General features: G+C 35.6%; 1 protein-coding gene across 1 annotated transcript; it reads left to right on the forward strand.

Moving 5' to 3' along the window:
- Positions 1-7,428: 7,428 nt before the first annotated feature.
- On the forward strand, positions 7,429-25,138 carry LOC107851956 (proteasome subunit beta type-6). Its single transcript, XM_047393575.1, has 9 exons — positions 7,429-7,544; positions 7,635-7,783; positions 8,108-8,184; positions 14,971-15,026; positions 15,294-15,366; positions 22,330-22,441; positions 23,217-23,290; positions 23,706-23,780; positions 24,789-25,138. The coding sequence occupies exons 2-9, from the start codon at positions 7,672-7,674 to the stop codon at positions 24,918-24,920; spliced, it is 711 nt and encodes a 236-aa protein (XP_047249531.1). The 5' UTR covers positions 7,429-7,544; positions 7,635-7,671; the 3' UTR covers positions 24,921-25,138.
- Positions 25,139-72,089: the final 46,951 nt, after the last annotated feature.

Raw genomic sequence — 72,089 nt, forward strand, 5'->3', positions numbered from 1 at the left:
ATCTGTCGAGCATGAGTCATAATCCTGGATAAAGTCATGTCACTATTCAGTATGGCAGATCTGCACTCATTTACCACGCTATCATTTACCCTTGAAGTGAACTTACTCATCTTGGCTCTGCTGTCTGCAACCACATGAGGGGCATATCTGGCTAATTGAGTAAACTTAAGAGAATACTCTTTTACCGTCATATTGCCCTACCTGAGGTTGATGAATTCTAGCACGTTAGCCTCTCTAAGCTCTTAGGGAAAGAATCTATCTAAGAATACAGTGACAAACTCCTCCTACTCTATAGGACGTACATCATTTGACCTTTCTGACTTCCACTGTTTGAACTAAGTATGAGCAACATCCTACAACTGATATACAGCTAGCTCAAAACTCTCAACAGTAGTCACCCCCATGATGTCTGTCACCTTCTGAACCTGATCAATGAATTCCTGAGGGTCCTCATCTACCTTAGACCCGAGGAAGGACGGAGAATTCATTCGGGTGAAATCTCAAATCCTAGTTGCGGCTGAATTAGCCACTGGGTTGGCGGGAATGACTATTGGTCGTTCATTTTGAGTGGCAACTGACTGAGCAAAAGTAGTGAATGCGGCCCTGAACTCTGCATGAGAAACATGATCGCCCAAAGGATCTTCAGGCTGAGGGGCTAACTGATTTTTGTTTCTTTTTTTAGGAGGTATATTCTGTAGAAGAAAGGGAGAATGGATTAGGCTGAGAGATTGACTTGAGATTATGCTCACTAGCACGACATGAATATTGAAAGAGGGGAAACTATTCCTAAAACATCTTATAGCCTCCTGTACATAAATGTGGCGCGCAACACACCCATGTATAAGACTCTACTAGATGCGGCTTTCAGACTTCTTAGGACTCTATTGAACCTTAGGATCTGATACCAAGTTTGTAACGCCCCAAATCTGGTACCCGAAATGCTACACGGTGCTCATGATCCCAAAGGATCACAAGCTAACCCATGACAGATATCTGTACCTATATACTGCATAAAATACTTTAAAATGCGGAAACATGAACTGAAAGGCCATAAGGTTCAATACTGAACATGATCTAAATAATATAACATCTGTGTGGGGTAATAGAATACCCAAAACAAAACTGAACATACTGAAGTCTGAAACATGATAGTCTAGAAAGTCTCTAACTGACTGAACTGTCTAAGTAAGGAGTTGATGGGATATGTCCCCAACTAACTCCAACTAATAAACTAATTAATGAGATAATAGGGAATAATCATATCCTCGAATGATGATGACTTACTTCTAACTTTGACTGCTGAAATTGGAATCTACTACTGATCTGAAGCTCATGTCTCTGAACCTATGGTAAAGACACCAGAACGCAAATGCATCAGTACTTTGAATGCATTGGTATGCATGTGAGGTAGGCTGAATGCATGGGGTTTATATGTATGAACAATAATAATAACTGACTATCTATCATGAGCGTGAGAATACATGCATGGGACATAACAACTGACACTAATACTGTGATAACATGATTAGTAAATCTGAATGTAACCGATAACATGAGTGACTATATCTGACAGTCCTGAATCTAATGGAACTATCTGAGTTCTGTACTATGTCTGAGTTGACTGTATCTGACAGCCCTAAATTCTGAAGAACTATCTGAGTTTTTTTACTGAGACTGATACTGAGACTTTGGGAGGTAGTCATCTAACCGACATGCCCCAAATAATGCATTATAGCTGAATTGGGGTCCAATCTATGCCCTGATTGGAAAGGTGTCAATACCACACCACTAGTAAGAACAACATATGAGTGACCCTAATATAACAGGTAACTCTAGTGAGAACGGTGGGAACCTTCATATAGCAGGATAAGTCACCCCATCTACCCTCATATAGCAGGCTATGATTTCTCAACCTCTGCTGGTTATATAGCTCTGGAACGCAAGGATTGCTTCTAAGGATCACACCCTCACATAACAGGTGAGTTCCCATACTTGGGTTCACTTGGGGCTAATTTCTACTCCCATCCGAATAGACACTGATCATAATTTACTGAACTGAACATGGACTGAGTTACTAAATTCCGTTTACTGATGGAATATTACTGATATCTGACAACTGACTGAGTTCATGAGATTATGGAGATTTCCTGAGTCATAAGACTGTCTAAAGTCTAAGGATTCATAGCTTGACTGGAAATATGACATGGCTCTAGGCACACAACTAATATTTCGGGTACAAGTACCCCCAGGACTCGATAGAAGGAAAACTGACCAAGCATAACTTACTTGAACATATAACTAACATCATAATCCATAATATATTTATAGAAGCATTCCATCAAAACATGTGATAAGCATAACTTGTACATACAGGGGGATTTCAGGTTATCATACTAGTTGGGCATTGTTCCTTCATCTAGGCATTTAATCAAACGCATGGTAGGCATAGCACATGTAAACAACATTATACAATAATTAATCATCATGATTCATCTCTAATTTTATCATATAGGGTTTATTCATAGGTTGACATGAATATACATTTATACGAATCAATTCCACATAAAATTGATCGCCCAACATGGATTTGAATTCAATTGATCATTCTCAACATAAACAAAACAATCCCAACATGAAATTCATAAGGAAATCCATAAACTTAAACTTAGAAAAGTGATTCTTGGGCTTCATGGATGAAAGGAGTCCATGAATGAACACTACGCATACCTTGGTTCGTGATTCCATGAAGATTGAAGGAGGAAACTTTCTTGGAATTGGATCTTCTATGAAAACCATAGCTTGTTCTTGAGAGGTTTTTTAGAGAAGAGAGTGTACTTTGGGTGTAAAGTGGCTGAATCACGTGTTAAAGGGCTTAAATAGGGAGGGGAAGTTGACCCTTTTAATCCTGGATGCATCATTTAATTTTTATAAAATTTTCCTGAATTAGACCCCTGGCGCGACGAGGCGCTATCGCGCCGTGTCACTGGATTTTGACAATTGGGAAATTGAGGGATGGCGTGACGCGAAGCCATAGCGTTGCCCCTTCTTTTGCGACCTGGAACTTTGGCGTAACACGGAGGAAATCGCGCTAAGACACTAACTCGAAGACTTGGGATCACATACCTTGGGAGGTTTGTGAGTTTTGGTTGAATGTGAATTAGAGTTTATAATTCCTAAATTACATAAGTCTTATAATTTGTTGTTTCTTATTTTCAAAATTATTTAGTGAAATTTGGGGTGAAATTCTATAGAGGTACAGGTCGTGATTTTTTACACCTTTTGAGCCAGGTGTTTTTTTACGTAAAAATACTATCTTATTTACTTATACAGTTCAATGCATAGTTAAAACACGTTAGGCAACTTATTTTACTTGTAGATTACTCTTAAGTGAATATAAAAGTGTCACGACCCAAACCATGGCCTAGCTGTACTGGCATCTCAATTCCTACATGGACCGAAGACCACCTGTTTTTTGCACCTAACCAAAGATCATGATACCCCTGATGTCGGATGAATTCTGAACATATAACAAGATAAATTCAAAGACTAAAAGATACTTCTATGATCAAAAACCAACAAACGGCCAAAACAACGGACCAACATCACTCAAGTCCACAGTAATTCAACAAAGCCTTCTACAAGAATCAAAACCAGTCTTGATCGAGACATGTCCCCGACTCTGACAGATGACAATGAAAATGATAATGTTAATGATAATGAAAACAATCAACTCAATTCTAAGAATGAAAATTAATGAAATGTCTAAGCCTTCCGAAGAATATAGACTCACCACTTTACTACAACAAACTGACAAACCGAGCTGATCCACCTAACTTTGTGCAGAAAAAAAAGAGATATCTCTGGTGCCTGCATCGCCTGAGGATACAACATCCAAAGATGGTTAATGGGGTGAATAATAGCATGTAACTCAGGGATAAAGATAACATAATGACTTGATCAATAATTCAAAATCATTCAAAATCAATGCATATAATCAAATGCTTATACATATATATCACGTGCCGGGATAGGGAACAAGGCTTAACATGCACTTTAAAACTTTAGCTTGGATTATATAGTTCAACCATTGTATCATAAAAAGGCACCTACGGCTATTGGGCCTATCTCTCCCCCAGCTGGTGGGGCCCCAGTGCATGTGGCCGCACGAACCAGAGGGTATACATATGCACTACAGGGGACTCAAACCTCCCAGCATATCAAGATGACACGTGCACCAAATCATGTAATATAATATGAGGGACTTGAACCTCCCAAATCAAATGATAGTAATAAGGGGGACTCGAACCACTCAGTCATTAAACCCCTACGTCGGCAATCGCAGTTTTCAGTATTGGTCCATCAAGACCTTCACTTTTACGACTCATCTACACAACCCTCATTAAAGCCCAATTAAAACAATTAGCACATATATTATCATTATTGAACTATGATATACATTTAGGCATATATTGTTGGTATCGTCATACTAATTACACTTGCAAGGTAACTTTAACATGCCATGCGATTTACCATTATTTGGGGGAAACACAATCCCCATTGGTTTAATTACACAATGGCTTGGGGAGTTACACACCCCCTTAAGGTTTAATTCAAAAATTATTATACTTCATTGACTTTTCACATTATGCAATAGTTCATGAGTAGTTCAATATGCATAGTTTTCATATTCAAAACCAATTTCATAATATAGGGTTGGGGTCATAACCACTTCAAAAGTCACAAGTTTGGGGAATCACAGTCCCTAGTTCATTCACCATTTTCATACATTACTTTGATTTTAAAATCACCATTTAAACGTAACACATGCGGGGACAAACATGAAACATCACATAAACAATAATTGTTCAAGACCATCAACCCACGTTTTCAAAACCAACCTTAATACCATATGAACAACACTTTAAAACTTATGATTTTTAGCATTAATAATTAGGGAAGAGTAACATGCTTGAAATGCCAAGTTTGACGAAAAGAATTCAACCCTTGAGCCCTTGGATGACCTATTTCTTGGAAACCTTAAGTATAGCTGCTTGGGAGAATTTAAGAGAGCTTTGAAAGTATTTTGGTATGCTACGAATGAGAAATAACTCCTCTTAAGTGCCTTATGATCGTAGGATTTTAATTGGGTGAGAAGGGAATTATCCAAAGTGCTCTCAATTTAAAACTAAAATTTAGTCGTCAGTAACTATTGGTCACTGTACAACTCGTATAGACTCATTATGATTGGTCATCACAAGTCGTAGCTAAGACAGTTTTCAAGGCACTCACAATTTGTTGGCCCTACGACTTAACCAATATGACTCGTAATGGGACCCTATGACTCGTAGGGTTCAGTCGTAGTCAATCCAGCAACCACTTGGGGTATCACTGGATACCCTACAACTTACACCCAATGACTCGTAACAAGTCCTTATGACTCATAGTGAACCACTCGTACTCAGAGCAGAACTCAACCATACACTTACTGATTTGATTACGATTCGAGTCCAACGACTCGTCAAGATTCTCTACGACTCATCAGGAGAGTCATAGTCAGGACAGTTATGTTAAAATTTCAGAAATTTTTAAGGACCAAAAATTTGAAGCGTTACATAAAAGCAGTTGGTTGCATACTCTATCAAAGACAATGTTACATGTATAGCTTAGCTAAAGAAAAGATATATTAAAAGAGATTGAACAAAACATATTTCACCTAAATTCTTTTTTGACTTATGATCTTAAGAAGAAAGGTGAAATAAATGTTCAACAAATTCGCTTAGCTAACAATATGACAGATTTATTCACCAAGGCATTGCCAACATCAACATTGAAGAAGTTGAAATATAAGATTGAAATGCATCATCTTTGAGATATAAAATTAAATTTTCATCAAGGAAGTGAAATACGCGTTGCATTATTTTTGCCTTAATTAAGGTTTTTTCCTGAATTCGATTTTCCTAATAAGGTTTTCAATGAGACATCACTCAAGGCGTATTACAAGATGTATGCACTTTTTTTTCTTCACTTAACTTTTTTTTATGAGTTTTTTCTAGTAAGATTTTAATGAGAGACATTATATATGAAACCATTCAATTTAGTGGAAGTCTCATTCAATGAATTCTTATGTACATCTAGCTTATTAGTTCTATCACTTCATACTTCTTACGAAAGATTTGTATATTCCAAAAAAAAATTACTAATGATGAAAAATACAATACAATAAAAAAGAAAGAAAATGAACTTTATATTATTTATTGCTTATATTTTATAACAATTTCCAGTTGTATATTTATCAATTCAAAAGGAGTAAATACATAATTACCCCACTGATGTTGGCCGAGATTTTTAAAAAGATACTTAAACTTTGAATTTGACCTATTACCCTATGGTTCTTCTTTATCCCTTTGCAAATACACTATTTTTTGCTGAATTTCAGTCACACCAAAGAAGGTGTAATGCATGCGCTAATCAGGTGTTGCCACGTGTAAATGTGTTTAATTTCATTTTTTAAATATTTTTTAATAAAATTTTCCTTTTAATTTTATTTATCAATTAATTAATTTTAATTTCTTCTTCTCCAATTCTCCATTAATCAATCTTCATATCTTCTTCCTCAATTCTTCATTAATCAATCTTCATTTCTTCTTCCCCAATTCTCCATTAACAGCCATTACTCTTTTTTTCTTATTCTTTTTTTCTCCAATTCTCCATTGAAGCTAGAAAATTTCAGAAAAAAAATTGTCGTTAATGAATCGAACTAGTGGGATACAAAATCATGTATTGACTTTAATATCTTCTTTATTTGTTTAAAAATTGTGAAATTAAGTTTTCTTTTTGTGATTAAATTTATTTTCCGTCTTCAACATCATTTACTTGAATCATATTGAAATCTCATTACTCATTAGTATAGAGTAATTTCTTTCTTCTTCTTCATCAATCTTCATTAATGGTTTATGAATATTTGACGGAAATTAAAAGTTTTAGCTTCAGAGAAAATCGAGTGACATAATTAATGGAGAAGAAGAAGAAGAAAGAGGAGGAGGAGGAGGAAGAGGAGGAAGAGGAGGAGAAGGAGGAGGAGGAGCAAGAGAAAAAAGATAGAGAAGGAGGAGAAGAAGGAGAAGGAGAAGGAGGAGGAGAAGGAGAAGAAGAAGAAGGGGGAAGTAGAAGAAGAAACGAAGGAAGAAGATGAAAAATGAAGAAAACAAATGAAGAAGATGAAATGAAGGAAGAAGATGGAAAATGAAGAAACAAGAAATCTAAAATACAAAATTTAAAAAGTGGGTCCTTTTTATTACACGTGGAATATTTTAATTTAATGGTTCAATTTTTTTTTCTATTCATGTGCTTTAGGTGCATTTATATACATAGAGTTAAAATGGTATATTTACAATGATTTAAATAAGATTCGTAAGATATGGAAAATATAGTCAGTGTTTTTTTAAAATTTTCGACCAACATCATGGATAATTTATTTATTTACTTATTCAAAAATGAACTGGACTTTTCAGAACAAAAGCGGAATGCCATATCTTGCTCTTCAAGTCAGTTGCTAATGCTAATATTCCTCTACTCTCCCTATTTCCTTGTTTCTTTATTACTCTCAGCTAGGGCTTTTTTCTTTCATTTTTCAGTTTCTCTTCTCGTTCGATCCTTCAGCTTAGCCTAAAGATGTACAGATTGTCGCTCGATGTGGAGCAGCCGCACTCAATGGGAACAACTATTATCGGCGTCACGTACAACGGTGGCGTCGTCCTTGGCGCCGACTCCCGCACTAGCACTGGTATTTCTTCATTTATTTCTTTTCAATAATAATCTTGATGAGAATCTTTTCAATAATATAATCTTGATGAGAAGGGCTCAGTTGGAAGAAATAAAGTCTTTTTGTATATGGTTTTATTATGAGCACAGATTGCTTAATTTTTAGTATTAAGAACTCGAGAAAGTAAGGCCTATTTTATAGATTATCTGAGGAATATCAAATTGTATTTTCTTCTGGATTTGTTAAAAAATGTAGTAGTACTTCTCTGAAAAGGATTCTGTTAATTTTTTTTTGTCTAAGAACTTTGTATTGTTGGTGGCTTTTTTTTTCTTTTTGGAAATTTAGGGATGTATGTGGCAAATAGGGCTTCGGATAAGATCACTCAGCTCACTGATAATGTCTATGTTTGTCGCTCTGGATCGGTATGCTCTCGTTGCTCTCTTTCTCCATCTATCTTTGATAGCTTAGATTTTGTATTTCTTCAAAAAGAGCAACCCTGGAACTGCTGTCTGTGCTGTGGCATTATTAGTCCCTTTCCATTTATTCCCAGAAGGGGTTTTCTCTGTTTGGTTCAAATATTGTCATTTTGAGTATCATAGATCTCCCTTCTCTCTCTCTTTTTTTTTTTTTGGTCTTGATGTTTTCGGAAGGGATGATGCCAAAACTCTATTTAATTTAATATTAGCATTTAAATATCATGTTATCTGGCCTGAAATGATGGACAAATAAAATATCGAATAATAGAAATGCTAACTATAACAGGAGATATTAGAACTGAAATAGAAATGAGATGGCTAAAAATTCCTCAAGTTAAAATCTTAGTAATTTTCAACATGCTTTTTTTGTATTAGCAATGCGGAAACACTCTTCTTGCAATATGCAATACCAATCCTTAAAAATCTTCTAGGGGCTTGGTTAAATTCACAGGTCAATTGTTTATTGTGTGTCCATTAGCTGGAAAGGTTGGGTATTCATTACTACGTATATAATTAGCAGCATCTCCGCTTTCCCGAGGAATGATTGCAAGGAAAGAGGGTTCTGAATTTTAACGAATAGCAAATGGAAATATTCATGAACATCTTTAAAAAATAAAGGTCAAGTAGTTTAACTAATGAAGAGAGGAAAACAACACCAGTATTCAAGCGGTTACAAAAAAGTAGAGATCATGGAAATAACTGAACATCTCTTTGCGTGCTTATCGTTCCCAAGATTGTTGGAAATCATGCTCATATTATGAAGCTAAGCCAATAGAAAAATCTAGAGCATTGCTGATATAAATCTTATGCAATCAGGTCCTCAATTAATAGCTTACTTAATCAATCAACTGTGCTTTATCCAAAACTACTTGGAGTTTGCTATATGAATATTAATACTCTGTATCCATTCTGGTTTGTCTTACTACAGAAAAGATATACTGACCTTTATGGGACAATGAGGCGTACAAACAAGGTCCTGTTAGCAGCTAGTAGAAGTTAAAACCACATTTTTCCTTTCTTGCGTTTTACTACATGCATCTGCTCTGCATGAGAGGAAATTCGGTTCAATAAAAAATTAGATGTCATATGTTGCTTTTATGATGATTTTTTACGCCACTGGTACTATTTGGTACATGATTATAGGACAATCATAACATAGTGATGCCAACTTGTTGAAAATAAGATGGTCACAAGGTTCTCTATTGGATGATTCACAATTCGGACATATCATGTATGCTGCTGCTGTAGTTTTCTTGTATACATACTTGATACTGTGAATTCTGCATCTATTTAAAAGTCTGCAGCTATGGATGAAAATAACTGATTGAGACTTGTTCATTGATTGTTCGATTGGGCTGAAAATGGGATTCAAAAATGTATTGGGATTTGTGCATTTAGTTACTTTTGAGTTTGTCCTAAGTGCTTTAGGTTTGCTTAAAAAATGTTAATCTTTAAGTTGCCTGGGGTAAAACCATGTTTCTTTTGTGGTCATACAAGTATTGAAGTACATTTTTAATTTTGCTCCTCACCCTTCTCATATTGGGTGGGGGCGTGGAGAGGTTAAAAGCACTTGTCTTAGATGTAGTTCATTACCTATTTTAATGTGAATCACATATGATCCAACCTCTGTATAAAAGGTCTAGATCTTAGATGCCTACGCACACATTTAAATTTGCATCTAAACTTATTTTTCTTTTTCATTAGTTAAGAGGGAAGGGGTTCTACTTTTTAGCACAAATTTTTACTTTTGATATTATTAGGAATTTTAGTTCCTAATGGGATTTGATTACATAACCAAGCATGATGTGAGGTTCAAAGCCTACTCTAAGGTAAAAAAAAAAGTTCCACTACCTGTGTTGTATCTGCATAAAATGATTTTCTTGGAAGTTACAAGTAGCTTATATACAACAACAACAAACCCAGTGTATTCCCACCTAGTGGGGTCTGGGGGGGTAAGATGTACGCAGTCCATACCTCTACCTCTAAAGAAGTAGAAAGGCTGTTTCCGATAGACCCCCGGCTCAAGGCACGAGATACCACACAAACACATAGTAAAGCACAGCACAAGATTACATATCATAAATACGGCACCCATAAGTAATATAAAACAGAGAAAAGCACACAGATTCGTAATAAAACATGGAACACGGAATCATAACAGGCATAAAACCCTCGCCAAGTAATTCCCTACACTAGCGACCCAAACTGGCCCTAGTCCTCTGCCCTAATCCGCGTCCTCCAGACCTTTCTATCTAGGGTCATGTCCTCGGTGAGCTGTAACTGCTCCATGTCCCGCCTAATCACCTCACCCCAGTACTTCTTCGGCCTACCCCTACCCCGCCTAAAACCATCCAACGCTAGTCTCTCACACCTACGGACCGGGGCATCCATGCCTCTCCTCTTCACGTGTTCGAACCATCTCAATCGGGCTTCCCGCATCTTGCACTCCACTGGAGTCACACCAACCTTCTCCCGATAGTCTCATTCCGAACTCTATCCCCTTTAGTTAGCCCACACATCCAGCGCAACATCCGCATTTCTGCCACCTTCATTTTTTAGATGTGGGAATTCTTAACTGGCCAACATTCTGCTCCATACAACATGGCCGGACGGACTACCACCCTGTAGAATTTGCCTTTAAGCTTGGGTGGCACCTTCTTATCATACAGCACCCCCGACGCGAGCTTCCACTTCATCCATCCCGCCCCAATACGGTGCGAGACATCCTCGTCAATCTCACCATTACTCTGGATCACGGACCCGAGATACTTGAAACTATCCCTCCTACATACGTCCTGTGATTCCAGCTTCACTACTACCTCATTCTCCCGCCTCACGTCATTAAACTTGCATTCCACATACTCTGTCTTGCTTCTGCTCACCCTGAACCCTTTAGACTCAAGAGTTTGCCTCCACACCTCTAATTTGTCATTCACACCCCCTCGAGTCTCATCTATCAAAACTACATCGTCTGCAAAAAGCATACACCACGGCACCTCCCCTTGAATACGCCGCGTCAACACATCCATCACCAACGCAAACAAAAAGGGACTAAGAGTAGATCCCTGATGCAATCCTGTCAGGACAGTGAAATGCTCTGAGTCTCCTCCTGCCGTCCTCACCTGAGTTTTCGCTCCATCATACATATCTTTAATTGCTTTGATATATGCCAGCGGTACTCCACTCACCTCCAAGCATCTCCAAAGCACCTCCCTGGGGACTTTGTCGTAAGCCTTCTCCAGGTCGATAAACACCATGTGCAGGTCCTTTTTCCTTTCCCTATACTGTTCCACCAACCTCCGTACCAGGTGAATTGCCTCCGTCGTCGAGCGGCCAGGCATAAATCCGAACTGGTTTTCCGAAATAGACACTATCCGTCTCAGCCTCACCTCGACCACTCTTTTCCAGATCTTCATAGAGTGACTCAATAACTTAATCCCCCTATAGTTATTGCAACTCTGAATGTCACCCTTATTCTTATAGAGAGGGATCATGGTACTCCACCTCCAAGCCTCGGGCATCTTTGCCGTCTTGAAGATTTCATTAAACAATCCAGTCAACCACCTTACACCAGGCTCTCCAACGAACTTCCAAAACTCCACCGGTATCTCATCCGGCCCCGTCGCCCTACCCCTTCGCATCCTGCGAACAGTCTGTCTAACCTCTTCTACCTTAAAACGTCTACAATAGCTAAAATCCCGACACTTCTCTGAGTGCTCCAGTTCCCCTAACACAATAGCTCTATCCCCTTCGTCATTCAAGAGCCTATGAAAGTACGACTGCCATCTATTCTTAATGTGGCCGTCCTCCACCAACACTCTACCGTCCTCCCCCTTAATGCACCTCACCTGATCGAGGTCACGACCCTTCCTCTCCCTAGCCTTAGCGAGTCTAAACAACTTTTTCTCCCATCCTTTCCCCTGTAACCCTGCATACAAGCTCTCAAAAGCGGCCGTCTTAGCTGCCGTGACTGCTGACTTAGCCTACTTCCTCGCTAGCTTGTACTCTTTCCTGTTTACCCGCTTCTCCTCTTCGTCCTTACTGTCCACCAACTTAGCATACGCCCCTTTCTTGGTTCCCACTTTCTTCTCCACCTCCTCATTCCACCACCAATCCCCCCGATGGTGCCCGACCCGGCCCCTAGAAACACCTAACACCTCACTTGCATTCTCCCTGATGCACCTAGCCGCCCTATCCCACATACTATCCACGTCCCCTCCTACACTCCCGCACCCCCATTCCCGCCAACTTCTCCCCTATCTCCCACGCATTCATTGGCGTCAGGCCGCCCCACTTAATTCTAGGTCTACAGTCCTTACTCCTTCTCTTTCCATTCTTCTTTATACCCAAATCCATAACCAAGAGCCTATGCTAGGTCGAAAGATTCTCACTCGGGATGACCTTACAGTCCTTACACAACGCCCTATTCCCTTTCCTAAGCAACAAAAAGTCAATCTGGGTCTTGGCTATCGCGCTTCGAAAGGTGATCAGGTGCTCGTCCTTCTTCGGGAAGCCCAAGTTCACCACCACCAGCCCAAAGGACCTCGCAAACTCCAATAGGGTAGACCCCTCTTCATTTCTCTCCCCAAAACTAAAACCACCATGCACATCACCAAAGCCTCCCGGTAACGCCCCGATGTACCCGTTGAAATCTCCTGCTACAACAATCTTCTCCGAGCTAAGCACGCCTCTCACCACCTCCTCCAAAGCCTCCCAAAACCGCATCTTCTCCTCCCCCTCCGATCCCACTTGCGGCGCATAAGCACTACACACGTTCAGGGTAAACCCCCGAAAGACCAACTTAATAGTCATCAACCTATCGTTGATCCTCTTCACCTCTACTACCTGCCCTCTAAGCTCTTCATCTACTAAGATGCCAACTCCATTCCTACTAAGATGCCAACTCCATTCCTACGCCTCTCGCTCCCAGAGTACCACAGCTTGTAACCATCCACATCCCTAGCCTTATACCCTACCCACTTGGTCTCTTGAACACACGCAATGTTGATCCTCCTCTTCTTAAGAATCTTCATAAGCTCTATGGACTTACCCTGAAGGGTCCCTATATTCCAAGACCCAACCCTCAGCCTACCGTCACTATCCACACGCCCTCCACTGCCCCCCCCGCCGCGGCCAAACCTTGGCCTCCCTCCCACTCCCGCCCTTTCCTCATCCCCCGCCCCCACCACGGCCCCACGCCCCAACCCCCTCGGACCTGATCCTATCCACCCATTACCGCCCACAGCCACAACTACACGTAAGTATAAGAAATATAAAGATATAAACGATGGTAGTAGCAAAGCAGCAGCAAGAAATACAAGGCTCACACAAATTCAAAGAAATACTCCAGGAACAAAACTATACTCAATTAGGGGGCAAACACCACTGGACTCAACACCCACAGCCCCAAACACAGATTCCCAAGCCGATAACCCAATCCAAGCAGTGCAAGAAACGACCACAGCAACAGCAACAACAGACAACAGGCAATATCCACAAATCCCACGCAAGTCAAGGTACAGGGGCTACTATTAGCATAATACGAAGAATGAAAGAATGCAGAATAAAGAATGAAATAACAAAGGTTAGAAGTCACCGGATTACGCTTGTAGACCAAGCCGGAAACCAATCCCAGCGTTGACTGGCGTCCGGGGGGTTCCGGTGCTGAGATGGAGCTGCGGCTGTTGGAGACCGAGGGAACTGGTCGGAACTGCTGCGGATGCTGGCTACCGGGCGGCGGGTGCAGACGGAGCTGCGGCTGAAGACAGAGCTTCGGCTATTGGGCTGTTGTACCCCGCCGGCGCCGGGGGGGGGGGGGGGGGCTTGGAACCGTAGGTCGGCGGCGGGGAGCGGCGACGGGGGTCGGCGCCGGGGACCGGAGGTCGGGTCGGGTCCGCGCCGAAGGTCGGCGACGGGGACTGGGACGAGAGAGAGAGAGGGGGTAGGGAGAGAGAGAGAGAGAGACGTTAGAGAGAGAGGGGGCCGTTAGAGCGGCGACGGAGGTCGGCGCCGGGAACTGGGGGTCGGGGCCGGGGGTCGGGTCGGGTTGGCGCCGAAGGTCGGCGACGAGGGCCGGGGACCGGGGCGAGAGAGAGAGAGAGAGGGTAGGGAGAGAGAGAGAGAGCCGTTCTACAAGTAGCTTATATAAATTGAGAAAATGAAAATATAGCATAGTGGGATCATATAGTGGTAAATTAGATAGAATGAAAAGACATAAATGTCTTACTTTTATAACTGAGAAATCCCTAAGGACCAGCTGCTGCACGTTTTGAAACTTGGTGGATAATGGGCCCAATATCTATATTGATGTATTAATCTTTTTGGAGAAGTTTATTGGAAATGTCTTATAGAAGTTTTCTGTTAGTTTTAGAGGTTTTGTTCTGTTCCTTAGCAACAAGGGATTTGGGCAATGCTCGAATTCGGGCTATTGATGATTGTATTCTTACACCTCCCACATATGTACTCTCTGTTGAAAATCTATCTTTGTGCCAAAACATGAGCTTCCATTGCCCGTGGTTAATAAATGGTTGATGCAAGTCCAACGGCATATCCAATAGTTCTTACCTATTAGCTATTAGATAAACAATAGAATGTGTTTTACTTCCTGGTTTAGAAAAATGACCTTGGAGCGTTGTGTGCTCTAAGAAATTAAAATCTCATAATATGGTATTCGATTCTCTATAGCATTCTGAGAGTCCTATCTCACATATTATTTCAATGATTGTTTTGTAGGCTGCAGATTCACAAGTTGTTTCAGATTATGTTCGCTACTTTCTACACCAACACACGTAACCCATCAATCCATCTTGTATTTTTATTCAAATGCTTACTTCCTAGATGCATTTTTTATCTTAGTAACTTGCAAATGAATCTTCCCTTATAAGAGGCTGCTAACTTTCAGCTTCTTCATTGATTTCTTTGTTGGGATTATGGAATTGATTAGTTAACCTATACATATTTTTGAAGTCTGGATAACCACGCCAAATACCATCTCGTTAATTGTTAATTTTGGCTGGAAGTCTGCTTTCTAAAGTTGAAAGTTTTTGTGGATGCAGAATTCAGCTTGGCCAGCCAGCGACTGTCAAGGTTGCGGCAAGTCTGGTTAGGCAACTAGCCTATAACAATAAGGTTTGCTTCTATAAGCAGTATACTATCTCTTATTGTTTATTTAATTTCTATCATTTTAAATTCCAAGTTTGTTTTTATTTTTTTGTTGGTCCTATAAAGCTTTATATTATTGCTTGCCGTTTGGTTAATTATACTTTATTTTTGTGGATGTTGGTTCTTTGTTCTTTATCATGTTGCACGACTGTTGGTCTACAGTCTTTTGTCTTGAACTGGGGGTCTATCGAAAATAGCCTCTTTACTCCTTCGGGGGTAGTGGTATGGACTGCGTACATTTTACCCTCCCCAGACTCCACTATGTGGGAATATACTGGGTTTGTTGTTGTTGTTGTTGTTGTATAAAGCTTTATATTGATAGCTGTTGACAATTGTGCAAAAAACACTAGGTGATTCTTCCTATCTGTCCTAGCCTTGGTGGACAGAGTTACCTGATATCTGATGTTGCTGGTGGGAAGTGGCAGGTATCCCATGGATTTAGTTGAGGTGCGCGAAAGTTGTCCCGGACACCACGGTTATAAAAAAAAAAAAGCTTTTGACAATTGTGGAATATGTGTTTTTTTTTTTTCCTACAATGCAAGTAGTCCTAGCTTTTGAAACCGGGACAAATAGAGACATGCTTTTTTTTTTTTGAGAATGGTAATATTAGTCTATATCTCCTTGTCTTGAGCCGGGGGTCTATTAGAAACAACCTTTCTACTTTTCCTGAAGTAGTGGTATGGACTGCGTACATCTTACCCCCGAGACCCCACTATGTGGGAATACACTAGGTTTTTTGTTGTTGTTGTTGTTGTAATATTAGTCTATATCCACAGGTGGTATACTACATTTTACATTAGAAAAAATGTAGCCCCCCTTCAAAAGTAGTACAACATACAAACTTTTCATCTAGCTGTAGATCCTATAAGCAAAAATATCTTCTATTTGAGCTCGTACTTTCTGCCTAATTTGCGCGGCCTCTTCACTTTTGATGCTGCAGCTGTGTTGGGTTCTTCAAAAGTACACTACTTTCGGCGAATCCTACATATACCCATTGACATTTTAAACGAGCCCGAGCAACATAGCTTTCTGCTTACACCAAAAATAATATAAGGTAGGCTGTTCATCTTAAACTCCTGTAGGCTGCTTTGTTTGTTTTCAAAACATCTTCTGTTTCTTTCTGTCCATACTGACCACCAAATGCAGGCAGGGACAATCTTCCATCTCTTCCTTCTTTGCTGCGTTACCAACTTTGTTCCAGCAGTTTAGTAGTCCTGTAATGTTCCTTGGTTTCACCCACTCTACCCTTCTCAAACATATGAACATTTTCCACAACTGGTCAGTCCATACACAAAGTAAAAAAAGATGGTTGATTGTCTCATTTTGTTCCCCACACAGGAAACACCTAGAACACAGGTAAAGTCCCTTCTTTTTCAAATTCTCATGGGTCAGCACTGCTTCTTTAGCTAGAAGGCATGTAAAATAGTTTACTTCATAAGGAATTTGTGTTTTCTAGATTATCTTTCATGGCCGGTCCTTTTCCTTTACCTCAGAAATATTTAACTCATTATATGTTGAACTCGCCGAAAACATGCCTGTGCTATCCTTTTGCCATATCACTTTGTCCCTTTCCATTATTAAGTTGTTGAACTCAGCCATTGTACTGAGGAAGGAAGCTATTATCTCCAGCTCCCAATCATTTAAATATCGCTTGAGATGTAAATTTCAAGCTTGTCCAAGCCACATTCCATACACAATAGCTTCTTGTTGTTGGCGTAGAGAGTGCAGTACAAGATGTGCTAGCTTCAGGGTAGTGTTACCACTTACCTATCCAATTGTCATTCCTAATTGAAGCCTTTAGTCCATTCCCGACCTTAATTCTGGTTCTGGACTGCATACGTGGCCAGAAGTTCCTGATTGCTCTCCACACTGTGCAGCAATATGGAATTATTACCATGTGTGTCATCCATGAATCTTCCATTCCATATTTGGCACTAATGACATCTTTCCATACCATGTTATCCTCATTTGAAAATTTTCGCAACCACTTCATCATCAATCTCTGGTTCTATTTCTTCAAGCTTCTAATGCCCATGCCTCCTCCTTTCTTGGACACTATCTGTTCCCCATTTAACAAGGTGGAACTTTTTCTTCTCTTCACAACCCTTCCATAGGAAATTTCTTCTCAATTCATCTAGTCTACTAATCACACTAGCAAGAAACACTGACATCATATAAGAGGGGAGAGCATTGAGGACACTGTTAACTAAGGCCAGTCTTCCTCTAGAGAGATACTGGCTTTTCCAGTTCACCAACTTCTTTTCACATTTCTCCACGACACCATTCCATATCCCCTTAGACTTGCTTTTTGCACCCAAAGGCATCCCAAGATATATGGTAGGAAGTTCCCCTATTTTGCCACCGAAGGTCTCTGCCAAGTGCTCTAACTGAATCATATCATTAATGACATAAATGAATCTTTTGCCCCAATTAATGTGTAGAACAGAAACAACTTCAAATATAATGAATATAGCTCTCAGCACCAATACTTGTTCAACCTCAGCTTCCTAAAACACTAAAGTGTCATCTGCATATATGTCCATATTGTCTTCGCCACCAACCTGGAAACTGTGTATAACATGTTGCTCATTCCTTCCATTGCTAGTATAAACAAAAAAGGGGAAAGCGGGTCCCCTAGCCTTAAACCCTCTGGGATGGAAAAAAGCCATTTGGGTTCATGTTAATTAAAATAGAGAATTTAATTGTGCTGATACACTGTTTTATCCATTTGATCCACCTTGTTCCAAAACTCATTCTCTGCAACATATGTATGAGGAAGCCTCAATTCAGGTGGTCATGTCTTAAAGAAAGCTGGAATTAGTGAATGTGCTAGTTTTAGCAGTTTTCTTACCGCAAAGAAAGATAAAGTGGTTTGCTGGACTCTTGTACTTGTATGAGTTTGTATTCTGGACCCTTCTACTTAATCACTTGTCAACTGAACCTTTAAACTCAGTAAAACACTATTTCAAGCCCCTTTGACCATTGACCGAGTCTACGTGGTATTAATGTTGCTGAGCTGGAAAAACGTGTAACTACACGCGTTACGCGCGCGCACACCCAACCAAATTTCTTCTTCATCATTCCAGCTCACCTCTTTTTCTCCCTCTTCAACTTCAGCCTCCCTTCCCCTAAACGTTTCTTTTTTGTTGCAAATTAATACCACCATCACCCTAATTCCTTTTTTCCGCCCAAATTTAATTCCATGAATTTCAGATTTTCTTCTAAATTTTTTGTTTTTTAGATTCTAAAAAATTTGAGGATATTTGTATTAGTTGGGTTCAAGAGAAAGTGTGTGTATGAATTAATGTGATTATGATGGTGGGTATTGAAAAATTAAAGAATCTCCATGGATAAGCTTGGAGAACAACAAATGGGTCTAGTGAATTTGTGAAATTAGTTTAAAATTGTGATTGAAATTCGTTGGGATTTGTGTTTGTGAATATGTAGTTGAAATTTCAAGTCAAATGGAGAAGAGTTTCACCTATTTGACATGAATTTAGTACTTTATTTGTGAAAAAATTGAAGAATAATGGTTGTTGAAAACATTTATGGAACTTCTAAATTGAGGATTGGAATTAGGAATTGGGAAACAAATCAAGAGTTTTCGAATTTTCACCATGGATAAGGTTGAAAATCTATGAAAACATACTGATTTGGTATGAATTCGAATGAAAATTGAAGAAGATGGTTTAATTGAGAGAATATACCTTCAAGAAATTTCTAATAGCTTAAAATTTTTTTGTTTCGTACATAACTTGTGGTGTGGTTGTTCCATGGGTAGTGGAATCCGATGGGTATTTATCAGAGAAGATGAGAGATGAAGTGGAGATTGTATGGTTATGGGAGGTGGAGGGAAGGTGAGAGAAGGAGTAATAATTTTATTTTAAAAAATAAATAGAAAATCTTATTTAATATATTTGATAATAATATAAAAATAGGTAATAAAACTAATAATGACGTGGCACTAATCTAGGTGACGTGGATGTGACATGTCATTAATGTAAGGACATGTGGGCAACACACATGATAGGAAGGATTCAAAAATCTTAGTTTAATCGAGTTTAAGGGTTCAATTGGCAAAGAGTTAAGTAGAACCCAGAATACAAACTCATACAAGTACAAGGTCCAGTACATCATTTTGCCCCAAAGAAATTGTGGTAAACTTGCTTAGTGGAAAATAAAAGAGCATTTTTTCAGTTCGGAGCTGATGTCATTTGTTTTGTTTCTTTTGCACGACTTGAATATTATTCGGTTAGAAAATATTTGAGTTGTTAAAACTGGTTAAAACTGATATTATCTCTACTTTCGGCATTGCAACTTAAAACTATTCCAGTAAATCATTTTGCCCCAAAGAAATTGTGGTAAACTTGCTTAGTGGAAAATAAAAGAGCATTTTTTCAGTTCGGAGCGGATGTCATTTGTTTTGTTTCTTTTGCACGACGTGAATATTAGGTTAGAAAATATTCGAGTTGTTAAAACTGATATTATCTCTACTTTTTTTTCTGAGATATTTTACTCGGTATTGCTAATTCGTGCATCTTCTTGATGCCATTAATGATTTTTTTTATCCCCCCTCCCCCAAAAAATAAATATAAAAAGACAGCTTAGAAAGGCACCCTATTCCTCTGTCTCTGTACTAACAGGAAAAACCTAATCGTTGCACCCTTGCACCCAACAACTAATCAAATACATCAGGCTATTCTTTAAATTTAATCATGCTCAATTCCTTGAAAAGCTCTCCTATTTCTCCCACGTTCCTTTTCTTTTGATGGTATATTTTCCTCTTCATACTACACCATCTAGAGAAGCAATGCTCCACGCTTTGCATTTTGTCTTAGCCATCTAAAGCCCAGCTGTATCAAGCACCCGTCACCAATCCCTAGCATGGTCCACAGTAATCCATGACATCTCAGGATCACTTTGTATGGAGAGACATTAGCGCTTTACCTTTTTCCAGTTCTGTACATTAGTTAAAGCAACGGTGCCATATTTCTCATACAAGTATTTGCAGTTCACTGTAATCTAGTATCTAGTGTACACAATCAAATGGCGGTACAACATCATCAACAACATACCTAGTGTATTCCCACACAATGGGGTACCACTACCTCAGAGTCAGAGGTGAGGTAGAGAGACTGTTTTCGATGGACCCCTAGCTCAAGACAAAATATAGTCCTGATTAAGGTATAAAAGGGGTACAACAACAAAGAGTACCACAACAACAAATTGTAATATAACAATACTACCACAAATAATACTATAAACGATCTACCCGAAACAACATATGTCAACAAGTGTCCAAGAACAAAAAAAAAAACTACATGCATAGTACTAAATAACAAGGACAACACTCCTGCCTACTAGCATAAATGCTCTCGACCTCCTAACCTTCTACCCTAATCCGCGCTTGCCACACCTTCCTATCTAAGGTCATACTTGGTAAGCTCTAACCACGCCATATCTTGTCTAATCACCTCTTCCCAATGTTTCTTTTGTCTACTTCTACTCTCCTAAATCCATCCATAGCCAACTTCTCATAGTGGGGCATCTGTGAATCTTATCCTCATCACATGCCTAAACCATCTCAACCTCACTTCCCGCATCTTGTCTTCCACCGAAGTCACTCCCACCTTATCTCGGATATCCTCATTTCTAATCCTATCTCTCCTGGTCAACCCACACATCCATCGTAGCATCCTCATCTCTGCCACCTTCATCCGCTGGATATGAGAATTCTTGATTGGCAAACACTCCACTTCATACTAAAGGTGGCAATGGAACCGGAATTTTCTGTTCCGGTCCGATTACGCCGGTTCCGGTAACGTTCTGGTACCGGTAACACAACGGTACCGGTTGCAACGGGTATACCGGTACCGGTGCGGACCATGACTTTTTTCCGGTAGTTCCGGTTTACCGGATCCGGTTCGGCGCAGGAATTAACGTCTGATTTTTTTTTAAAAAAACTTAATATAAATATAATTCAACTTATTAAAAATATTCTATTTACTTAAACTTAAAAGATATATTTTTTAAGTTTAAAATATATTAAAAAATGTTATATAATTTAATTTAAATTAAAAAAATGTGAAGTTCGTCTTTCCGGTATAGATCCAGCTGCCGGTCTGGTCTGACCCGGTTCCACACCGATAACCACCGGACCGGTGCGGAACAGCCAAAAAATCCAGTATTCCGGTTCCGGTAGTACCGGTTCCGGCAGAAAACTCAAGTAAGACTGTGCCGGTACCGGGACCAGTTCCGGTTAAATCGGTCCGGCGGTACTGGTTCCGGTCCGTTGCCACTCTTACTCCATACAACATAGTTGGTCTAACCACCACTGTAGAGCTTGCCCTTAAGTTTAGGAGGCACCTTCTTAATACACAAGATTCTAGAAGCGAGCCTCCATTTATCCACCCTGCACCGATACGGTGAGTGACATTCATTCTTCTGATCCTACCAACTTTTTCTTGGTTCCATTTTGAGAGATTCTGAGTATCATTTGAGAAACCTGAATCAAAAAACATCTGTCCTTTCAAAATGTTTTAGTGAACATCTTTGTAAGATTGTTTTATTCTTTCCCGAGCTGATTGTGTAGTCTTTAGCTTATTGTACGGCGTCTCTGTTCCTCCATTTTGGTGGAATTAAGTTGGAAGAATTTGTACATACATTTATTCTCTGTATTTAAAATTTCGGCCTAGACAATATGCAAAAAATAACCTTTTAAAAGTTTCCTTTTCTACTTTCTTCTTGCTGAACTTTCCTGGATACAAGAGTGTTATTTGATAGGAAATAAATCTGGAAGAGAATGTGGATAACTATCTTTTGTTCCATGGTGTCTTCTCAGCTTCCTCTGTATTATTTTACCTGTATGTGAGCTAGGTTAAATGCTACCATTGAACTCTTTCTAACTGATTTTTGATCTCAAATATTCAGGCTATGCTTCAGACAGGAATGATTGTTGGTGGATGGGACAAATACGAAGGTGGCAAAATATATGGGGTTCCTCTTGGGGGTACTCTCTTGGAGCAGCCTTTTGCTATTGGAGGTTTGTTGTCAATCCATCTTGTTGCTTTTCTCATGCATCTACTTCTCCGGAGCACTTTCCTAGTTAGCGGTTTAGATCTTTTAGTTCTTAAAACAACTGGTATAGGTTACTTGGTTGTGGTGCATGTTCCTTGAATGGCATCTGCCCAGTAAGTTCTGTTGTGCTATTGGATTTAATGGAATAATATCATGGTTATTTTGATTTTATACATTCAGTGCATTTGATTTGATGAAATACAAGAGTCATCATCATTTTAACTCTGGTGGATACAGTGATTTTTAATATCAATAATAAAGTTAATGAGGGGTGATGACGAAAGTTTTTACTGATCAAACCCTAAAGTATGGTGATAGTGCATTGCATAGGATTAAAGATATGATGCTTTGACAGGCACCTAAGGATGAAAAAAACCTTGGAGACTAGGGTTTAAATCCCCACGGAGACAAGAGTGATTTCTTCCAGCTCTACCTAAGCCTAGGTAGTAACTCTACGGGTATATGTGCTGGTCGGAGGTAGCTGGTACCTGGTGGACTAGTTGTACTCCACCTGCTGCCGTTTAGGAAACAGGAGAATATGATGCCGTGAAAGGAAATACCTTGTCTTCCAGGAGGATTTAAAGCTGATTTCATACATGTGGTTCCCTTAGTGATCTGTGTTGTACTTTCGCTGTTGATAACTTGATATTGCTCTGCTTGCATCCACAACAAACCCCCAACTGCTACCCTTTATCAAAGTTATCAAAGTAATGTTCTAATGTTCTCATTTCATATTGCAGGATCTGGATCTAGTTACTTGTATGGTTTCTTTGATCAAGCTTGGAGGGAAGGCATGTCTCAAGAAGAAGCAGAGGTTTGCTGCATTTGGTCTTTAAAATTTCTAATCGGTAGACTGTTGGGGTGAATTATGAGCCATATTTTCTCAAAAAGACTCTTAATTGTTTCTGTTAAGAGTCTATAGGCGTCCTTTTCCCAGTTTCAGTATGCAACAAAAAAAATGAAATTTTTATTTCCAAAACAAAGCCTTCTATTTCTGACGGGGAGGGAAATGAATTATAGAGGTGATGTATGATTAGCAGGATGTGTTTTTTGGCCCGTGTTGCTTTCTAAGCTTATGGTTTTGTGAAGTCGAAAGTTATTCAGCAAGACAATTTAATTCTTTTGGCTTGTGGTAGATAGCTGCTGAGGATCATGATTTATATTTGTCATGCTTATCTGCTCTCGAGATATTTCCAATGATTCAAGTTTCCTTTCTTATACTTCTGCAGAAACTAGTTGTGACTGCGGTGTCTCTCGCCATTGCACGAGATGGTGCGAGTGGAGGCGTAGTACGCACTGTAACGGTGAGTGATTTTCTGATTTATGCTTATTCACAAGCCTTTGTACAATTAGGGAAGGTTTATTTTTCTAAAGCAAACTGTTTTGTATCAACTAAATTCTCTCCACCTACACATATGTTTTACACAACTTAAGATAGAGCCTTGACTTTTTACTCCTAAAAATTAATGTCATGTATCAATTGATCATGCATCAAGTACGATGGAACTATTCTGGCATCATTTTTGCCAGTGGTAATGAAAATTATAGTTTTGACACCTTTTTCTTTTTACAAGTATACAGTGTTTTTGCCACTTAGCCTTAAATTTTTTACTCTAGATTAAGGTAATAGCTCAGTGTTGTGGCAGAAAGCCTTGTATACAAGAAGTATACTCAAAAGTAGAGAACCTATAATAAAATATGGTTCTATATGGAATCAAGTCTTGTATAGTAAAGGAGCCTTATGGGTGCACCAAAAGATGATAAAGAATTAATGACATGCTTTAATATGCTGACTCACATTATACATATGCTACCTGTCCTATTTTAGAAACATAGTACTTGATTTGCTTGGTTCCTTTTAATTAATGCCTGTATCTAGGCTTATGACTTATTTTGAGATTAGGAAGCTAGTGTTTGCTTTCTTAAAGCATAATATTGTGTCCACTATATGCTTCTGAAAACTTATCTACCTGTCCTGTTATGTGTGCTGTGCTGCTCTCTTGCAAGCTTAGCATAATACTTATGCTTCAAGAAATGATCTGTATCGAAAAATATCATCTCAAAAATATTGTTTTCCCGAACACTTAGGGGCCTAGGGCAATAACTTCTTTATATCTTGCATCACAGAATCTTGTGTGTTCAATAGCCCATTAATCATAAATCCCTTTTTTGGAGTTATTTTGTGCTGATCTGATGTGTAAAACTAGTCACTGGAGAAAATGAAACTTGTCATTGCACATTTAACCTTTTGTGTCTGTTCGTATGTATCCACATGATTAAGGTCTTCTGTTTTGCCTTTTTTTGACAATCAGATCAACAAAGATGGAGTTAATAGAAAGTTCTATCCGGGTGATACTCTTCCACTGTGGCATGAAGAGATGGATGCTGTGAACTCACTGCTGGATATTGTGCCCGCAGCAAGTCCAGAACCAATGATAAGTTGAGAATAGAAAATTGACTGTCCACATGTATTCTTCCCCTGATATGCCAGTACTGTCTCCCTGATGTGGATTCTCTGGTCATGCCTGCCCTCCCTTTACGCTCTTTGACCTTATATACATACTATTAAGGCTGATAATTTTATTTATGTAATGTCATATTTGCTTCAAAACATTTATTTCTTCACTCTTTCAAAACAGGAAAAAGATGGGACTTTTCCTTCTGTGGTTCTGTTTTTGCTTGGTTTAAAAGAAAAAGCGGTATGATTTGAGTAACTCAATTGTGTAGGCAAAATACTTTTTTTAACCAGAAATCTCCGAGGGCCAGAGGTGCATGGTTCAACGCTTGGTAGATACATGGTTACCTTTACCATTCCCTACTTAGGTACTAGGCTTTTGTTTACTGCATGGTTCGAACTTGTGACATGCTCTTTATACCCACTGAAGGTGCGCATTGTGCTACCTCCAGATGAAAACGGGTCTCAACTGTATAAGTAACTCAGCTACGATATCATTGCTTGGAGTGGCTACAATCATCCTCCCAGCCCCACTCTCTTCCACTGATCTACCCCCTTAGTAGAGCTGCTGAAGCTACCTGATATCCAGTCTTTATACCCGCAGAAGGTGCATTGTGCTACCTCCAGATGAAAACGGGGCTCAACTGTAAAAGTAACTAAGTTACGATATCATTGCTTGGAGTGGCGACAATTATCCTCCCATCCCCACTCTCCTCCACTTCTCTAACCCCCTAGTAAAGCTGCTGAAGCTACCTCATATCCATTGTATTGCACAAAGTAGAGAAGTGCACGGTATTGTGACTAGTAACACGGGTTGATTTTTCAGCAAGATATGTTTAGGTCCAAACACATGGAAGTTTTGGTGAAAGATGGTGGTATATGTCGAGCATCTGATGCCACAGCTTTAGAGTTGAGGGTTTTTCCAGAAGGAGGTATTTTTTTTTTGGGGGATGGGGGGGAAGATTGTGTCGCGTAAGTTGGCCCATCCAATTCTCAGGTGGGGTCTTGTCTTTTGCTTAAACTGGTAGTCAAACAAGAAAAGATTCATGGGCTGGTACACCTTAACTAACTTTAAAATCCCAGTTTTGGATTACTTATATCCCTTTACCTCCAGTAATAGGACTTCCGTGTCTCGGCCTAACCTCCAAATCTTCTCCACAAAGCTCCACTTTTTATAACTCAGGGTGCCTTGTTTGGTTGATCAAAATGTTGTTGAAAACATCTTTAAAAATTAAGTTTCTTTAGTAGGAAAAATAAGTACCATAAGTGACAATTTAAGTTTATTGTCTCCCCTCCCTCCACTCACCCAATGCCCACACCCCTGGACTCCAATCCCCAACCCATGCTCATTGTTCTGTTAGATTACATACGAATGTTTTAGGGTTAATATTTTCTTTACTTATCAAAATTAGAAATAAGTAAGGAATTTATTTATTTTTAAAGTAATTTCATGGTAAGTATTGTGTCCTTCGTACCAAACACACCCTTAAACTCTATTTAGGTTTCTGGGTTTCGTTTTTGGACAAAAGAAGTTAAATTAGTACCATTATTATTTGGTAGACAAAATGTCAATACAGATTAAAGGGCTATGTACAGAAGTGGTGGTTAAGAAATGCAAGCCCACCATTACCTGGCCCAGGTGGTCATCCCCCCACCATTTCAAAATAAATTCCTGTTGCTGTATAAATTGGACAAGTAATTAACAGGAAAGTTTCTAATAGAAATTGACTAGTCTTGAAAGTGCAAGGTAAATATGTTCCTTCATTAGTCATCTTCAAATTGAAATGAATTGTAGGTACGGAATGCCGCAAACAATTTTTAATGCATTGTTAATTTCTTCTTTGTAGTATCTCATGTGCTTAAAAAAAAAGGTTCACAATTTCCATGAATCTCACAATATAAGTCGTTTCCATATTTCAACCGAACCAGCATTAGAACATATTAACCCAGACAACCCCATAAATCTTACACAAGTATGTTACGAACACACAGCCAAAAAAAAAACCCGATTAATTTCGCATATGATCATTAAACTTCATTTATTGTATTAGTAAAACCACAAAAACTATCACGTGTATCATTAATAAAGCATGTGTTAGTTTTTCAAAAGAAAAAATTATAATCTATCGAAAGTGGTAAGAGTCCAACATTCAAAAAGAATAAGTAGTTAGTCTCCTTGTATAGATTTGGATAATCCTTCGTTATGAGCTAACATTTAAGGTTGAGTTAGATTTAATATTCATTATTCACTGAAAAGAAGTTTGTGGCGCCTAAAAAGTTATATATCTATAATCTATATCTATTTATAATCTATATCTATAATCTATATTTATATCTATAATTTATTAAAAGTGTAAAGTGACTTAAAATGTCGTTTGAACTTTTTGCTCTTCATTAAAAGTCGTTGCATTAGAAAAAAATCGTCCTTTTACTATTTTTTTCTAATATTTAAAAGTTAAAAATTAATTAAATATATTTATGGTAAAACCTTTCCTTATTAGAAGACATCAGAATTAATGACAACTAATATTTTTTCTATTAATTTAAGAATTCTAGATCAACTAAATTTGATTTTAAAAAAATTTAATATTGTCTTTTCCTATCTTCCTCAAATAAAATTGTAATTAACATAAACACTAATATATATTACAAAATTTATGATACCCAAAAGGCAAAAACGTGCACACAGCCAAAAAGGCAAAAACATACCTTTTAAAAAAAAAAAATTACTTCCTTTACTTTTTTTAGTTTCAAATTCAATGGTGTTTTCGTAAAATTCTAATTATACATAAACACTAACAAATTAGTTAAAGTCCTTCTTTTATCTAAGTTACAAATCATAATATTTAACACTCCTGAATTGGTTAGAAATTTACCTTATATCTATATCTATAAGGGTCAAAATCATTTTCCCTCCCCAACTTTGTCTTAAAAATCAAACTCCCCCCTCATCTTTGAATAATAATCATACTCTCCCTTTATCCTAATTGACTTTTTAAAATTTCTATTTTACCCTTTATCATCAAATTTTTTATTCTTTTTCTTAACTTCTTTAAAATCATCATATTTTCATTTTAAAAAAAATTCATATAACAATTTTTTCATAAAAACATAAATATTATTCATATAACAAATTTTTCATAAAGACATAAACATTATCTTTTAGAAAAAAAAAAAGTAAGAAATCTATAAACTAATGATGATCTTTATGAAGTAAATTAGCATAATAAGAAAATTTTTTTTTATTAATAATAATCAAAACTATAATATTTATTTTACAAGTGAACATGATAAGTAATACTAATTTTATAAACATATTTCAATGCAGAAAATACAAACAATAAATGAAAGAGATAAGCCTCTAGTACCACCCCGAACTATGATCAAAGTTGTTACGACACACTCCAACTTCACAAGGGTCCTATTATCCCTTGAACTCAAATTTAGCGTATTTTTGTCATTTTTTGTGCTAATGTGGTACCTTTATTACATAACATGAAGCCCATATAAAAGGTGCCACGCCATCTAAAATGATTGACAAAAGGTATCACGTTAGCTAAAAAGATTGATAAAAATACGCTAAAATTTAGTTTAAGGGGTAATAGGACCCCCTGAAGTTGACGTGTGTCGTAGAAAATTTGGTCATAGTTCGGGGATACTAGATGTTTTTCTCGAATAAAAATAAGGTCAAATTTTAAAGATTATATTTATTTATATAAATTATAAAATATGTAATATTCTATTAATGATAATCACAACTTATTTACTGATATAGACAATAGATAATATCATTTCTTATCACTTGATCCTCATACTAAAAATAAATATTTTAATTTATCTGCTCAATTTGTGAAATCAAGAGAATTGTATTATTTTTTTTCTACCCTTTAGTGTTAAATAACTATATAAAATAACAGTATAGACAAATTTAAAGTTTAAAATTATCATTAATAAGGTTAATTTAGCAAAATATACCTCTAAGTAAAATTTCCTTAAGGATTGTGTTATATCAACAAAAAATTAAGTAATACGAAACAAATTTAGTAAGAGAATGATAAAACACAAAAATTTACGCACATGCATGTACATACATATGTATATACACACACTTAAGGGTGGGTTGTTTGGAAACAAGTTATTCCGAGATTAGTTATTACAAAATAAGTTGTACTAACATGTATGTGTGATAACTTATCTCATAACTATGGTATAAATGGTGCGACAAATAATTTTGAGACTACCTAATACATCTAATTAAATGCAGGATAAATAATCATGAACTTTATCTCTGAATTATTATAATAATACCTCACACCAAACGACTCTTTAATACATATAATACTAAAATAACGATCTTAAAAAATAACATTGAATTTTGTGATAAATTTATAAAAAGTATTAATTTGCGTATAAATTTAATAAACTTAAATAAAATGCTACAAATATCCATGTTAAAAAAATATCCATTACATATAATATAAAAAGATATTACATAAATATAGAATTAAAATTACAAGGACAAAATGGACATTGCATGGGATAAAGGGAGGAATATGTGTAAGATCCCGCAAAGTTCTCTCGTAGTCTGAGCCTTTAGAGCGTGTCAAGTGAAGTGTAGTTTTGTCCTTAAAAAAATTAAAGAGTGATTTTCAAAGTGATTAATGTTTAAACTTTGCTGAATTTTCCTAAAAATAACTTTTTATCGTGTGAAAAATTGAATTATCTTTCCAACGATACCCTTTTCGTCGAAATCCAACATCAAAAGAGAAAGATATGACCATTTTACAGAAAGCAGTAAAATCGCCCAGATGCGACGCAAAGGGCCGACGGACCGTCGAGCTTTTGACGAACCGTCGTCCAAATCGTCATAGAGGAGGCAGTGAGGCCTCGTTCTAGTTGAATGCGACGGTAAGGGTCGACGGACCGTCGGGCCCTTGACGGACCGTCACACCCATCATCGTAGGCGAGGAAGTTAATCAAGTTCTGGCCCAGGTGCGATGAGTAGGACCGACGACCGTCGGGCCCTCGACGGACCGTCGCACCCTACCGTCGCACGTCCCGATCAGTAATTTTAAGTCATTTTTAAAAGAGCTTCGTTCTAGATTTTCTATATGATTTATGAATCTTTATGACATCTAGTATGCACTTTGATGTGTTATAACTTGATATTTGATTATGGGTCATTAAGACCTACTTGAGATTTGTAATTTTGTGAACTTTTGTGCTATAAGAACCCATGAATTGAGTACTTTGATATTATTGAGAAAGATTTGGCCTTTCGATCATAATAGAGTTGAAATCCACATTGAGTATAATTTAACGAAAATAGAAATATGTTTTGGTCTTCATTAAAGAACCTTGAGTTATTTTGAGGTGGAATTCCTAAGAGTTCTGAGCTGAGTAAAAGAGTTGTATTTAGCACCGAGTTGGGTATGATTCTAAGGTCTCATACCCCAGAACTATGTGCCACCGTAGGTTTGAGATTTATGGGCCCAAGGCCAAAATAGTGATCACTAAAGATGAGGTTCTACTCCGATGGCAAGGATAGAACAACTCTCCCCAACATGGGTAAGACATTGGACTCCATGTAGCTCACATGGTTTATGTCAGTTGGAAGAAACTCCCGACTTCCAAGTATCCCTAGTCTAAAAGAGTTCCAGAGTTCCCAAGTGTTAAAAGTTCCTAAAAGTTCTAAGTCCTTAAGTTTTAAAGAAGTTTTACTCTCCACAAGATAAAAGCCCGAGTCTGAAAGAAATTTTTAAAGCTTCTTTTAGCCTTCTAGTACTGAGAATAAGAGGAGAGTATATATTTTAAAGTTAAGTATAATGACTCACGAGATTTGAGTTACATATTTCACTATTTATGATTTATGAGTTTTATATTCTAGACTTATTCAAGCCATGTGAGTTATTCCTATTTGCATGTATGATTTTATTAAAGAGTATTGATATTGTTTTATGTAAATGCATACACCCCCATATACTCAGTACATTTCCAAAGTGTTGATCCACATATACGTTTGTGTGCTACATTATCTCATAATGTAGGTACAGGTGTTCAGTCCCAGCAGTAACAGAAATCTCCAAGCATCTAATCTACATCCTTGTCCTTGGTGAGTCATCATGTTTCGAGGACCTATATTTGCAGATTTTTCACTTTTATAGTGTTTTGAGTTTTACTTTCAGATCATTGCGAGCCAGTTGGGGGTCTGTCCCAATGGATCTCTAGTTTGAGTAGTAGAGGCTTTGTTAGACTAGATTGTTAGTTGAAGTCGTGTTCTAGACTATCAGTATTTTTGCTATTCAGACATTGTAGCCAGTTATCTCGATTTATAGTGGACACAACAAAGTATCATTGTTAAGTTTATTTATCCTAAAGTAAGTGTTAGAAGTAGTAACAGTCTCAAAGGGTTAGCTTAGGGATACTTGTGTCCTTAAGCACTGTGTGACGTCTCAGGATGGGATTTTGGGGTGTTACAAACTTGGTATCAGAGCCTAAGTTTTATGGAGTCCTAGGGAGTCTAACAAGCTGCGTTAAATAGAGTCTTGATCATCGGTGTGTAGCGCGCCACATCTATGATCAAGAGGCTACAAGACGTTTTAGGAAAAAGTTGTTTCTTTCTTTCAGATTCTATCATGCCTACAGTTGTCCCTCTCATCTTATAATTCGTGCTCTCTTATTTTAGAAAATGACTCCCCGAAGAGCGTATGCCCGCAAAAACAATAATGAGCAACCTCTGCCCGTTGATCCCTTGAATGAGACTGTGTCTCATGCTGAGTTTCGAGCGGCCTTTCAGGCGTTAGCCCAAGCAGTCACCGCCAATGTTCAGGCCAATAACAAAGCCATAGTTCTGAATTAGCAGGGAGGTAATTTAGCTGTTACTAGGATTTGTGATTTTATGCGAATAAATACACCAGAGTTTTATGGGTCTAAGGGTGAGTACCCACAGTTATACCTTGAGGAGGTAAGAAAGATCACACAGGTGATGCATGTTTCTGAGGAAGAAAGTGTTGAGCTGGCATTTTACAGGTTGAAAGACATTTCTTATGACTGGGTTGTAGCATGGAGGAAGGGTAAAGGTGAGAATGCTGCCCCTGTGACTTGGTAGGTGTTCCAAGGTACATTCTTGGACAAGTTCTTTTCGTTTGAGATGAGGGAAGTGAAGAATGAGGAGTTTATGAACTTGAGATAGGGTTCCATGACTGTTAAGTAATGCTTCCTTAAGTTCAACCAGTTAGCCAAATATGCTCCTGATTTGATGGCTGAAACCCAAACTAGTATAAGCAAGTTCGTGACAGGAGTGAATGGTTTGGTGCTGAAAGAGCGTAGGACTGCTATTCTTAATAGGGATATGGATCTGTCCAAATTGATGATGTATGCACAACAGATAGAGGTAGACAAAATAAGGGAGAAAGATAGTGTGAGGGGTAACAAGAGAGCTAGATCCGAGCAACATGAGTATAGTCAGGCTAGGTCTCATGGAGGGAACCACCCATAGTTCTAGAGTCGTTCGTCTATGCTAGCGCCTTCATCAGCTAGTGTCTCGTACGTAGGGACAGAAAGGAGCAAAGGAACATGTCTTCTATATCCCGATCCTAGAACAGTGTAAGTAATAGACCTCGCTATCCTCCATGTACTGTGTGGTAGGGACCATCCCGGTGAGTGCTTAGCAAACCAGAGGGGTTGTTTTAGTTGTGGAAAGCTGGGCCACAGACTTAGAGAGTGTCTGTATGCTAGGCAAGGGAACAGAGACGCCCGACCTCAGACCCAGACTACTAGTGCACCAGCTCCTGTAGCCCATCCCGCCCCTGCTTAGGGCACTTCATCTAGCATTGCTGGCGGTCAGCGCCAGAATAGATTCTATGCCCTACTATCTCGTTAGGAGAGGAGGACTCTTCTGATGTTGTCACTGGTATGCTCCGTGTATTTCACTTTGATGTTTATGTGTTGTTGGACCCCGGGTTAAGTTTTTCTTATGTGACACCATTTGTTGCTATGGATTTTGAAATGAGTCCCGAAAAGATTCCTGAGCCTTTCCTAGTTTCTACTCCAGTAGAGAAGTCAGTTGTTGCTAAGCAAGTGCATAAAAATTGTCCTGCTATTGTTCTTCATAGAGTCATACTTGTTGATTTGATAGAGTTGGACATGGTGGATTTTGATGTTATTCTGGGCATGGACTGGCTTCACTCTTATTATGCATCTATAGACTGTCGTACCCGAGTAGTTAAGTTTCAGTTTCCTGATGAGCCAATCTTCGGGTGGTCCAGAAGTTTGGTATCTCCCAAGAGTCATTTTATCTCCTATCTCAAAGCCAAAAAGCTAATATCCAAAGGTTGTATCTATGACCTAGTTAGAGTTACAGACACTAAGTCCAAGGCTCCAGCTATTTAGTCAGTCAACATTATTAATGAGTTTCCTGATATTTTTCCGGAAGATCTCTCAGGGGTACTTTAATGCCCCAAATCTGGTACCCAGAACGCTACACGGTGCTCATAACCTCGAAGGACCATAAGCTAACCCATAACTGATATCTGTAACTGAGCACTAAATATACATTGTAAATATAAGCTATAAGGCCATAAGGTTCAAAATTGAACTAATACTGAATATAATACAATGTCTGTAGTGGGGTATGACAATATCCAAAACTGAGATAAATTTTCTGAAATATGCTATAGTCTTAAAGCCTCTAAACTGTCTGAAAACTACGGAGTTGATGGGAGATGTCCCCAACTAACTCCGAACTACTCAAATAATAAAGTAACTAAATAATTATGCTATCCTCAAATGATGAGGACTCACTTCTAGTTTGGCTGCTGAACGTCTGATCTACTAAGGATGCTCGGGAGCTCGTGCTTCTAAACTTATGGTATAAAACACCATAGAGCAAATGTGTTAGTACATTGAATGCACTGGTATACAAGTGAGGTAGGCTAAATGCAAGGGTTCATATGAATGAACAATAATAACTGACTGTATAACATGAACGTGAGAATACATGCATGAATACGTAACTGTAATTGAGATCGTTATAACGCTGACTCATGAATTCTGATAATGTGGATTTATTGATATCTGAGTACTGATACTGGGATACTTTATGACTGAGTCTACTGAATATTGAGGAACTAATGTCACATTACTAATAAAGGAATGACTGTTTCTGGCAGTTCTGATTATAAAAAACTGGTCTGATTGTATGTATCTGACAGTCTTGAAACTGAATACTGATAATATGGGTTTCGTATAATTAATATACTATTAAATGAGTTCACACCTTCTACTGGCTGAAAGTGTGTGTCCTCATCCCTGGGTTTACTCGGTGCTGAATCTTACTCCCAACTGAATAGACACTGAACTGATTATACTGAACTGAAATAATACTAATCATATTGTCTAACTGATTTGAACTAAGTTCACTAAGTTCCATTGATTAACGAAATACTACTAAGATCTGAGGACTAATGGAGAGTACTGAAGTTACTGAGATTTTTGGGAATACTAAGGTTACCGAGATTACTGAGTACTGATGTTACTAAGACACTGAGGTCACTGAGATTACTGAGTAGGACTAGATTGATACTGAATTTATTGAGTTTTCTTGAGTCACGAGACTAATTGAATTCTAAGGATCATGGCTTGACTGAGAGTATCATGAAAACATGACACTGGATCTAGGCACACAGCTAAATTATCGAGTACAAGTACCCCCAGGACTCGATAGCATGAAACTGACAGGACATGATACTTCTTGAACACATGACCAATATCAAAAATTCATAATACATTAATTGAGGGATTTCATGAAGTACATGGTTATCATAGTCTTGTATATGAATGGAATTGCATATAAATATGTCATACTTTCATCAACCTAATCTCATGGACATTCCCTCAACCATTCATAATGCACACAATATCATGGAAGTTATTCTTAGTCATAGGGTAAAGCATACACTTATCACTTGGGTCACAATTAAGCTATAATGCATAATTTCTGTTCTCTTAGGCATTTTACTAAACACCTAGAATGCATGACTTAGGGCATAGGCATGACCATCAAATTAATATAACAAAACTCCATATTTTAACTCAATTTCACATGTTTCAGACCACATACTAGCATAGGTTTATGAACAACACATAAAGATTCCAACTTGGGAATCATACAACCATAATCACATGAACATAATCAACCCACAACAAAATATTCATAATACAAGATTTAAAACTTGATTCTTGGGCTTCATGGATGAAAGGAATCCATGAATGAACACTGTGCATACCTTAGCTCTTGATTCTATGAAGATTGACGGAGAGATTCTTGAATTTGAGTCTTGGATTCGAATCCCCAATTGAAAACCCTAGCTTGTTCTTGAGAGAAACTTGAGAGAAATAGTATATTTTGGGTGAATTATGGCTGAATCACGTGTTATTGGGTATATATAGGGGTGAGAAATTGACCTTTTTAACCCTTGGATGCGTATTTTTGATTCTGTAAAAATTTCTCGACCTGGACCCCTGGCGCGACGCAGCGCTATCGCGCCGTGTCACTGGAATTTGACAACTCTGAATTTGAGCCTTAGCATGATATACCATAATCGTGGAGGCTCACTGGATTTTGATGATTTTAATTTTAGCTGGCTCCGCGACACATTGATGGCTCAGGTGGCACATTGTCTTACTAAAATGGGTCTAACTCTTTGCTCGGGTGTTGGATTTAGGCAAATTTTGTATCGATGGAAAGCTTGTTCAATTTCTCACATGATAAAAAGTAAAAATCTTGAAAATACCATATGTATAAAAGCGGATTCATATTTGAAATAAGTTTTTAATATTGTGATAATTTTAAGCTAGGTAAAAGTACAGGGTATTACAGGTACCTCCCAATAGAGAGATAGAATTCAGGATTGAACTTCTTTCTAACACTTAGCCTATTTCTATTCGTCCTTACCATATGGAACCTGCAGGGGTTAAGGAGTTGAAAGATAAACTCAAAGATCTTTTAGATAAAGGTTTCATAAGGCCCAGTGTCTCTCCTTGGGGTGAACATATTCAATTCGTGCGAAAGAAGGATGATTCTTTGTGTATGTGCATTAACTATCGTCAGCTTAACAAGGTAACAGTTAAGAATAAGTACCCTCTTTTGAGAATTGATGATCTGTTTGATCAGTTGCAAGGTGCAAGTTATTTCTCTAAGATAGACCTTAGATCTGGCTATCATCAACTTAAAGTAAGGGAGTGTGATATCCCAAAGACAGCCTTCCGAACCCGTTATGGTTACTTTGAGTTTCTAGTCATGTCTTTCAGGCTAACCAATGCTCCAACAACCTTTATGGACCTCATGAATTGAGTGTTTAGACAGTATCTTGATATGTCTGTCATCGTGTTCATAGATGATATCCTTGTGTACTTCCGTATTGAGAATGACCATGTAAATTATCTTAGGATTGTCTTGCAAACTCTTAGTGATTACCAGTTGTTCACCAAATTCAATAAGTGTGAATTTTGGCTAAGATCAGTAGCCTTTTTGGGTCATATCATTTCAGTCGAAGGCATTAGATTTGATCCCCAAAAGACAGAAGCTATAAAAAATTGGCCTAGACCTATCTCTCTATCTGACATTAAAAGTTTCTTGGGTCTAGCTATCTATTACCATCATTTTTTTGAAGGTTTATATTCTATTGCTTCTTTCATGACCCGTTTGAGCCAAAAGAAAGTTAAGTTTCTTTGGTCAGATTCATGTGAGAAGAGTTATCAGGAGTTGAAAACTCGACTTACTTCAGCCCCTGTATTGACTTTGCCTAATGGTAAAGATGTTTTTTATAGTGTATTATAATGCATCTAGAGTTGGTTTGGAATTTGTGTTGATGCAAAGAGGTAAGGTTATAGCCTACGCCTCTAGTCAGTTGAAGCCGCATGAAAAGAATTATTCAACCCACAATCTTGAATTAGCTGCTGTGGCTTTTGCTTTGAAAATATGGAGACATAATCTGTATGGTGTTCATATTGATGTGTTTACTGATCATAAGAGCCTGCAGTATATGTTCACCTGGGCAAGGCCAATGTAGTGGCAGATGCCCTTAGCAGGATGTCTATGGGTAGTGTCACTTATGTAGATGAAGGTAAGAAAGAGTTAGCTTGTGATGTGCATCGTTTGGCTAGACTGGGTATTAGGTTGCTTGATTCAGCTGAGGGAAGTATCTTGGTACAGAGTAGTTCTGAATCCTCTTTAGTTTTGAAAGTGAAGGAGAAGAAAGACAGGGATCCTAGTTTGGTCAGACTGAAGGAGTCAGTTAAGGACCAAAAGGTAGAGGTTTTATCCCAAAGGGGAGATAACATATTGAAATTACAGGGTAGAATATGTATTTCATGTGTTGATGATATGAGACAGAGGATTATGGCTGAAGTGCATGGCGCGCAGTATTTTATTCATCCTGGTGCTACCAAGATGTACCGTAACTTGCGAAAAATCTATTGATGGGGTGGTATGAAGAAGGATATAGCTGAGTATGTAGCAAAGTGTGCAACATACCAATAGGTTTAGGTAGAGAACCAAAGACCTGGTGGTGTGATGCAAGAGTTTGGTATACCCACTTGGAAGTGGGAAGAGGTGAATATAGATTTCGTGACTGGTTTACCTCTTTTGCGTTGTCGTCATGATTCTATTTGGGTAGTTATGGACAGGTTGACTAAGTTCGCATATTTTTTACCAGTGCATACATCTTATACTATTGAGGATTATGCTAGATTGTATATCCGGGAGTTAGTCAGGTTGTATGGAGTTTCCTTGTCCATCATCTCGGATAGGGGTACTCAGTTCACTTTGCAGTTTTGAAAAGCTTTCCAGAAGGGTCTTGGTACCCAAATTCATTTGAGTTCCGCTTCTCATCCGTAGATAGATGGTTAGGCTGAGAGGACCATCTAGACTTTAAAAGATATGTTGAGGGCGCATGCCCTTGATTTCAAAGGTAGTTGGGATGAGCATTTGCCATTAATTGAGTTTGCCTATAACAACAGTTATAATGCTAGCATCAAGATGGCACCATAAGAGGCCTTGTATGGAAGGAGATGTAGATCACCCATAGGTTGGTTTGAATTGGGTGAAACTACTTTGGTTGGTCGTGATGCAGTATTTGAGGCTATGGAGAAGGTGAAGTTGATTAGAGAAATGTTGAAGATAGTTTAGAGTCATCAAAAGTCATACACCAATGTGAGGAGAAGGGATCTTGTATTTGAGGTGGGTGATTTGGTGTACTTAAAGATTTCACCCATGAAATGGGTGAAAATGTTTGGAAAAAAGGGGAAACTTAGTCCCCATTATGTTGACCCTTATAGTGTTTTGAGCCGTATTGGGAAAGTAGCCTATGAAGTTGAGTTGCCCGCAGAATTGTCAGCTATTCATCCAATTTTTCATGTCTCCATTCTTAAGAAGCATATTGGTGATTCCGTTGCAGTGGATCCTTCAGAGACTACTGATATTCAAAACAGTCTTTCATTTGATGAGATTCCCGTTGAGATCCTAGATTTCCAGATCTGTAGAATGAGGAACAAAGAGGTTCCCTTGGTCAAAGTTTTGTGGCGGAACCAGTCAGTTGGGGGCGTTACTTGGGAGGCAGAAGCAGAAATGCGAGCCAAGTACCCATACCTCTTCTCCGCGAATTCAGATCAATCCGAAGGTATTATTCTTCCTTAATTCAGCCCTTCTAATCTAAAGTTCAGCTATGTATCTATTCTTACCTGAGTTCTTGCAATTTCCAAAGTATTCAAGAGTTTAGAAAGATATGGAACCCGCTTAGCAAATTGCTTCAGCTATGTATACTCAGTTTTCTCTGTGTTCTTAGCCTAACTAGTGACATTCGAGGATGAATTTTTCCAAGGGGAGTTGTTGTAAGACCTCACAAAGTTTCCTTGTAGTCTGAGCCTTTAGAGCGTGTCAAGTAAAGTGTAATTCCGACTCTAAAATATTAAGGAGTGACGTCTAAAGTGATTAGTATTTAAACCTTGTTAAATGTTCCTAAAAATGAATTTTTATCATGTGGGAAATTGAATTATCTTTACAACGATACCTATTTTGTCGAAATTCGACATCGAAATAGAAAGATATGGCCATTTTACAGAAAGCAGTACAATCATCCAGGTGCGACGGAGAGGGCTAACGGACCGTCGTGCTTGCGACAGACCGTCGCCCAAACTGCCGAAGAGAAGGCAGTGTGGCCCCATTCTAGTTGAGTGTGATAGTAAGGATCGATAGACAGTCGCACCCATCGTCTTAGGCAAAGCAGTGAACTAAGTTCTGGCCCAGGTGCGATAGGTAGGACCGACGACCGTCGGGCCCTCGATGGACCATTGCAGCCCACCGTCGCACATCCCGATCAGTAATTTTAAGTTGTCTTTGAAAGGGCTTTTTGGTCTTTTCCCACCCTCTTAAAACTCAGATAAATTCAAGATGAAGCTGAGGGCTTCATTATTCATCCAAACTTCTCAAAGCTAGGGTTTCTCTCTCAAGAGCAAGAACACATTCCTTCTCCAAGAACTACAAGATCTCACCATAGATTTTACAAAGTGAGTTAAGATTCAAGGTTCCCAAATCAAAGGCTTCAAGAACCCTCTCTTAAGAGTAAGAAGAAGAGTTTCAAACAAGTTTATTCATCCAAGTCATAATCTAAGGTATGTGGGGTTTGAACAAGGATACTTCTTTCGTCCTTGGGCCCAAAAGTTGTTTTAATTACGAGAATATATGATTTTCAATATTTTCTTATGAAATTGAAGTATGGATTTATACCCTATGTTGTTATTCTTTGAGATTTTAATAGTCCCAATGTCTAGAAATTGAAGTACATGAGTATGTTGAGATTTTAAGGCAAAATGTTGAAAATTCTAGATTTTCTATCTGATTTATGAATCTTTATGACATCTAGTATGGACTTTGATGAGTCTTAACTTGAGATTTAATTATGGGTCATTAAGTCCTACTTGAGATTTGCAATTTTGTGAACTTTTGCGATATAAGAACCCATGAATTGAGTACTTTGATATTATTGAGAAAGATTTGGCCTTTCGGTCGTAATAGAGTTGAAATCCACATTGAGTATGATTTAAAGCAAATAGAAATATGCTTTGTTCTTCATTAAAGACCCTTGAGTTATTTTGAGATAGAATTCCTAAGAGTTCTGAACTGAGTGTGAGAGTAGTATTTAGCACCGAGTTGGGTATGATTCTAAGGTCTCATACCCCAGAACTACGTGCCACCGTAGGTTTAAGATTTATAGGCCCAAGGCCAAAATAGTGATCACTAAAGATGAGGTTCTAGTCCGATGACAAGGATAGAATAGCTCTCCCTAGCGTGGGAAAAATGTTGGACTCCATGTAGCTCACACGGTTTATATAGGTTAGAAGAATCTCCCGACTTCCAAGTATCCCAAGTCTAAAAGAGTTTCAGAGTTCCCAAGTGTTAAAAGTTCCTAAAAGTTCTATGTCCTTAAGGTTTAAAGAAATTTTACTCTCCACAAGATAAAAGCCCGAGTCTGAAAGTATTGTTTGAAGCTTCTTTTAACCTTCTAGTACTGACAATAAGAGGAGAGTATAGATTTTAAAGTTAAGTATAATGACTCACGAGATTTGTGTTACATGTTTTACTATTCATGATTTATGAGTTTTATATTCTAGACTTATTCAAGCCATGTGAGTCATTCCTATTTGCATGCATAATTTTATTAAAGAGTATTGATATTGTTTGATGTAAATGCATACACCCCCGTATACTCAATACATTCCCAAAGTACCAAATTTTTAAAGTTTTAAGTACGTAATAAAAATGTAATCAATGATTTGTAAAGATTTGACTTTAATAACAAGAAAAATTTTAAATACAGAAAAAAATCATACCACAAATATGGTTCAAATTAATGTATCTCTTTTTGCCTCTGTAGTAAGGGAAAGAGGTGTTGCATGACAAACGGAAAAGTGATGATCGATCAACAACTTAAAACTTCTGGTGGTGAAATATATATGTGCTTACACTAAAATATATGTTTATGTTTATATTATTATATTAAAATATGAAGGATTTTGAAAAGTGAGTTGAACTTTTTACACTTCATTAGAAATCTCTGTAATAAAAAAAATCATTTAATTTTAAATAATCAAACGTTGCAGGTGCGAGGCACGTGCAGTTAAACTAGTAAAATAAAAATTCTACAACTCTATTTAACTAATATTTGATCATACTTTACTACAGAAATACAACATTTCTTCTACTTTTACTTTTCTTTTTATTTTAAATTTTATTGATTTTAATTTTAATTCAAGTTGTCTTCTTGCATTCATTATCGTCATCCTTCTGTCTTTCTTTTTTCTTTTTAGTTAATGAATTTAAAAATTATATATAAATTATGTATAATCAACAATTGACATGTATTGTCCTCTCTTAATAATTTCTTGTGTTTCTCTTTCAGTTGCAAATTTTGATAGAAAAATTGGACCAAACAAGTGTGTTGTTGCCGAATGAAGTAGCCAAAAAAATTAACGATTTATCTCGTACAAAAAAATCAGGATTTATGTTACATGTTTGGTGATTCTATTTTGATTGCCACGAGTTTTACCCCTTTCAAAGGTATTTAATAGTTTTTATGCAAATTTTAAAGGCAACACTATATAACACTATTATCATAGTTATTGATTTTTTTCTCTTTGAAAGATTATTCGATTATAACTCTTTATGTGTCTATGTTGGGTATAACGGGCTTTAAGTTTCTTTCTATTTTTAGCGACTAATTTTTGTATATAATGATAGCTAAATGGAGTTCTAAGTTAGAAAAATTATATTATAAGGGTATATCAAGAGTTTGGACTTACTAGATGATGTTGTTCGAGTGAATATCATTATGCTTCATTTTGAGACTCAAAAAATATGAATGAGTGTACTAAAAAGAAGAAGAGGTGAGTAAAAGATAAAATTGTGTAGCTCTTACCAAATTCACTATGCGCTATTAATTTATTGTCTAATCTATAGAATTATGTTATGTAATATGTACCAGAAAATCAAAATTTTCTTTTATGTATGGATTATTCATCTTTTTAGTTGCGTGAAATTCTATAGATCAATTTGTACATAATAAGAATGTAATCAATGATTTTATAAAGATTTAAATTTAAAAATAAAAAAATATTTTAAACATAGAAACAAAAAAGAAAAATAATCGACAGCAAGGGAAAGAGGTATTGCATGACAAAAACAAAAGTAATGATGTAAAATATATAGGTGCTTACACTAAAAGATATGTTTATGTTTACATTATTATATTAAAGTGTGAAGAATCTTTAAAAAATGATATAAACATTTACACTTCATTAAAAATTTTCATAATAAATAAAATTATTTAATTTTAAATAATCAAACATTACACGTGCATGGCGTAGATACAATCTTTATTTTGACATGGGATTTCAACTCTAAGGAGTAGATCGACCAACCCTTAAACAATCTTTATTTTGACATGGTGCTCATTTACCTAATAAAAACTATGGTCAAACGTAAAGACAATAATAACAAACAAATCACAAACATCTTAGTTTACTGAACTCACTCTGAATAGACAAATAATTCATTAGCACAATCCAAAATGGTATGTATGGAAAAAGGAGGGTTTAGAAGAAACTATATGCTCCCTGCAGTCATAATTTTTTAAGACCTAATAGAAGAATAATTCAGTAACCTACACTGACAGCGCCCAACAGCACACACAAGTGTACGTGGTCTTATCAAGTAGTAAAGTGGCTTCAAGGAAGCCCAAGTATCGATCTCTTAGGGACTTGTGTTTGCCGCCTATCTAATTTTAGTCTAACTAATTGAGAAAAAATAAACAAAAAGAGAGTTTGTAATTTTGTAAATTAAAAATAAAATAAATAATGCATAAAAATAAATTCTTGGAACAATCAATGTAGAAAAGACCAGGGTTAAAGCACTTCGAATAATCATACTATGTTATTGAATTTCATTCGTTAACTTGCTTATCTTGGTTGTTGATTCGTAGGGTTAATTGCATGATCATGATTTCCCAACTATAATCTTTTACCTAATATGGATATTACAACTACATTGTTGAGCGGGGATGTAATTATCCAATTAATTTCTTTAAAGCTATCATCCTACGTATGAATCAAGTAAGGCATCTAAGTACATTCCTGTCCTAGATGCTAAGTTTAATTCTTTATTTTATAAAAGAATAAAAATCCAAACTTTATTTATTCTCATGTTCTATCTCTCTATTCCCTCCCTCGAGATCAAAAGGTTGACAATATATGTATTCTAAGGGTCGCGAATCCTTAAAATAATTAAAACAATAATAAACAAACAACCAAATATGATAAACAAAAATTAATCAAAATTAATCCAAAATAATAGTAATCATGTTCTTGGCTTTAACCTCGGAAAGAGGGTTTAACCTTGAATGAAAATATTCATCATCCAATTCTTTAGAATGATCATACAAACCATAAAAAATACTAAATTAAAGAATAATAAAACCTAAAAAGAAGTTGTGGTAGCTTCCAATGATGTTCCAAGTTGATCTAGGGTTTCCAAGATGTCCCAAGATGTTTAAAACATTTTTTAGGATGTTATATTTATAGTAGAAAAGTAATAAACCAAGTTAGATTAGGTTTATACACTGTTTTCCTTCAGCTGGGCAAAATTTTCCTGATTTTGGGCATCGGCGCGACGCAGTGACATGCAAATTCACAATTGTCAAAAAATCTGTCAAATTCCAGTAGCTGTTCGCGATTTCAGCGCGTCGCGTGGCCTCCTTAAACTCCAATATAAGATACACGCGCCAGATGGTCAAAAACTTGGGCCTCTTCTGAATCTATTAATGTTTTGAACTCATATATTGGTCACCTGTACAGTCTACCGTGCCCCATACTTTTCAGGGGTCCAAATTGCGTCCAGCTTGCGTCTTGTGCTTCCGTGGTCATTTACGAGCCTTTTTGAGTTGTTTCCACTTGATTTGAAGCTTGTATATCCTTCATATATCATCATATACATTCACCAACATATCAATTAAGAGCTCAAAACAACACAACATCCTCACCGATGAACTAGAAACACAAGCTAAGCATAGGCTAAATTCACATTGAGCTTTAACTCATTGTTTTCACTCTTTTCTTGATCCAATTGACCCTTGAACATTATATCTAAGTTATTTTACATATAAATACATAATAAAAACCTTAGTAACACATTAAAACACATTATAACCCAACACAAAAGACTAGAAAAACACCTAGCTCAAGCTAGTTATACTAGTTTTCTCGGTTGAACTCTAAATGTTCAAATTGAATCAAAACTCATGTGAAACCACCATTAAACATTGTAAACACATACTTGGACACATAAATGCTAATTTATATCATTATAAACAAATATAGCATAAGAATCATCACCAAAACAAGGCTAAATAAGCTAGAATAGTAGCGCTAGAATGCATAAATTCACCCAACATCACCGCCCCACACTTAAAGCCTTGTTCATCCTCGAACAACTCTTAACTATAAAAACCATGAGTTGAAGAGATTCCAAACTTCTACTACATGAAAGACACCCAAGCTAGCACTACAATGACTACATGACTGCAAGTTTCTACACTATTTACACAATTAAAAGCTCAAGAGCACTACTCCAAAACAACCTAGCCTCAAGAATTGACTCACCTAGTTGGCAAACTCATGCTTATTGCTCAATCAAGGATATCATACAAATCACTCACATTCATCAAACATGTGCCCACACAATAAGAGAGTTACCCATAATCACTCATAATAAGGCAATTTATAACAGAATGGGTACAAGAATCAAATTTCGCTCACTCTCAAAAAGAATTCATAAGCTACACACAATGAACCATAGGCTTTTCCTTTATGCAATGCTCCACTAATAGTTGAATGTAAATCTTAGGATCAATTAGGACTTTTTCGGATTGTAATGTAGGCTAAGGGACGGGTAGAAACTATTTTGACCAAGAATAGTAACTAACCTCTCTAGGCGCTTTAATGCACTATATTATACATTTAAAATCAATCTCTAACAACCAAAGTACACTTTTTCATCACCCATGCCTTTTGTTTTTGCCCCATCTCTTTTAAGTATTTTCACAAATGCTTGGTGGACACATAGTTTACTACCACAGGAATCAAGATTTATTTTTCTTTTTTCACAATCATGAAAATATTTCTAACATGAATTATATCACATCCACCACACATCAATTATCAACACCAATAACAATTACCTTGGGGCATAAATTTCACCTTTTTCTTCTTCAATTTCTCCAATTTCTTACTAATTTAATTTATTTTTTATTAAAGCACTTAGAAACTTTTTGGATCTAATTATGGTCTATCAAAGAAGGAAATTAAGCTACATATGAGGCTACTAAATAAAAAGCTAAAGGTTCAATGGGGTTTAACTAGGATAATGCACAAAGGGTAAGGTAAATAGAAGGTATAAACTAAGGCTATCAAAGAAATGCCTATATCATATACTAAACCCATACTCTTTATTTCACTTTACACATACACCGGGCAAGTTCTAGATATCACATGCAACAAGGAATATACAAAAAACCTTACATGCATATGGCACATGCTCAACTCAGTAGGATCATCATAGACTCCCAACCAAACAATATCATGAATTCAAAATTAAGCCAACATGAAAAAAATCATAAACTTGAGCCTAGGAGTCTCAAAAATAACAATTCACTCATCAATCAACATGCTTTTACAAACAAGCCCACTTGCATCATGGAATAAAAAATAACACCAACTAGAATGTTTTACTTATTCCTAACCTAAGAATTTTTAAATTGAGCCAAAATTTGAGAAATTTTCCACCCCACACTTAAAAATCTACTTTGTCCCCAAACTAAATTTAAAAGTAAAAAGATAGAAATACTTCTTGAGGCCTCTAGGCCTCGCTAGTAACATCTTCAAATAAATGAGATCCATGGAACCCCACACTCAATCTTTGCCATGCTTAAAGCTCAAGATATGGTACTCAGACTTTCCATTAACCTGTGACTCAACCAAAAATAAAAACTACGCGAAGTAAAAAAAAACTAAAAACTAAAAGGAAAGCATACCTTAGCTTGTGTTTTCTTCGAAGAAGCGCCTAATTTAGTATCGCGGCACGAACTAATCATATTTTTTCTCCACCTTGAGGATATGAATTTTACCCCCAACATTGCATCCATCTTCTTACCTCGATCTTATGGAGGTGGTACAGAGATTAATGAATCGAGTAATGAATGATGTATGATAAACCACTCGATCTTAAGGTGACTTATATCTTTATGTTGCTTATCCGGTGTAAATTCAAGAATATAGGATTCTTGTTCCTCATCTTCACACTCTTCCACTATTTTAAATGATTCCACAGATAAGACATCATCTAAACATAATGTAGAAAAATACTTTGAGTGAGGCCCAACCAATCCTACAACAAAATTTACACTATTCACTACACACTCACTTTTATTCACCTTCTTAATTTCAGTCTCAAGATAAAAATAGACAATCGAGTGGCTTCGATTCTTGTGTTTGCTCCACACATTGACTAATATCCTCCCAATATATTTCTTTGCTTAGCCACTGTAGACATAGTGGCAGTGGATCCATCATAATTTTCATAATATCAGTTTTTGAGTACTCAGACTTCCTCGAATTATCTGCATCATATTGTGAAGGTCCCGTCCATACACTTCCATCAAAATCTGGACAATAAACCACTTGATGTGGTCCCCTACAGAAATAACAAGAATCATCATCACTTGAAAACCATCTATCCCAGGCTGACATATCAAGAAGTGTGATAAAAAAAGAAATAAAAACAAGCTAAACAAAAACTATTTACAACTCAATATAGAAAAATTAAAAATAAGATAGTTGTCTAGTTACAAGTCCCCGGCAACAGTGCCAAAAACTTGACAGCGCCCAAGTGCACACGCAAGTGTACGTGATCTTATCAAGTAGTAAAGTGGCTTCAAGGAAGCCCAAGTATCGATCTCTCAGGGACTTGTGCTCGCCGCCTATCTAATTTTAGTCTAACTAATTGAGAAAAAATAAACAAAAAGAGAGTTTGTAATTTCATAAATTAAAAATAAAATAAATTATGAATAAAAATAAATTCTTGGAAAAATCAATGGAGAAAAGACCAAGGTTAAAGTAGTTCGAACAATCATACTATGTTATTGAATTTCATTCGTTAACTTGCTTATCTCGGTTGTTGATTAGTAGGGTTAATTGCATGATCATGATTTTCCAACCTATAATCATTTACCTAATATGGATATTGCAACTACATAATTGAGCGGGTATGTAATAATCCAATTAAGTTCTTTAAAGCTATCATCCTACATATGAATTGAGTAAGCCATCTAACTACATCCCTGTCCTAGATGCTAAGTTTAATTCTTTATTTTATAAAAGAATAAGAACCCAAACTTTATTTATTCCAATGTTCTATCTCTCTATTCCCTCTCCCGAGATCAAAAGGTTGACAATATATGTATTCTAAGGGTTGCGAATCCTTAAAATAATTAAAATAAGAATAAACAAACAATCAAATATAATAAGAAAAAATTAATCGAAATTAATCCAAAACAATAGTAATCATGTTCTTGGCTTTAACCCTAGAAAGAGGGTTTAACCTTGAATAGAAATATTCATCATCCAATCCGTTAGAATGATGATACAAACCATAAAAAAAACTAAATTAAAGAATGTTAAAACCTAAAAAGAAGTTGTGGTAGCCTACAATGATGTTTCATGTTGATCTAGGGTTTCCAAAAGGTCCCAAGATGTTTAAAACATTTTTAGGATGTTATATTTATAGTAGAAAAGTTATAAACCAAGTTAGATTAGGTTTACACACTGTTTTCCTTCAGCTGGGAAAAATTTTCCTGATTTTGGGTATTGGCGCTACGCAGAGACATGCAAATTCACAATTGTCAAAAAATCTGTCAAATTCCAGCAGTTGTTCGCTATTTCGGCGCGTCATGTGGCCACCTTAAACTCCAATATAAGCTACACGCGCTAGATGGTCAAAAACTTGGGCCTCTTCTGAATCTTGTATGGTTTTTAACTCATCCATTGGATACCTGTATAGTTTATATGCGCCCCATACGTTTTAGGGGTCCAAATTGCGTCTAGCTTGCGTCTTGTGCTTCTGTGGTCATTTATGAGCCTTTTTGAGTTGTTTCCACTTGATTTGAAGCTTGTATATCCTTCATATATCATCATAATCCATTAAAAAATCATCCTAAATCATTAAACACATAAATTAAGAGCTCAAAACAACACAACATCCTCACCGATGAACTAGAAACACGAGCTAAGCATAGGCTAAATTCACATTGAGCTTTAACTCATTGTTTTCACTCTTTTCTTGATCCATTGACCCTTGAACATTATAAATAAGTTGTTTTACATATAAATACATAATAAAAACCTTAGTAAATCTTTAAAACATATTAGAACCCAACACAAGAGACTAGAAAAACACCTAGCTCAAGCTAGTTACACTAGTTTTCTCGGTTGAACTCTAAATGTTCAAATTGAATTAAAACTCATGTGAAACCACCATTAAACATTATAAATACATACTTGGATACATAAATGCTCATTTATATCATTATCAGCACATATAGAATAAGAATCATCCTCAAAACAAGGCTAAATAAACTATAATAGTAGCGCTAAAATGCATAAATTCACCCAAGATCACACACTAAAAGTGAATCATTATACGTAGATAAATGAGGGAAGAGATAGGAGAAGATCAACTATCTTAGAAACAGAGAAGAAGAGAGAAGAAAGAAGAGTAACTCATTGAGTTGTATTGATATATTCAAAAATCATGTTATTCCTAGTAGTACATAGTCGACTATATATAGAGTAGATGATGGCTTAACAGTGTGGTGTCAACTAACTAACCGACTTCAATAATGCAACTAACTTCTTAACACTTTAACTAACTTTCCCTCCTTTTTTCTTTCTTTACTTCCATTCCTCAACACCCCTCCTCAAACTTGGCACAGCAAAAAGATTGACAAGGCCAAGTTTGGACTTTAAGTATTCATGTTGAAACTTGGTTAAGACTTTAGTGAAAACATCTGCAGGTTGGTCATGAGTGAACATATATTCAGTCTTGATCAGCTTGTATTGGATCTTTTCCCTCACAAAGTAGCAATCTATTTCTCTATATTTAGTCCTTTCATGGTAGACAGAATTTGCAGCTATTTGTAAGGTTATTTTGATGTCACTAAAAATGGTCATAGGTATTTGTAGTTGAACACCTATATCCTTTATCAAACCAACTAGCTATGTATGTTCTGAAACTGTTGAAGCAAGGTTTCTATACTCTGATTTAGCTGAACTCCTAGAAACAGTTAATTATTTCTTTGACTTTAAAGAAATTAGAGATTCACCTAGTTTAATAGTAAATCCTATAATATACTTCCTAGAGAAATCATATACAACCTAATCTGCATCACAATAAGCTGTAAGAACATTTTCTTTTGAGCTAGACATGAGAAGACCTTTTCCTGGTTTTCTTTTTATATATTTGATGATTATAAATGTTGCATTCATGTGAGACTATTTTGGACACTAAAAGAACTGACTCAAGGTCTACACACTGTATGTTATGTTTGGGCTTGTTACTGTAAGGTATAACAATTTCCCTATTATTCTTTGGTATATCCCTTGATCAACTAGTACTTTATATTTTGACCTTGAATCATTTGAAGTATGTTGATCATATTCTGTAGTTGTCAATTTATCTGTAGTATCAAGTGGAGTAGGTTCTGGTTTAACAATATAGAGATTTGTTTCTGAGATTGATTCCAGTGCATACTTCCTTTGATGCATCAAAATTCCTTGTTTAGACCTAGCAAATTCAATTCCTAAGAAGTAATTTAGTTCTCCAAGATCCTTTATCTTAAAAGTTTTGTGAAGAGTTTCTTTGGTTTCACTTATCCGATCAAGTCTGCTACCAGTTACTAGTATGTCATCTACATAAACTTGTACAATAATTATTTCTTCACTTGTCTCTTTTTGTATAGAGAATGATCATACTAACTCTGTATGAAGTTACATTTAATCAAGGATTGATGTAGTTTTACATTTCATTATCTTGGTGCTAGCTTTAATTCATACGAGGATTTTGAAAGTCTGCACACCTGTCTCTCCCCCTGACTTTTAAAACTTTGTGAAAGTTCCATACATATATCATCTTCGAAATTACCTTGTAAAAAGGCATTGTATATATTCATTTGATGGATATGTTAATTTCTAGATGCTGTAATAGCCAAGACATTCTTAAGAGTAAACATTTTCACCACTGGACTAAAGGTTTCTTGATAGTCTATCCCTTTTTTTGACTAAACCCTTTTGCTATCAACCTTTCCTTGAATCTTTTTATTTCTCCTAAAAATTTATACTTGATTTTGTAAATTTATTTGCACCATATACGATGATTGCCTTCAGGAAGAGTAATCACCTGCCAAGTACTGTTGTTTTCAAGAGCATCTATCTCAGATTACATAAAATCTACCCATCTAGGATCTTTAACTGCTCTACATAAGTCGTTGGTTCAACAAGGTTAGAGAAGTTAGATAAGTCACATTGATACTTGTCAGATAGAATAGCATAAGAAATATAGTTTGAGAGAGGATATAAGATGTTGTCATTTTTAGTTAATGACACAAAGTCTTTCATCCATCCAGGTGGTTGTGTGCCCCTGGTGGATTTTCTTTGATCAGGGTGTGTTCTAGCTTGTGTAGTAGCTTGTTGAGGAAAATTTGTAGCTGCTTGTCTGGTTATTCTTCTTGTGTAGTATCTTGTTGCAGTAGGAATTGATGCAATAGGAACTACAGTTAAGTTGACTGGACTAGAGTAGCATTAGTTGTATTTTTTAGTTATTCCGCGTGTGATTGTGATTGAAAGTCATTCTTGGTAGTTGATTATGGTTGTGAGTTGTTATTAGCAGCTGCTTTTGAGTGTGAACCAGGCTTAACTCTTGTCATATCAGTAGCTAACTCATCACTACTCCCTACTGTCAAGTCACATGTAGGAAATAAAGATTATATGGTTTGATTCATAGTATCCATGAATGGAAATGTATCTTTTAAGAAAATGACATTTCTATTAACAATGAATATCTTGTCAGTAAGATCATAAAGGTTGTAGCCTTTCTTTATTTATAAATAGCCTATGTGAACAACTTTTCTTAATCTAGTCTTAAGTTTATCCAATTTATGTACTACCTTAGAAAAACACGAAAAACCTAAGACTTCAGATGATCTAGTGCAGGTTTCTTGTTGTATATTTTTTCATAAGCTGTGATATATCCTAATACAGAAAAAAGAAGCCTGTTTATTAGATATGTAGTAGCTTTCACACAATGTCCCCAAAACTTTAAAGGTAATTAGATTGGAACCAAATAGTTCTTGTTATTTCTAGCAAATGCATATGCTTTTTCTTAGCTACACCATTTTGCTAAAGTATATATGAGCAAGAAATTTGATGAGTTATGCCTAGATTTGCAATGAGTTCAGTACACATATGATTAACAAATTTAGTACCATTATCAGTTCTAATCACTTTTACACAAGTATCAAATTGATTTTTAATATAAGACAGAAAATGCTTATGAACAACAATGACATCAGTTTTCGTCTTGAGTAAGAAACACCCATGTAATTCTAGTAAAATCATTCACAATAGTTAAGAAGGACCTCTGTCCGTCTCAAGTAGGAACCATATAAGGACCCCAGAGATCCATAGGCACTAAATCAACAGCTTTAACACTAGATGTGCTGCTAGAAGGAAAGGCTAGCCTAGTTTATTTAGCAAATGGACAAACTTCACACTTATTTATATTGTCATCTACATGATTTTTTGAAATAGGAAACACGTGAGATAGTATCCTAAAAGAAACATGTCCAAGCCTCTTATGCCGAAGTCTTAGGTCATATTTATTTGTATTCTAGGTATTGAACACACAACCTGCTATTTTTCTATGTCCTGGAAGCCTTTGTCTCAATAAGAAGTATAGTCTATTTTTCTCTCTACCAATTTTCGTCACCTTCCCACTCTAAAGATCCTGAAACACACAAAAGTTAGGGAAGAATATAGCTAAACAGTTAAGTTGCTTAGTAGCCTTTGATACTGATAATAGATTGTATTTAAATTGAGGTAGATGAAAAACATTCTGGATAGTACTATTTTCAGAAATATTACTAACCTAGTGTGTGTCACTAGTGACATAACCATTGGGTAGTATTACTCCTCTTGGATTCAATCCTTGAAATATTGAATCTTTGTTTAGAAAATCAATATCTGTAGTAATATGGTTTATAGCACCTGTGTCAATAATCCGCTCAGGTGGATTGTTGCAGACTATCAAGGCACTACCAATACCTGACATATTTGTTGCACTAGTAGATGGCATAGATGATGTCATTTGATTGTGTTTCTCCAACATTTTGCATATCTGAGTATATTGCTCAGGTGTGAATCTTAGGGGCAAAGATACCAGTTCAACACTTTGATTTTGGTGATGCTGATCCCAATCCTCAGCCATAATATTGTGAGCACTAGAAACAATTTTCCTATGCTTGTACTTGTGATCATAACCAATCCTAGCTTTATTCTGAATCTTGTGCTCTCCATGCTTAGGATGTCCAGGAAGGTAACCAATAAGTTTGTAGCAATCTATCTTATAATGACCTTTTATTCTGCAATGATCTCACACAACACTAGTATTATAGGTTGACACATAGTTTTTCTTCCTCTTTTGATAGTTACCTTGATAACTACAACCTTGATAGCTAGTCTTAAAGTACATGGAAACTACATCATCTACATTAGGAGAAACACCAAGAAGACATGTGGCATACACAGACTGAGCCATAATTTTTTTATTCTCATCACTCATAATCATCGAGTAGGTCATGCTGACAGTTGGTAGTGGTGCCATCAATAAGATTTGACTTCTTACTTGGGAGTATATGTCATTTAAGCCTATTAGAAACTAATACAACTTTTGTCTTTTAAGATAAGCCAAGAAATCTCTTGATTTTTCGCAGTTACAAGCAGGAGATGAAACTAAAGATTCAAACTCATCCCATAAGTCTTTCAACTTAGTGAAATATACAGACACAGTTTGAACTCCCTAAGTCATGGTTGCAATTTCTTGATGCAAATTATAAGTTCTTGAACCCTCTATTTTATCAATCTTTCCCTAAGATCTATCCATACAGAATATGAAGTCAAGGCCAAGAAAATATTGTAGCATTGACTATTTCCCATTAGCTTCCCAAGTTAGTAGAGAAGTTTTCTTTCTTACAAGATCCATCAACTATACCAAATTTGTTATGCCCTAGTAGTGCAATTCGAACAGCCTTACTCCATATAACATAGTTCTCACACCCACTTAATGAAAAATACATAATAGAAGTATCTGATACATCTGCAGCACACAAGAACAGGTGATTGTAATCTAATGTAGGTTGCAGTAGTTGTGGGATTGATCCACTATTGTTGAAAACTAATCCAATTTTATGCACACTAGTAGTCATCTTCAATAGAGTGGAGTTCTTTTCAGAGCAACTCAATTAGTCAAGCATTTACTTTCTTTTATAGTAATTTTAAGAAACTACCAGAATTCAGAAATACTTGAATGTGCAGATGAAAATCAGAAAATTCAACTCAAAAATTGAAGGATCGACAAGAGCACTGATTCAAGACAGCAGGCTCTAATACCATAAAGAATAATGAAGTAACTCACACTAATAATGAATCATTGTAAGCAGAGAAATAAGGGAAAAGATAGTAGAAGATCAACTATCTTAGAAACAGAGAAGAAGAGAGAAGCAAGAAGAGTAAGTCTTTGAGCTGTATTGATGTATTCAAAAATCATGTTACTGTTAGTAGTACATAGTCGACTATATAAAGATTAGATGATAACTTAATAGTGTGGTGTCAACTAACTAACTGACTTCAACAATGTAACTAACTTCTTGACACTTTAACTAACTTTCCCTTCTTTTTTCGTTTCTTTACTTTCGTTCCTCAACACTAATACTTAACATCAATTACTATTGTTATTACGGTAAACTATTCATATCAACATTTTTTCTAAGAAATGTGCAAAATTTAAAGTGAATAAATAAAAGTGAACAAAGAAAATAACAAAATCTATATTATTCTATTTTTTTGCTTCTACAATAGTTAAACTCATAAAAATATCTTTCTCAATTTTTGGTTGGGTGTTAAGAGTGTGTCGAGTTATTCAGGAAATGTTTTTTATTTGTATTCATGCCTTTTGAAAAGTGGCACTAAATAATCATATAAGGTATGTGAATAGTATTTTGTAAATACTTTATAGTATAATAAGGAATAATTGTCATTACGGGGACCATGGAAGGGGTTTCACGCTTAATGATTTAACTAGCAAGCTGATCAATTAGTTATTAATTCATAGGATGATCATTTGTTTTACTTCTAACCAAAGCTCTTATATTGCTTTAAATAATCACCGCCTTTATCAGGTTCTTTACTAAATTACCCAAAAAATCTTTAGATCCTAATATCCCATTTCAAAACCACCAACATCAGTCCAAGTAACTTAAGCTTTTGAAGAAGAAAATAAAAGCTATTCCGTTTCATCATGACTTAATCATATTAATAGAAATTCATTTTTTTACGACGGACCCTGACTAATTTCTCTTCCTAAATCATAACTTAAAATGATTCAATTTACATTTTTGGAGCACTACATATATAAAGTGTTCACGAATATTTTTTCAAATTATGTGTGTGTTCGGTTTGACGAAGATACTACCTTAATTAAAAGTGTGTGAAAACATTTTATTCAAAGATATCTGAGAATGTATTCTTTATCACTTATTTTAACTAAAAATTAGATTATTATCCATTGTAATAAATTTCTGAGAATGTATTCTTTATCCTTCGACAATGTTCGTAATATTTTAAAATCTTAACTCTTTTTGTAGAATATCTCAATATTTTCAATTTTTTTTTTAAAATGACACAATTGATATACAGATTAGATTCTTAGAAAATACATTCTAATGTTTGGTCTATGCGTCTCTTTTATTGTAGAGTGACACATATTTAGCCAGAGCCTCAAAGGTTTATTTAGGTGTTAGCATTTTAACAATATGCCTTATTGATTTGATATCAATTTTCAATAATCTTTTAATTGAAGTTTGCTGATCAATCAGTGGAGATTCCTCTACTCCCAGTGATGCATCCTGCACTAGTATTTTTCCACATCCCAATTCCAGAAATTCGTCAAGGTCTTATTTTTAAGCTGAGCCCATACAATAACATGTTATATCTCATGCCTTTCAATTATTTTCTTCCTTTTTCCTAAGAAAAGTCATTTTTTCATTACTTAATTGACTTTAAGTATGGATATTTTGTCTGTTTCTTATATTATTTTGCATTTCACGTGTTTAAGGTAGGAGGATAAAGTATAGTCTATTTTTAACCTGATTTTTGTCATCCATTTATCAACTTTTGAGGAATTCTTTTGAAAAAACTAAGTAAAATGTTGGAATTTTATTTTAGTTGTCTCGATCTAAGTTTTAAGCAGAATATGAAGCCTAAAGTCAAACTATATATGTTCTTAAAAGTAGATTAAAAAATCTCATGTAAATTATTATTTTTTGGATTTAGTAAAATCTGTATTTTACAACAAGAATTTCAAGCACATAATCAAACTAAAGTATGAACAATCAAATGTTGTAATTCTGTATTCACAACTTTAAAATTTACCAATAAGTTCAACCCAACTTATTAACAACCAATAATGAAATTCAAACTATTGTCTAAAAAATAGCAAAATCAAACATTTAGAAGGAGATGAAGATTGAAACATTCAAGTCCACTGAATTTACAGTGAGTACTTAAGGAAATTATTTTCCTCAAGTATCCAAAGTTATGGAATACATCCTGCCAGGATAATACTAATCACTTCGTCATAATAGCAATACCTCAAACTATGTCGAATTACGAATGAACTCAGTGATTTACAAATCACATTTGAGTTTTTAGAAAGAAGTAGATATTTTTTACTTCAAAGTTTTCGTATACCTGAGAGAAAAATCAAGTATTTATTACCAAAAGGTGGTGCTTTAAAATTAAAGCATTGGTTCTATAAAAAATTACACTATTTTGAATCATCGGGCATACCTGCGTCCGTAGATGGGTCACCTGCGACCGCAGGTCAACTTTTTTTTTTAAAAAAATAAAGTTGACTTTGACCTGCGCAGGCATTTGCCCCTGTAGATCGCCACTGCCTCTGCAGATCCATATTTTATTTTTAAACAGTGCCTCGAAGGATTGCGTCCCTTTGAGGTGCGTTGTGACATGCGTCCACACATGCTTGTGTGCATCAGCAAATAAAGAATAATTTTGCATCGAATTTTTAGGATTAAACAATCATTCTCTCGATCGATTATTTGACAAGCACAAGACTTGCTTTCTTCTTACCTCACTAACAACAAAGAGGAGTGCTTCCATACATAAGCACAAAAATACTTATTTCTCTCATCAATGTGGGATAAACACTCTTTTATAAAGTTAAACAACAATTCACTCTTTTTTTCCTCTATTCATTTGTCCCTCTATTTTTCTTTCACATTTCACTTAGAACTCTATTTTTCTTTCACATTTCACTTAGAACCCAACAATTTTTCATATGAATGGGAAATGGCCATTTCATCAAAAAATATTTATGGACAAGTGTGTGATCTATAAGCAAAGACTAATTGTGTTTGGATATGTAGGTCTTTCTTTAAACTTTCTGCTGTGAACTTTTATTGGATGTACTCGGTCAATCGATAAATGTAATATCTTTGATTCGTCAAACTTTTGTGTACACCAAGACAAAACAAGTCACACAAACAACCTTTTACCATTTATGATTCTCATGGTTTTGTTGGTTTTAGCCATGAACACTACTTGATTTCACGAGAGCTTAGAGAACAGACCTTTATTATTATTTCTTTTTAAGCAGTTTTTACTTCACCCTCACATAGGTGATTCTTAAATATTTAATCCTATAGATCAAACTATTTTTTCATACCTATCAAACTTAGAAACCAATAAAAAACTTCAATCTATAAACCTTATCCTTGTTTTCAGAATATTGTCTTCATCATAGGAATGGATTGAGTTAATTAACAATGTTGAATCGTTAGTCACAACTTTGTTTGATCTCCTTGAATCTAGCTCTTGAAATCTCCAGTCTATTAGGTAGAGTTACCACTATGATGATTTGTACTAGACCGTAAATTTATTTTCTTCGATGATCTCTTAACTCCCTCTCTATTTAAGCTTTTTGTAAGTGGACCCGACACATTTTTCTTTGATTCCACAGAGTCAATCATGATAATTTCACTAGAAAGTAGTTTTTCTAGGTAATATCTCTGTATTATATGAAGAGATTTATCATAATACATCATGCTCCCAGCCTATCTATCACAACTTGGTTATCAGAGTGTATGCATACTGGTGCCACAGGTTTGAGCCAATAAGAAATATCTTTCAAGAAATTTTTGAGCCATTCAGTTTTTTCACCAGCTTTATCAAATGCAATAAATTCAAATTTCACTATAGAGCAGGCAATACATGTCTGTTTGGATGATTTCCAAGAGACTGTTCCTCCACCAAGAATAAATACACTCATGTATTTTATTTTATTTGATCTGGTGATTCAATTTACATCACTATATTCTTCAATTATCGCTAGATATTTATTAAATTGCAAATCATAGTCTTGAATATGTTTTAGATATCTCGGAACCTTTTTTATTACCATCCAATGAGTTTGATTGGGATTACTCATATACCAACTCAATTTACTAATATCACAAGCTATATCTAGTCACGTACAATTCATGACATACATTAAAATTCCCAACAATCTTGTGTACTCCAACTGTGAGTCGGTTTCACCTTCATCCTTTTGAAGTGAAAAACTCATATCCAATAGTATCTTGACAATATTGAAATCCTAATACCTGAACTTGTCAAGTACCTTTTCAATGTAATAGGACTATGATAGCTATGTCTTGTGGTGTTCTATGAGTTCTTATCTCTAAGTCATATCAGCAACTCTAAGATCTTTCATATCAAATTTGCTTTCTAGCATTCTCATCGCATTTATATTAGAATATCTCTACCGATGATTTACATGACATCCACATACAAACAAACAATGATTTCATGATTTGGAGTGCCTTTAATGCAAACACATTTATCACATAAATTTATATTTAATCTATTTGTCAATATGATTTGATCAAAATTTGCATGCCACTGTTTGGGTGTTTACTTTAGTTCATAAAGTGACTTTACAAGCTTGCACACTTTTTTTCTTTATTAGGAGCCACAAAACCTTCAGATTATTCTATGTAAGTTTCTTCCTTCAAATCTCTATTGAAAAAAAACTATTTTCACACCCATTTGATGGATTTCAAGATTTTATACAAAGCTAATAGAATGTTATTCTTATTATTGGCGAATATGTGTCAAAATAATCAAGGTCTTCTTTTTATCTAAAGTCTTTCACGATAAGTCTTGCCTTGTATTGGTCAATAGTACCATCAACTTTCATTTTCCTTTTGAAGATTCATTTAGAACATAAAGATTCATTTTCTGGAGGAAGATCAACCAACTCTCAAGTATGGTTGTTCAAGACTGAATTAATATTACTATCAACTGCCTCTTTTTGAAAGGATGAGTCGCAGACGATATCGCTTCTTTAAATATTTGGGACTCATTTTTAAGAAGAAATATTATGAAATTGATCCAAAGAAAGTTGACGTTCTTTGTCATTTACTATGCATTAAATTCTTTTTATTAAGTATATTCTCCTTTGGTTCGTCCCTTGGTAATTTAGACCTTTCAATAGACAGCTCATGTCTAGTTTTATATGGATAAATATGTTTAAAAACTCAATATTATCTGATTCAATTACCGTATTATCATGAATATCTGAATGTTCAGATCTATGAACCAACAATTGACATGATTTACTATTTATAACTAAAACACCCTAGGTTGTTGGCCCTTGGAAATGTCCTAAGTTTTGGACTCACTGTCTTAGTAATGACTCACCATATGAGTCGTATGGTGTGGGTATAAGTCAGGTGACCGTAGTCGCAAGGAGTCCAGTGGATGGTCGTTGGGTTTCTGTTATGGTTACAGTTTGGTGGTATGGGTCGTTAGGGGTGGTGATGGTTTGTTTAGTTGGTCCCATAATTAAATCAGTAACTTAATCACTTAACTTGGCTCTGAATACGAGTGGCTCACTAAGATCCATGAGGATAGGGTATGAGTATTATAGTTGAATCATATGTTGTCCAGTGTCAATCCCTTTGGATTTTGTCTTTTGTACGACTAGGCCATATGAGTCGTATGGTTTGGTAATGAGTGGGGTTAGGGAATTGTACGGTGGACAGTGTATGAGCGTCCAACTCACTGTCTTAGTGATGACTCAATGGTACGAGTCGTATATTGTGGTCACAAGTCACAGGATCGACTCGAAACCGCCTGCGGTATTTTTACAATTTTAAGTTGGAGGCATCCCGGACATTTTTCTTGTTAACTCCCTTTGACACCACAACATAAAACACCATTTTGGAATTCATTAACCTATTATTCCAAATCAAACACTCGTAAAATCTCTCTCAAACTCTCTTTCAAGAAAAATATTAGGGTTTCATCAAGATAATTAATTAAGGCTTTCAAGGGTGGTTTCTCTTCATCTTTTGGTGTCTAAGGCAAGTTACTCCTCCCTCATTGTTATTTTACAAAGAGCATATGTTTTAATGCATGATTTTCATGATATTTTTATGGTTTGAAAAAATGGTTGGGGGTTTTGGATGATCATAGTTGAATAATGGTTCTCATGGTTTAATTATATTTTCTTTCATGCTTTTAGTATGATTTTGACATTGTAGGATGCATGTTAATGGTAAATAGATTTTGGGGTATTATGAATTCCCAAAATTACTTGGATATGGTTTTGAAACTTATGTGTCCTCAACTTGTTTGTGAAAATGCCAATGAGAAGGATTTTGTCACATTGCTTGACTACTCTTGATATCTTTGCATTGCATAAATGGTAATGGAACCTGAATTGGTCTGGTTGATTTTAAATTGTTTGGACTGGCCTTGGTAGCCATTGTTTTAGTTTAATTGGAAACTTTGGAGTCAACTTAGTTTAATGGTTTTGGTATGGCATAAAAGGATAGCATCATAAGCTCTAATTTTGGTATGACGATACCAACGGTTAATGCCTAAACAAAAGGCTCCTTGGTAAATTATTGAACTGTGTAATGGGTTTTAATATGGGCTTAAAGAGGGTTATATTAGCAAAGCCATGAAAGGTAGAGGTCCCACGGGGACTAATACTGGAAACTCATGTTTGCCGATGTGAGGTTAGGTCATGGTAACCGTGTGGATGATGTTACATTTTATATTTTTGGAGATATACTATTCATCTCAGGTTTTTTCTCTTATTTGTGAATCTAACATACACCGGGGCCCTTTAAGTAGGGGGAGTTGAACCCATATAGCCCATGGGTGGATATTTAAGACGGCAGGGCAACACAACCTAGGTTAAGGTTTTAAATACATGCTAAACCTGGTTTCCTATCCCGATATAATATATATATGTATATGTGTGATTTCATATGGTTATTTGATTTGTTTTGAGTAATAGCATTATTTTATGTTTATCCCTGAGTACATGCTAATGTTTATTTCGCTAACTATCTTCGGGTGCTGTATCCCCACGCGATGGTGGAATTGGCCATACTACCATTCCTCCTGCTCAGTGACTTGGATTCGAGGATATCTCTGAGTCATATTGAAGTGGTGAGCTTCTATTCTCCGGAAGACTCCATTTCATGTTGTGGACTTTTTTCATTATATTTTGTTTTTGTATTTTTGTTTTGGCTATGATCTGGGACATGACCCGACCAGATGTTACTTTATTCTGTTAGAGACTTTGTCGGACCACTGTTGGCATAGATGGTGTTGGTATTTGTGTCAGCCTTGGTATTGGTATTGGAATTGGGGTTGGCATTGGTTGGATATTTGATTGAGGTTATTGGATTATGATTATAGACTTGATTTAATGTTTTTGAATTATTATTATTTTATTTTGTTATATGTTTAGAATTCATCCGACATAGGGTGCAGGGCAGTTACGGTCAGGTATTGGGGGTAATCTCTGGTCTTGGTTGGACTTGAGATGCCCGACATGACTAGGCCCTAGTGTAGGCCATGTTAGTTTGGTATCAGAGCCCTAGGTTCATGGTCAATTAGGAGTCCATACAGTCGTGTCGAGTAGCCTCTTTTAAGGATATGTAGCGCACCATACTCATAAGGGAGAGACTACGAGGTATTTAGGAATGTTTCTCTTTCTTGTGTTTTGTTTTCAAGCTATAGAGTCTAAGGTCCTGAATTTCCTCTAATTTTATTTCTTTGACTTTCAAATTATGCCTCCTCGACTAGCTGAAGCTTTTGGAAACTCCTTTATCCCACTTGGGGACAACGCTAATGGGACACACTCTTCTTATAAGGTCCAGACTCGGTCTAGGGGTCCAGTTCCTGATTTGTCCTTCTGTAGTTCTACTGGTCCCTTCCATCCTTCCTCAGGTAGATGTGACGAATGCTAAGTTTCATCAGTCTATCCATATGTTGGCATAGTTTGTAGCTTTTCAAGCTAAGCTGGTGCTTCTATTACTCTATCTTTTAAGGCTACAAGGGTTGCCAGTTTATGTGGTTGAACACTCCTGTGTTTACTAGTTTTAACATTGAGGAGGATCCTCAAGGTTTTATTGATAAGATAAAAAAAATCTTCCGCATTGTGCATGCTACTAACGTGAAGAGTGTGGATTTTGCTACCTACCAACTGAAAGATGTAGCATACCAATGGTATGAGGAATGAGAGAAGTCAAGGGGTGACGATGCTGAGTCAATCCTGTAGGATGATTTCTCTAGTACTTTTCTGGACCGCTTCTTTCCTCAGGAGTTGAGAGAGGCAAATACAGAAGTGTTTGTTAACCTAAAGCAGGGCAAGATGTTAGTCAAGGAGTATGCCTTAAAGTTTTACCAATTGTCTCGATATGCTCTAGAATTGGTTTCTAACATGAGGGCTAGAATAAGGAAGTTCACTTTCGAGTTATTTTGAGACTTGATTTTGGAGAGTAAGGTTACCTTGTTGAATAAGAATATAGACATCTCCAAGTTGGTTGTGTACATGCAGAGGGTCGAGGAAGAGAAGAATAAGCAAACTAAAATTAAAGAGAGGCAGAATAAGAAGTTTAGATTTTTTGATCAGGGCGGTAGTTAACAATAAGGTGATAGGGATGGTGGAAAGTGGTCGAAGAAGAAGTGGGGTAATTTGTGGTCTTACTCATCGGCTAGTGATCCCTACCCAAAGCCATTCAGTGATAAATATTCTAAGAGTGGAGACAATTATAGAGCACGGGGTATCCAATCTTAGGCTAGTGGGGCCTAATCAGCTCCATCCTATACTTTCTAAAGATTTTATGGTTAATTATATCGGGGTTACTGTGATAAATAAAATGATAAGTGTTTCAACTGTGATTACCTAGGGAGGATGATTAAAAACTGTTCTGTTAGTAAGGTTGTTTCTGGGGAAAACAAGGTTCCTATTACCTCTTCTTCAACTCTGACATCAAAGGGTGCACCATCTAGCTCCGACACTGGTCGGAACCAACTCTATGCTCTCACTACCCGCTAGGAGTCTGAGGCATCACTTGATGTTGTGACTGGTATGTTAAAATTCTTCTCCCGTGATGTGTACTATTTACTTAATTCGGGGTCCACTCTTTCTGATGTGACCCCCTTTGTAGTTATGCATTTTGGTTTCATCCAAGTGCATGTCGGACACTTTTTTTATTTTTACCTCGGTGGGTAATCTGTGGTTGCTAGAAAAGTCTATAGGGGTTATTTGGTGTCTGTGGGTATTCAGGAGACTCTAGTGGGTCTGTTTGAACTAGACATGGTTGATTTTGATATCGTATTGGGGATGGATTGGTTGTACTCATGCTATTCTTCTTTAGATTGTCGAACCCATTGGGTTATCTCTAAATTCCCTAATGAGCTGATTATTGAGTGGGATGGTGGTTCCCTATTTCCTAAGGAGAACTTCATATCGTATCTTATATCTCGGAGATTAATCTCAAAGGGGTATCTCTATCATCTGGTCTGGGTTAAAAATTCTAATTTAGAGGGTCCTTTTCTGCATTCCATCCCAATGGTGAATGAATTTCCTGAGGTCTTCCCTGACGATTTTTGTGGTGTTCCTCCCGATAGGGATATTGATTTTGGAATTGATCTTGTTTTGGACACTCATCCTCTTTTCATTCCCCCTTATAGAATGGCTCCAACAGAGTTGAAGGAGCTTAAAGAGCAATTAAAGGATCTTTTAGATAAGGGTTTCATCAGTCCTAGTGTATCTTTGTGGGTTGCACCGATGTTATTCATGTATAAGAAGGATGGTTCATTTAGGATGTGTATTGATTACTGACAACTGAATAAGATGACGGTAAAGAATAAGTACCCTCTTCCAAGGATGATTTATTTGACCAGCTTCAGAGTGCTATGTTTTTCTCCAAGATTGATCGTCGGTATGGGTATCATCAACTAAAGATTAGGGAAGTCGATATCCTTAAGACTAATTTTCATACTCGGTATGGGAATTTTGAGTTCCTAGTTATGACTTTAGGGTTGACCAATACCCCGACAGTATTCATGGATTTGATGAATAGAGTCTTCCAGCAGTTTCTGGATTTTTTCGTCATTGTGTTCATAGATGATATTTTGTGTACTCTAAGAGTGAGGTGGATCATGTCGATCACCTCCGCATTGAATTGCAGACCCTGAAGGAGCAACAGTTGTATACCAAATTTTCAAAATGTGAATTCTGGTTGAACGCTGTCTCTTTTTGGGGTCATGTTATTTCTAGTAAAGGAATCATCTAGGGATCATAGTGGATCTATAAAAAGTTATAGTAGTTAAGAGGTGGCCTAGACCCACGACTCTAACCTAAGTTGACTCAGAAGAAGGTGAAGTTATTGTAGTTTGATGCTTGTGAAGGTAGTTTTGAGAAGCTGAAGGATAAGCTAACTTCGGCTTCGATCTTGACTTTGCCTGAAGGCACTGATGGATTCGTGGTCTATTATGATGCATCCCGAGTGGGGCTTCGGTGCATATTGATATAGCATAGCAAGGTGATAGCATATGCCTCTAGACAGTTGAAGGTGCATGAGAAGAATTATCAGACTCATGACTCACTACAAGAAAAATGCTTATTACCTGGGGATTTTCATGGGGATAATATGGTTAAATCCCCAATTATTTGATTACCTGCGGATTTTCTTACCAATTAGATTCAAAGAAAATACCTTCGTAGGTAATTATTACCTAGGGATTTATAAAATTCCTACGTAATTTAGCTGTAAAATTAAATTTGCAGGTACGTTATTTGCGGATTTATTTGCGGTTAACTATCAAAATTTTGCATGAATTTTTTGGTAAAATTTCATAAAAAGGATTTTACCTGCAGATTTTTATGAAAAAATTCATAAATTATTCCCCGAGAAGATTCTCAATTAAATTCCTAGGTAATTTAGCTGCAGAAATAAATCCGCAAGTACTTTATTTGCGGATTTATTTATGTTTAACTATCAAAATTTTGTGTGAATTATTTGATAAAATTTCATAAAAATGGGATTTTACCTACGGATTTCCATGAAAAAATTCACAAATTATTCTCCACGAACTATTTCGCAAGAAAATTCGTATAAAATGCCCCAAGTAAATCCGCAAGAACAATTTTTTTCAAGAAAATTTTCATGAATATTTAGCATGTACATCCCCATGAAAATTTTCAAATAATAATTCACGCGTAAATTACTAAAAACATTTCACAATTAATCAAAAATATATTCAAAACTTCAATAATTCTCAAAAACATCATTCAATACAAGTCTAATGTAAATCATTACAGCTAACAAAAAAACATAATTCAAAACATCCACATTAATAATGTATGATTCTTAAATGGTCCAAAACAAAATATTTCAAACTTGAATCTTCAATAAAACTACCAACCATCAAGGTCAGAATTACTTTCATCCACGTTATCAAGATTAGAATCACTTTCATCATCTTGGTTGTCTTCCTGGGATGGGCGTCCATCATTTGACAAATCCTTTAACTTCCAACAGTCGACCAAGACCTCTCCACCACAAGAGACCACTTGTACTAAATTGCTTGATGCTACCACAAAATACACAGAAGACAAATGACAAGATTAGAGTTGAAATAGGAAAAATCCAGTACAAGAAGAGTATTGACAACAATGTAGTAAAACAACAAAAAGATCTATTTCAATAAAAATCTTGTTATTCTCTTACATTAATTGAACATGAAATAGAAGAGTGAGGTTGATATTATAATTTTATGTTACTATACTTCACCATTTTCAAGTAACTAATTCACATTTCAAGTAACTACACTTGACCATTTTCAAGTCACTACTACACACTTCAAGTCACTACACAACCATTTTCAAATAACTAATTTAAATTTCAATCATCAGAGGTAGAGGTATGGACTGCGTACATCTTACCCCCCCAGACCCCACTAGGTGGGAATACACTGGGTTTGTTGTTGTTGTTGTTGTTGTAATTTAAATTTCAAGTCACTACACTTAAAATATTTTCAAATCACTAGTACACATTTCAAATCACTACAGTTAACTATTTTCAATTAACTAATTCACATTTCATGTCACTAGACTTAATCATTTTCAAGTAACTATACTTTATTATTTTCAAGTTATTAGTACACATTTCAAGTGACTACACTTAATCATTTTCAAGTCACAAATTCACAATTTCAAGTAACTACACTTAACCATTTTCAACTCGCAAGTTCGCAATTTCAAATAACTACATTTAATCATTTTCAAGTCACTACACTTAATAATTTTCAAACAGCTAATTAATTGTCATTTCAAGTCATTATACTTGACAATTTTCAAGTAACTACACTTAACCATTTTCAACTCACTAGTACACATTTCAAGTCACTACCCTTAACCATTTTCAAATAACTAATTCACATTGCAAAGCAGTACACTTAATCATTTTCAAGTCACTAGTACACATTTCAAATCACTACACCTAACCATTTTCAAATAATTAATTCACATTTCAAGTCACTATACTTAACCATTTTCAAGTAACTACTTCACATTTTAAATAACTATACTTAACCATTTTCAAGTCACTACACTTAATCATTCATTTCAGGTCTCTATACTTAACCACTTTCAAGTAACTACAATTAACCATTTTCAAGTCACTAGTACACATTTCAAGTCACTATACTTAACCATTTTCAAGTAACTATACTTAACTATTTTCAAGTCACTATTACACATTTCAAGTCACTGCACTTAATCATTTTAAAGTCACTAGTATACATTTCAAGTCACTACACTTAATTATTTTCAAGTCACTAGTACACATTTCAAGACACTACACATTTCAAGTAACTAGACTTTATTATTTTCAAGTTATTAGTACACGTTTCAATTGACTACACTTAACCATTTTCAAGTCACAAGTTCACAATTTCAAATAACTATACTTCATCATTTTCAAGCCACAAGTTCACAATTTCAAGTAACTACACTTAATTATTTTCAAGTCACTACACATTTCGAGTATTTGTTGCTCTACGCAATTTTGAACAGATATGTAGAGAATATTGTGTTTAGTTTATGATAAGATGCCATGCTATTACTTTAGTCTTTTAGTAACGTTCTATGTTAACAACGGTGTTTAGTTTATGTTAAGCAATTCTGACCGATGGAGTACGTTTTTACCAGGAATGCATTAACGAACATGGAAACTCAGGGAAAAGCACTGGATCCAGAATTGAACAACAATTAATAAGGTCATATCTAAATACTTATCCCCTTGATTCTCATTTAGGCCTTTTGAGGGATGAGCTGCAATTAATCTAACAGAAGCCAATAGACCACACAATTTTATACCTCTTTTCTTGCTGCCTTGCCAAAATTCAGATTTTGTTACTTTCTCCTAATGTTCTAAATTGCAAATAATGTACATTTAATTGGGGAGTCGTAATATATATTGCTCAAACTCTTCAAGAATGACGTCAGGTGCGTGTTGGACATTCCAAAAGTTAACATATTTTAGGAGGATTCAACATAGGGGAGTAACATTTTTAGAGTGTTCAAGCAACCTAGGAGGATTCAACATAGGGGAGTAACATTTTTAGAGTGTTCAAGCAACCTAGGCTGTAACTGGTTACCTATTAAAGATAATAAAACTTTGATGCATACATCCAAATGCTTTATCACAGGGCTGTTCTACTTTGTCCTTTTACTTAAATAAGACATTGGGTTTTTGGTATGTGATGTGTTCTGTAAAAGGAAGGGGGTGTCAACTAATTAACATTATGCATGCTGATGATTTGCAATTACTAATACCTTTACCAATAAATTCTTTTTTCTACTCTCTAATATGATAATAATTGTTACCAATTAATTTTAATGAATATAACATCTTACTCATTTCCTTTATGAAGTTTGCTTGCTTGTGTCGTACTGGGTGGATTATAACACAACAAACAAACAAGGAGATGCAAAAGAGGAGGTTTTGACAACTGTGTAGTTTCGACAACAGCACTGGGACAACCTGTTTCATATGTGGGAGTTTAAGCCATATTTTTTCTACATATAAATTTCAGTGTGCTACAAGGAAGAAATAGGAAATTTGAGTAGTATGGTAAGAGTCATAATGTCCTTTTAACTATAAGGCATTTACCTCATGATTGATGGACTCTTTGTACACAAAGTTTAGGATAAGTAGGATAAAATTCTAAAGAGCCTAAAGGATTTTCTCAAACTGTCAGGTAGGTGAAGCACCTAAGAAATCCATAAGTCATGGTAACGTAACACCCATTTAGTAAAAAACATACATCAATTATCGAATTAAAAGGTGAATACTTCAGATGACATATTGTAACAATATGGCCTTGGAGAATCAGTGGCAGAGCCAGAAATTTTATGAAGGGTGCATAAAATTTATTCAAGTAATTAACAATATAGATCTTACGTATAGATCTTGCTCAACCTAGCAACTTTACCATGAACATTGTCAATAGTATTTTTCTACCAAACAAACTATCTAAAAGAAATTTCTTCAATTTTGATTACTTTTAGTTATAAAATGCATGGTTGAATTGTATAAACAAAAATTATATTTTCTAATGGATGGTTACTGATTTTTAAAAAACATATGCACACATTGAAGGAAAAATAACGCTAATTATCAATTTTTACTTCAATCAAAATCTATTTTCAATATATAAATTTTACTACTTGTACTTGAAACTTAATGTTAAGGTACTTTCTAATTACAAACTATCTAGCTGCATAGCTTGTAAGTTTCTACACTCCTGGACTCTCTAGAATACTTATGCCATTTAACTTATTCCAGAAAAGTAGCTATTAGCATAGCCAGTTAGACATTATGTGGGCTAAACTGATTTGTAGCTAGTTAGACATATAACCTTCTCAATAGCACCCAAAAAGGATCGTTGGGCTAAATTGAATGCATTTCTCGTTGGCTGATCGTTGGGATGGTTGTCGGTACTGGTAGCGTATAGAAAAGATATGAGAGTAGGTAGCGGCAACGGCATAGGTTTGCTCGCCGGCTGCATGGCTATTGTGTAGCGGCGGCTGGTGGCACGATGGAGGGAAATAAGAGAGGAAGAAAAGAGGGTCAGCAGACTTGCCGGCGATGTGGTTCACCGAAGCGTGGTGTTCGCCAGTGGTTGACCTTAGAGAGAGAAGAGAGAAGGAAGAGAAAAGGTACGGCTCATTTTTGCAAATACAGGAAAATGATTTAGGGTTTTAGGTATTAGGGTGTTATATGTATGAACAATAAGATTTAATCTCTGTCGTCGATCGCATGAGATCAATGACTGTGATTAAAATTGAGAAGGGAATGAAAAATTGATAAAAGATTAGGCTAGAATTGACATTAATTGGATATAAAAATGATTAAGAATCAAACAAATTGGGAAATTAAATTGAATTAGGGCTGCTATTTCAATAAATGTACTACTGACGTAATACTAAAAAAGAGAAAAATAATAAGATGTCGATATTAAAATAAATTATGTATGTAAAAATCAATGTTAAGTTAAAAAAACATTATATAAAACCGTTGATAGTAAAATTTAAAATAAATCAATAATAATCATAATAATATAATGTATTTGTAAATTGCAGATGTGCATATTTGTGAAAATAATTTAATAAATATTGACAAAATATTATATTTAAATTACATAAAATATAAAATTGTTTGATAAATATAAATTATCTATTTAGAAAGCATGACTGCGACACGTCGTTATTATTTGATATCAAAATAATACGTAAAATATATCAATATTAATTTTGGTAAAATAGCATCCTAAAAAGAGCATCGAGAGGTCAAAATTGGGTGCCAACACTACAGTAGTCGGAATATATATTTTCAAGAATTTACCGCCAAATATTCTGATTGTTTTAGTCACAAATAATATCGAAAAATTATTTTGTAAAAAATAAAAATGAAAAAGTAAGTTTTGGTATTTGGGTGTTTTTTATACAAAAAAACAATATTTAATCTCAGCCGTCAATCTCATGGGATCGACGGTTGTGATTAAAATTGAAAAGGGAATTGAAAATTGATTTAAAAATTAATCAAATTGAATTCAAAAATAGGTTAGAATTAACATAAATTAGATATAAGGTTGACTAGAATTTAAATAAAATTAAGAAGATAATTGAATTAACTTAGGCTGCTATTTAAATATAATAATAATTTCATAGTAATAATAAATTTAAAAATATTATAAAAATTGTTATTCTTACAATAAATTATGTATGTCACATATAAAATATTATATAAAAATTACCGATAATAAATTTGAAATAAATTAAGCATAAATATACTACTACTACTACTAATAATAATATTATTATTAATAATAATAATAAGGTGACATCTTTTGATTGTTTTCTCTATGATATTTCGAGAAAATGAATACAACAACTAACCCGATTTAGTCCCAAAACTTAGGGTCTGTGGAGGGTACAGTATACGCAGACCTTACCGCTGAGGTAAATAGGTTGTTTCCAATAAACCCTCGGTTCAAGAAAAATAGTCCAAAGCTGTCTAATTTCAAGAAAAATATTAGTGAAAATTGATTTAATATTGACTGTTGATCAAATATGATGAATGGTTGAGATTAGAATTGAGGAAATGAGTCAAATTGGAATTAGATATTGGGTTAAAAAAATTGAATTGGGGATTTCAATTGAGTCAAATTAAACTCAATTGACACAAATTGAGTATAAATGGCTAGAATTTAAATAAATTAGGAAAATTGAATTAAATTAGGTTGATATTTGATAAATATATTAACTACATAAAATTAATATTAAAAAACAAATAAAATTATTATATTTAATAATTGAGTAGGCTGGTATTCAATAAATATAGGAAAGCCGTAATAATAATAATAACAACAACAACAACAACAACAACAACAATAATAATAATAATAATAATAATAATAATTGACAATGTTTATAAATTATGGGCATGTGTGCTTGCGGAAATGATTTTATAAATATAGTAACTATATAAATTAATATAAATATAAATTATTTGTTAATTAGTTGGCACAATAGTCCGCAAAAAAAGAAATAGATATTAAGACTCGATATAAATAAAATAATAACATAATAATAATAACGAGGAAAATAATAAAACTCGATAGAAATTTAGTTTAAATGAACCAAATTGAATTCAAAATTGATTAAAATTGACATCAATTAGCTATAAGGTTGGCTAAAATTTAAATAAAATTGAGAAGATAATTGAATTGACTTAGACTGCTACTTAAATATAATAATAATAATAAATAAATATTAATCAACGACTGAGATCTAAAGATTAAGAATTTCATTTAAAAAATTGAATGGAATTTGAAATTGAGTTCAATTGGACACAATTTGGGCTAGGATTGTAATAAATTGGATAAAATTAGGCTAAAATTGTTATAAATTGGCAAAATCAAGCTAGAAAATAAATAAATTGGAAAAAACTAAAGTGACTAAGGCTGCAGATTAATACAATAATAATAGTAAAATAAATAATATAATTATTCTCAGATTAGTTATGAATAAATTACTTTAAAATCAACGATAACAATAATTTGAAATAGACACCGATAAATTATGAATATAAAATTTAAAATTGCTGATAATACATCTGTGATACCATCTATGTCAATAAACTAATTTTAATTTCTTGAGCATCTTTTGTTTGAAAATACATGTTCACCGATTTAATGTCTAATTTCTTTTTATTTTATATTTTTTATTCTTCAAGTTTATCCTTTTCCTATTTAAATTTTTTAAGTCACAAAAATCCTACGTAAATTCCCAAGAAATAATTTCAGCTAAATTTGTTGCAACACAATCCCCCAATAATTTTTCAAATAATAATTTCGTAGGTAAATTCTCAATAAATAATTTCAGCTAAATTTGTAGCAACACAATCCCTCAATAATTTTTCAAATAATAATTTCTCAGGTAAATCCCTAGAAAAATTTGCAGAAAAAAATTCTGAAATAATTTCACAGGTAATAAAATTCATTACATAAATTTCTACCAAATTATTTCTACGTAAAATCCGTAGGATAAATCTCTTGGGAATTTTTCTATGGATTTAATATATATATATATATATATATATATATATATATATTTATCAATATACCTGCGGATTTACCTAGAGATAAAATACTCATCAATATATTTTCCTAGGTAATGTCGCAAGTAATAATTTCACAGGTAATCCCCAAGGATAAATCTCCAGCAAAATTCGCAACACAAAATCTCCAAATAATTTCCCAGGTAATA

This window comes from Capsicum annuum, chromosome 7 (assembly GCF_002878395.1).
Source record: "Capsicum annuum cultivar UCD-10X-F1 chromosome 7, UCD10Xv1.1, whole genome shotgun sequence".
Taxonomy (NCBI): Eukaryota; Viridiplantae; Streptophyta; class Magnoliopsida; order Solanales; family Solanaceae; genus Capsicum; species Capsicum annuum.

Excerpts from the sequence above, each read along its gene's own strand:
- LOC107851956 (XM_047393575.1), top strand. The coding sequence starts at position 7,672 with ATGTACAGATTGTCGCTCGATGTGGAGCAGCCGCACTCAATGGGAACA. Across the intron at positions 15,367-22,329 it reads AACTAGCCTATAACAATAAG|GCTATGCTTCAGACAGGAAT; the intron begins GTTTGCTTCTAT and ends TCAAATATTCAG. Across the intron at positions 23,781-24,788 it reads GCGTAGTACGCACTGTAACG|ATCAACAAAGATGGAGTTAA; the intron begins GTGAGTGATTTT and ends TTTGACAATCAG.